The 72,089-nt window shown below is 33.0% G+C and overlaps 1 protein-coding gene across 1 annotated transcript; it reads right to left on the bottom strand.

The window, feature by feature from the left end:
* Positions 1-23,399: 23,399 nt before the first annotated feature.
* On the bottom strand, positions 23,400-65,848 carry LOC149418608 (glucose dehydrogenase [FAD, quinone]-like). Its single transcript, XM_089639130.1, has 5 exons — positions 65,767-65,848; positions 48,314-48,400; positions 27,362-27,471; positions 26,032-26,335; positions 23,400-24,367 (listed from the first exon to the last, which is right to left on the bottom strand). The coding sequence occupies exons 1-5, from the start codon at positions 65,846-65,848 to the stop codon at positions 23,400-23,402; spliced, it is 1,551 nt and encodes a 516-aa protein (XP_089495256.1).
* Positions 65,849-72,089: the final 6,241 nt, after the last annotated feature.

Below are 72,089 nucleotides of genomic sequence, written 5' to 3'. Positions count from 1 at the left end.
TAGATGTGACCGTATTCTTTTCTGATTTTCTGTTTCAAATTTTCGTTTCAGGATATTGTCTTCAATAATTAAACACTACTATTCTAGACCAATTCCTTCAACAGTAATAAGAGTTGTTTTTTCTAAAGCAAGTGGAACTATGGCATCCTCAATTGAGGTAGTTTATGAGGCTAATGGTAGTGTATGGGGAAAGATGATCATAAGAATGAAGAATGGGGAGTGTGTATGCTAACATTGGGAAATTAAAAATCATACATAGTGTAATATTACGTTCTGTTGTAATTCATACTTTATTTTTCAAAACTGAACCTTACCCAAGTATTGTAACAGGGCCAGGTTAAAATAATGGATTTGCACTTTTAATAATAGCCGAATGCAAAGCGGCGTAGGCAGGTGCAATCTACAGTCATTAATGGAAATGCACTGCATCATTCATTATTGATACTGCGTAGTCTGGTTGCAGTTATTAATTTAATAATTTCAAAACATTAACGTGTTTAAATAATTCGTCCCGTTTCCGCAATACGTTTTTCATGTTCATTAAACATAAATATAATATTTTAAATCACACTACTGACTGACTGCATCACATGACATAAATTATTAAAAAAAAGTGTGAGCGGATCATTTTAGTGGGCGTGTGTACTGCCTTAATTGGGTTCCCGGGTTCATGGGATGAAGTTTGTTTAGGATTTGGCGGCAGATGCGTCGTCACACCAACTACTTGGCGGGCCAGATAGGGAAAATCTAATTGAGGGAGACCCTTTGACCTTTCCAGCCGGACTCTCTAGAGCCATCGTCTTGCATCGGAGTGAGAGGGATGGATTCAAACGACCGTCACCCCTGGTCACACTCACACCAGATTTCTACCCTCCTCTAATACCCTTTTTCCTTTCCAGAACTTCCTTTCCTTTCTTTCCCTAAAAAACACTCTATACGACATCTCCATAGATGACATAATGTCACAATGCGCTTCGGAAAACTTGAAAGTCTGCACCTGTTGATATATTATGGGAGCCACATTAAGCAAGAAAAATGTATATAAATTATAATTAATTAGTAATTTGGAAACTTTTATTAAAATACAAGTAACGAATAAATAAATTAACTTATTTCCTCAGTTAAGCTCGAATCACCTTATTAATTAAGCATATTACGTTAAGTTTTGGGAAACCCGAGATCGAAGTTCACAGAAGCGTAAAAAATATATGAACATTGTTTTTAGACTCCTAAACCACCAAATTAAAATCTTTCAACTATCGACAAGTTTAACTGATAGACATCTGATATTTCAATTCATTCAGCCACTTCTATACCACTGTGCGATTAAGATCTTATTTGAAAAACTAGTTGTCTCGGCGTTGCCCTAGATTTTTGGAGAGTTTTTGGAATTCAGATATAGAAATTAAATTTTCAATTAATTTTGAACAATAAGTGCGCACAGCTGGATTACGGGTGGTTTCCGAAATCTTTTGTAGAAAATTATCTTAGAAGGTGAAGGGTAAAATTTCATCGATCTCGGAAGAAAACTATACATTTGTATAAAAAAAACAAAGGCCCGCCACAGACTATATATTAGGGTGTATCGATTTTTAACTTTTTTTTTGTTTTCAAATTCCAAGTTGAAATAAAGTTGCTACTAGGTACCACAACTTACCACAATTTTTTTTGGATTTTTAAAAAAATGTTTAGGTCTCCCGCACAAGGCCTAAAGTTTTAATTTTTTTCAAAAAATATCAATTTTTTTTTTAATTTAAAAAAATAAATTCATAACTTTTTTGTTTATTCCAAGTTAAAAAACAGTAATATTAGGGCATAAAAATAAGTACGAAACGGTTTTTTTTAATAAAATATGGTATTTTGGTCTCCCGCACAAGCCCTAAAGTTTGTTAATTTTGATGAAATTTTGTAATTTTGTGTACATATATGAACCATGTTTTTTTTAAGTTTAAGCCACCGGAATTAATTGTACTTTTCTTACAGAAGGCATAAAATGAGACAATATATATATACATAATTCTTATATACATACAGTAAAAATATATACCACATATATACTATATATATATAATATGTTTTATACCTGAAAAAAGATAGTTGGACGGTGTAAATTGTATGAGAAAGGTGTTGAAAGAAACTAATGTTATTTGCTATTACTGTTGTTTATTACAAAAGTATAAAAAGTTATAACATGTCATAAAATGTAGTATAAAAACTAAGTACAAAATGTTGCTGATTACTTTCCATACGACATGAGTGGCAGTTTTCTTGTTCTACTGCAAATTTACTGACTTGTTTAAGTATTCGTCCTTTCATCTTGGCTTCTAAACCTTAAATCAAAGTTATGTACAGTATTTACATAGGCCTAGTGAAAATTTTATAAATGTTATTACAGTTCCCAAATGAAATTATGAATTTATTTTTTTAAATTAAAAAAAAAATTGATATTTTTTGAAAAAAATTAAAATTTTAGGCCTTGTGCGGGAGACCTAAACATTTTTTTAAAAATCCAAAAAAAATTGTGGTAAGTTGTGGTACCTAGTAGCAACTTTATTTCAACTTGGAATTTGAAAACAAAAAAAAAGTTAAAAATCGATACACCCTACTATATATATGTTTGCATAAAATTCATCCACGGCCATCTTGATACCTCATTATGTCTTAGCAATATTGAAATAAATGTCCCCAATTCCCATTGTTTAAGACACCATAGCATTTTTCACCTGAATATTTTCAAAAATAATATCGCCTATTTTAGCCCTCTGACCCAAATGTGTCGACTGTATAATAAGATTGAGAGTGCTGAAGTAGATATTTTTGTCGATAATTCATATGGATTCAATGTTGCACTGATTATATTATGTATTACTTGCGTCTCTTACTTTTCTGTAATATTTGTGTTTCATATATATTTTTATTTGTTTTATATTTTTATCTTTATTTAGGTATATGAAAATTAATGTGTCCTATGGCTGAGTAGATTTTGGTAATTGTTGTACCTGTTGTATATTAACTGAGTTTTTTATAACTGGATTGTTCTCACGTAAGTTAGATCGTCTGTAAAAACCCAGTATAAATAAATAAAGAAATATATATAATATATCCTGTAATAAATAAAATATTATACAATATTTTGTGTTTTCTATTAAGAACACCTGCAAAGTCAGGAGAAATGTATCTTGAAAAAAAGTCAGCAGATGAGAACCATTGGAAAATCTTCTGGGAACAGAATAGTTAACTTCGAGAGCTACCGTTGGGAAGAACATTGACCATAACATAAGATATTAATAAATTAAGCAGCGGATGCTTATAAATGGTTACACGGTTATAAAATATATACGAATCACAACTAACAAACAATAAGAAAGTAATTACATATCTGACCATTCCATCTCTTGATAGTCGTCTAAATATCATATTATTGTCATCACTATTATTAAAAAAAAAAACTGACACGAAACCCAATTACACGAAAAGAGATATCACATCAAAAATACATTACTCCAGAGATGTGTGTACTTAAGTCGGTAATGAGCAAACAGTTTCCAGGAATTGTATAAATTATTATTACACTTCAACATACAAAACCTCCCACCGAGAGACCCATCGCGTTCCTGGTAAACAACAGACATTTAACATTTTACCCTTTCTCAAGACTTCAATACATTACGCATAACCCCATTAATACAACATTAAAATTCTATTAAAATACACAAAGCTATACAAATGATGATGAAAATCGTTTATTTCCGTCATTTAGAGGCTTAAAACAGTTTAGAGGATTTTAAAAATTATTCATTACACTAAGAAATATAGAAATTTCACTTTCTAACTACATGAGCCACATAATATTAACACATATAACAATAATAATTTTACATGTATTAGATTTGTCAAAGAATTTATACATAAAAATGGAAAAATCAGTCATTTTAAATACACGTAGGATTACGAAAGATTTTTTAAATATTTATATTGAGGGATCAGTAGGATTTATAGGTCCAGTTCTACCGAGCCGAACCCTCTGATATGAAAATATCTGAAGTCGGTGAATTATTTTCCCATTTAATCTCTGGTGATTTGACGTGTTGTTCTTGTATTTATTATGCTTATATAATGTACTTGCATGATGTGGATTAACTAGATGATCATTTGTGGAAAAGTTTGTGGAAGAGTTTAGTTTTCCTATGGGGAAGATTTAACCTGGACATAAAGTCGGAAAAATTTATCAAAAGTACACAACATCTCATTTTAACAATCACTATACATTTTGTTAGCTCATATTTAAATCGAACAGTTATTTCTTAAATTTACTTATTCGATTCTCCGTTTTCAGGCTATCGGAAAGAAGATCATAAATGTTTAAACGCTAGTGGCTTATGCTTCTCTTACCACTTTGAGTCTTTACCGTATTAGTGTACAATATGTTGTCTTGTTTGGTGTTCGTGTACTTGTGCAGTTTTATAAATGTTGTGTTGGTGTGTATAAGTCCGTTCTGTATTTTGTAAATCAAAAGGCATATTTTATATTCATCCAATTTTCTAATTTTCAATAAGTTCATTCTTGGTAAGGTTATTTCGTGGGGGTATCTGGCTAATACATAGTTATTTTATATACGTAATGTGTGTGTTTCCCCATATTTATATCAGAAAATTTAGGTGGAACTGGATTAAGCTTAAGTACATATAAACCCCTCTTCTAGGATAACTCAAATTATACAAAATACTATGTCGCTTACAAAAACATACTTTAAAAAAATGTATGTACTAAAAAAACTTGACTAATAGATAATTCACACAAATAATCATGCATAATCTGAAGGGGGCACCCCAGTAAGGTAACATTCTTTTCAACAGTTGTAAAAAAATATTAAAAAAGAAAACACACATAAAAGGTATGTTATGTTTGTGATATGTTATGTTCATGTTATGTGTATGTTATGTTATGATATGTTTATGTTGTGTTCATGGTATGTTTGTGTTATGTTAATCTTTATGTTTTATAATCACATTTGTTTACTCCCATGTGCTGTGTTTGTTTATAAGATTGCTAATTTCATAGTTCTGTTTAAAAAAAAAACGCTACTAATTTTAAAAAAATCTTTGTTTAAATCACGAAAAGCGCCCACTTATATTGTATACAGGTTCCTATTTTTATAATTTTGTGATAACTTACTGTTACCAGCTCTGTACCGTTTATGTTAAGTACATATGTTATGTTATGTTTATGTTATGTTATGTTTGGTTTATTTATGTTATATTATGTTATGTTTATGATGATATTGTTAATAAGAAAAATGTTAATTGTATATGGCCAAGATCACCCCTAATGGGTGAAAGCCAAAATAAAGAATAATAATATAAGGCTTTCGTTAAGTAGCAATTCCGGAGATTTTAAAATAATATTTCTCATAAATTTATGTAAAAAAAAATTTTTTTATAGGAATAATATTATTTGAAAACATTATCATGCTGCAAATAAGTGCAATTAATTACATAATAAAATAAAGTCACACTTGATAAGAGAGATCTAACGTTGTAAAAAAATAGAGACTATTTTCAATATCATAAAACGTCAAATTTTGAATGTTTAAAATAACTTTTTCCCGTAAGAATATCAATTTCAGTACATGTTTGTATAATGACACATAATTGTGGGAGAGCGTTTCATATTTGAGATACTTCTTTAATTGTAGAGTAATTAAAAGACAACGTATTCTTATAAATGAAATGCAACCTTTGAAGAATTCCAACAGAGCCAACGCCGTGGAATGCTTTTATTAATAAGACGTTGCACGCTGCCTGTATTACCAGCTTAAACAAAGTTTTGCTACTTTTTGCCTTGTAAAATGATACATTCTTTGACTGTTCTTAAAAAGAAACCGACTATCAAAAGCTACCGACATAGAGATAAGTTAATTCCCACAATAATGAAAGTCATAATTATCTTCAGATGTTCTTAGTTATAATATAACTAAGTTGAAAACGTTATTTAGAAATTTGAGAGTCATAAATCGTAAAATTAATTAAACTTTTAGTGAGTACATCATTGGAATTTGTTTTTATTCATATCTTGATACAATCTTAACAGGGTGCCTACGAGAGAATCAGAATCTTAAAGTTGTTTAGAATGACTTTAGCCGTCTTTAGTGACAAAATATCTCAATAAATATGTAATTACCGTTCTTCCCCACCACCCACATTCCCTCACCACTCACTGTTAGACAATTGAGGATGCCATAGTCCCGTTACCTTCAGAAAGTTAAGACTCTTCAATTTCAAAAGTTCCCAGATATGAAGAGTATAACATTTCCCAACCTTCCTCTCTCCCATCTCCTTCCTTTCCCAAAACCCTTTAACCTAACCTCGAAAGAAGGTTGCGTAGCCCCATTAACCTTGAACAGTTGTCAGTATTAGCTTCGTCCAGACACTCTACACATGGCAGATGAGCCGTTCCATAGTAACGAATAAGTTAATAAATACTTGAACGTTGATTAAGAGGCCCAAATTTATTATTTCCCATAGCTACAATTATTAATTTTATACACTTAATTTTGCCCCTTTTAATAGCTCAAGTATTTATTTGCTAATTAGGAACAGCTCACGTGCGTTGTGTGGAGCCCGTGAAGCTATTCACTTACTTAAATGTATCTGTTGGTGAAGGTATATTATGACAACCATTAAATGCCAATTTCAATAATATGTTATTTTTAAGTTATTCCTGTGCGAAATTCTTAGCGTTCAATCAACTCAAATTTTCTTTCAAATTAATAACCATTTTCAAATTGGAACTGATTTTTCAGACAAGCGATAAAATAGTTATCAGTTACCTACCAATGATCAGAAATATAATTTAATTTTTATAAATAATAATCCAATATTTGGAATCACATGTTCATTGTTTTTTTTGTGAAGTTTACTAATGATGTTCATTTGAAGGTAAATCTCATATTTTTGAACAAAAAATATATGATTGTAATACACAGAAAATTAATTCTCAAATCCAACAATTATAATTTCCCTTGATTTTTCAAGGGTCTGCACTAGTATACATACACGGAGAAAAATGAGAATCACTGATTTATTAAAATCCTGATAAAAAGGTGAAAGCAGGCCATTTCCTAATAAACTAGGTATACTTTAATATTATATAAGAATACGTGTTCATGCAAATGCATTTATCTTGATATTATATAGTGACAAAATGGGAAAATATTTGAATTTTTATGAACACGTGTTCTGACATCGCCATTTACTAAGAAATCTATCAATTATTTCGGTAAAAGCGTTCAGTCACGTTTTAAACATATATAAATAAAAAACGAAATATATTACCACGTTAACTTAAGAAAATTATATAAAACCTGATTTCACTTTGGCGGAAATTTTCCAGAAGTATTTTGCAGGGGTCATTACACGTACCGGCGTTAATTCGCTTAAATGTTCCGCTAGCGAAGAGGAGAGGCGAACAGAGCGAGAGTGGTAGTTAAGCTCCATTCTAGGGGCAATTCACTTAACGCTCCATCCTCCGCCGCTACTTATACTGTGTACATTACTCTGGGTAAATCTGTGACAATCCGCTGCAAGAGATTTCCAAGAAAGGGGAGGTTTACTGAAATGATAGCGGGAGGAAAATAATTCTACTAAATATAATATATCGCACACCCAGATGAAGAGTAGTACAACTCAAAATACCTCTTTTTCAGGAACAGCAAAAAACATTTTACTCGATTTTTATGTGACCGATTAAAAATATTTTTATATAATGTTGTATGTTATTTTACTAGGATATTTATTTGCTCAATTACTTATCATCAAATACACGTATCACTTGTTTATTAATTAATTTCGTGTTATTTTAGTATTCGTGACTAAATCATTGTTTAATAATTTTATCGACTCAAATTAATCAACTATTATGAATTAGTAAAATTAAAATTACTTACTTTTGTAAACAAAACCGGAGTATGTGGAGTTGATATGTAGAACGCCCGAGAAACAAGACAGGTTCAATCACGAATACCAAATCAACTAAAATAATTCACGCTTTATGACTGCAGTTTATCACGAATACAAAACTAAGTCGAAATAATCCAGTCTTTGTGCGTATTGATAGCACCTTCCCCTACTGCTGGTATGTCGTAATTGGTGATGTGTTACTGTTGTTGGTGGTGGGTGTACGTGGAGCAACTCAGAAAGACTAACTTACATCGCCATCACATTATTATTGATGGAGATTTTAAAACAGGTGTCTTTGTAGTTTGTGTAGTTTTCGACGCAGAATCCGAAAATCGCAATAACTCAATTTTGAATTATTTCGAGTTGTGCTACCTACTATCTAGGTGTGCGATATATCTATATCCATTTAAATATAAACCTTTAATATTTATTTATTTATTCATGTTCTCCATAAAATGGTTATGCACCAAAATATAAGGTAGAAGATCACTAATTTGAGGTAAATGTAAGCATAAAAAATCATGTGGGGGCAGTTTTACTATTTTGTGACATAATACCTAGTGAAATATAAACCTTTTCATATTTATTTATTTATTCATGTTCTCCATAAAATGGTTATGCACCAATATATAACGTAGAAGATCACTAATTTGAGGTAAATGTAAGCATAAAAAATCATGTGGGGGCAGTTTTACTATTTTGTGACATAATACCTAGTGACATATAAACCTTTTCATATTTATTTATTTATTCATGTTCTCCATAAAATGGTTATGCACCAGTATATAACGGAGAAAATCACTAATTTGAGGTAAATGTAAGTATAAAAAATCATGTGGGGGTAGTTTTACTATTTTGTGACATAATACCTGGTGACATATAAACCTTTTCATGTGAATTTATTTATTCATGTTCTCCATAAAATGGTTATGCACCAATATATAACGTAGAAGATCACTAATTTGATGTAAATGTAAGTATAAAAAATCATGTGGGGGCAGTTTTACTATTTTGTGACATACGTCAAAAGATAGTTGTTGAACAAGTAAGTGACATTGAAAATGTCCATGGTCAATGCAGAATCGTTAAGCAGTTGAGTCGTACTCGTGAGTGAGTTGTGTGTACTCCCACGAGTACACTCATTAGGCACGTGTAAGTTAACCTCTTTCAATATAAGTTTAAAAAACACAGATTCAGAAAGTTATCAACTAGAGAATTTGCCTCGGAGAATTAATATAGCAGCAGGAAAAATAGGTAAGTAAACATTATTCAAATATTTTTAACAAAAATTAAAAGGTAAAAAAGATTAAAAGTTTAAGTAAATAAACTGAGACGAATAATATCACACATCACACATCACACATCTGCTCTGATGATGGACACTGTAACGTTGTCCGAAACGTTGGCTAAAGAAGGAGTTAGCGCAACACGGCATAACACCCCAAAACCAAATAAAAAAAAAGAAAGAGACGAAATTTTTTTAGAAAGGCTTAAGGGGAAAGAAATCAGTAACAACTTTAACTTTTTTTCATAATTTATTTAAAATTTTATACTCGTCAATGTAATTATATCATCGAAGAAGAAGATACTAATGAAACATGAAACAGAACAAGACACAGAAAAATAAAAATGTGACGGTCACAACTTGGAATTGAAGCCAGGATCTCTTGTCTAACCGGGACAGACGTCTTAAACCACTCGACCATTGTGACCTATTTATTAAGCGTCATGTTTGTCGAAATCATATCTCAAATTCAGAATGAACAATATCATATTGGAACTAATTTTTCCCATATTGTTGCCATATACCTTTTTGAATGGAAACAAAGTTTCTAATGAAATTGGTTTGTAACCTAGATAGTGTCTCGGGTTAACATTTTTACTTAAGTGGGATAATTAATACGATGCTTAATAAATAGGTCTCAATGTTCGTGTAGTTTAAGACGCCTCTACCTGTAAGACAGGATATCCTGGGTTCAATTCCTAGTTGTGACCGTTATCATTTTATTTTTCTGTGACATGTTCTGTTTCATGTTTCGTTTGGTATTATCTTCTTCTTCAAGGAAAAAATAATTATACATCATTATTTATCAATGATGAGTTATAATAATAAATTGGATGTCTTAAGCGACTAAATTACATAAAATGTAAATACTGCTTTTGAATGAAACTGTAACTTTGTGATTTTATATTTTAATAAAAGTATTTATTTATTTGCGTTATTGTCTTTATTTAGCGAATATAAGAATAACGGAATATTGTTACATTTATATGGATGTATTTAAATTGAATACATTTTTCTATGTATTACATAAAAAAAACTTTTTCCATAAAAATTTATTGTTTTTTGTGCTTTATTCGTGTAAATTGATAGTAACTTATGGTAAAAAAGTGTGTTTTATATTTTATTAAGATTTTCAGTTTTTTTGAAAATGTAATGTGCGTAACTCATACGAGTCTCAATTACTCAAAGGCAGTGGGGCTTTGGAACCCCCTTTTGGGATGTGTTGTGGTACTGGTAAGGAGAAAGAGATGTGGAAGAGGATGAGGAGGTACCCCGCTATTCTGATCATGTCACCAAGCACGACTGAAGCCATTTTCGATTCTCAAAGGCGATACTGATAGTTTTTACAGCTGCAATCTTTGACTGAATCTTCAATTGTAAAACACATAAATATACAAGAATTTTGCAGCTAGTGAGGAGGACTATAAATTCATCCATTGATTTAATGCACGTATAGTGAATGTTTTTATTTACGTATTGGCATAAAATTTGGGTTTATTATTTGACAATAATTGATTTATTTTATCACTCGCCAGCTGTATCTGCAATAAAGCTTAAAGCTGGAGGTTTTAATAGTGCTCTATACCATAAACGACTGCCTTAAGTTAACCCTCTATGCTTTACGAGGGTGTAAAATATTAACTGTTTTCCTTGGTTGAAAAACCTTTCATGTGTACATAATAATAGTTAGTTACGGTATTAAAAGTCAAAATAAGAAGGAATAAATGTGTTTTCAAATATATGGCTCTAATCGGTGATAATAATATTTCATAATACATTGTTTACATTTCCATGAAATATATGGCTCTAATCGGTGATGATAATATTCAATTAATATATTGTTTACATATCAAAAATGAGTATTGCTAATTTATTAAGAATCTCTTTAAATTATTGGTAATCCGGTTAAAAATGGGATGGCAAGCTGTCAACGAATGAAGAAACAGGTTTCCTGTTAAACTTCCTAGTAAAATTCTAATATATTATCACGATGTCATGTCGGAACACATCTTCATAAAAATCGTAATATTTTCGCATTTAGTCTATTAAGAATAATCTATAAATGTGGGAAAATTTACGAGAAAAACGAGTTTTTAACAGGATTACCAATAATTTGAAGATATTTAAAATAAATTCGTAATACTTGACACTTTTTTCCGTGAATACAGAAAAATGAGTATTGCTGATTTATTAAAATCCTGTTAAAAACGTGATGGCACGCAATTCCCTAACAAACTATCAGTACATTCAGAATATATCTGAATACGTGTTCACGCAGCTGCGCTTAAATATAAAGACAGAAGAAGAAATGCGAAAATATCAGAATTTTTATGATGATAATAACAGATGTTCCGACATGCCCATAACGGTTCCATGATAACTCAACACAGTGACAATTCAGCACACTTTTAAAAAGTCATTAGAAAAGATGAAAAAAAATTCTTTTAACCTAACCTAACATAACCTAACCTACTTAACCCAGTTAGTAAAGATTTTGTTTCATCACTTTCCATGACTTTATATAACTTTTTAAAGATGTGATGATTTATCCGGTCACCACCCACAACATATTGGTGATTTACCGACGGTTTTTTAAGGAAACCTGTGAATTCTTTCGTTAAAGGTCTGCAGTCGCGTTTTTAACAGGAATACGGATAATTGACCAGAATTTTAATAAATTAGCAATGCTTTGTATAAGAAAGTGCCGCTATATACATACTGTCACAGTTGTACCACTCTGACACGTGCCGCTATATACACACTACCAAAGTTGAAAAAAGCATAAAACTTCAATATCTCTCAAAATAAAAAAAAATAATTTTCAATCGTGAGCCTTAGGAAATTCAATTATCAAGTATTGATCGCTGATAGTCGCATTATGGAAAAATCTTAAAATATCCTGCTCAATCTCAGCTTGAACGATTCGAAGCTTACTTAAAAGAAGAGCGATAATTCCATTTTTACTTGCCCCAACTCGTGAAAGTTTCTCGGGAAATATCCTCGTTTAATACAGAATCGAATTAACGATTTCTCTTCTCTCCTAGCATATCTCAAGTCCCTTGTCTTTAGCGATATCCCGCTGAGCGTCAAATGAAACAGCTCGAGTTTTACGATCAGACATTAAAATGGAAATCATTGCACCAAGCTAGGATTCAGATCGTCAAGGAAATAAAGGATGAAAAGCACAAAATTGTAATGAAAAATAAACTGAATTAGTGATGTGAAACATTAGTTGTAAATATATGTAACGTGTTTCGTTTGTTACTCGTTCGTGGCATGATACATACGTGACGTCAAATATTTCACATATTTTTTAATCTACTGTATATACTGGTAGCTATATTCAATTTTACATATTTGAACATCTGTAACGTATGTCCATTTCGCCCAAACAAAAATAGCAATTAACTAATAGTCGATTACAATTCGTAAGCTTTAAGTGCTTATTGATTTAAATATTTTTCTCTTCGTCTTTCCACACACCTTCCTATTTGGTATTTTTATTATTATTAAGATTGTGAGCAATAATTTTCATCCCAAACGAAATCACCAAGACATTTAAATTTTAAGCACATACTTATTAGGTACATTAATTATGTATAATTTAATGTTTAGTACCCTGTAACATACAGTAAAAGTGTACTGTAAGTATCCAAATAAATTTTAATTTGAGGCGGGTTTGGTACCGCCGCCCTGGGAAACATTTAATGGATAACCAACATCTCTGCCATGGGTTATCTTGAGCCCATCGCCTTGTACTGCAGGGGGACGGATATATCATTCGTCCGTCACTCCTGGACATATGGAACCCTCGATTCCTACCTTACAGAGACGAAACAATATGCAGGAATAAGATACTTCATGTTGGGTAAATATGACATGTTTCCTTGTATGTCTGCTAAGTGGTATGTTCATTCCTTAATTACCAGGTGACATGTGTGTGTAATGTATGTGTGAGTATTTGTTTATGTGTGTCTGTATGTATGCGCATTGAACAGTTTAAATTATTGACATGATGCCACGTTTGAATTTGGGCAGTGAATCAGAAAAAATGTCAATGTCAGAGTTTAGAAAAATATTATTTAGAGTATGAAAAGCTCGGTTATATGGCGAATTAGATGCAACATTTGTTCTATAATTTAACGTGTGGAATAGCACTGTGTGTCGTGTACGTCTCAAAGTTATATTAAAATGAATAATATGGAACAGAAGTTCGGTACAGTCGATGTTATTGTTTAAAATTCTATGAATAAATATTGAGTCAGCTACTACTCGTCTTTGCTGCAAAGTTTTAAATGTACATTCAAAGTTATTGTTGAATTTGGTGGTAATATATTTTATACATTTGTTTTGGATACGTTCTATACTATCTATGTAATGTATCTATGTAAATTATACTGGGATTGTTGTTGGGGTCAAGTAAGTGGGGAAGGAAGGAGATGGGGGAGATGAAGGTTCGTATTTAGCTATCCCGATCTGGTGTTTAAACAAGCCACTTCAAGCAAGGTTCTGGTGGGTTTTCGCGAGGAGATTCTGATCATGGCTACTACTCTGAAACGTGCCGCAAGTATTAAATTAGAAGTAGTAAACAGAGATTCTAAATTCCATTTAATGTTTTAAATGTTTTATTTGTACATTTAAATTTAGATTACATCAAATATTTATGTTTTTAACAATATTATTATTTGATTTCCCCGTAGACTTTCACTACAATCTCATATGTTGAATTTATATGGGATACTAACTTTTAACGACAGTAAGTATTTGCTTTAACATGTGAATTTCAAATCCTACGCAAATAATGTCGAAGTTAGTCAATTTATTGTACAACGACGTCTGTTGTTCAAATAAACGGTTCGGGCCCGGGCGGCCATTAGCTCAGGGGTTGGAATTTATGACAGAATCGTGACAATCCTTCCGCAAACAGTCATTTCGGTTCCGACTGCAAGTTCAGTTTACTAAGTTAAGCCTACAATCGTAAACTTCTAATTGAAAGAAGTTAACAATAGGTTATTTCATACGCCACTAAGATTATTTATTTAATAGGAGGCAATTATTTTGATGGTCCATTTAATTGGTATTTTTCATAAATATTGCTCTTCCATCGGGCCGTGATTTTACGCCAATTTTAGTGATGCTTACTATATTTATACGCCCGTGTTATGAAAATAGTAGAAAACTAATTTCTAGGAGCATTAGTTGTTTTGACGCGTTTCCGATAGATGGCGCTAGTTGCTATAATCTTATTTTTCTTCGCTGAGAGGAATGCTTGTGAATTTGGGGGAGCGTGAGGGCATCATGAACGTTCGGACTTACATAATCAGATCTAGTCACTAATAAAACATTGTCGATTTTAAACGGTGGTTTATACATAACATTACACATAAACTACATGAAATAAAGAGGTAAGCACATTTTTTATTTGCCGGCGCTGGAATTTGAAGAAGTGACCTCCAGGTTCAAAGTCGATGAGCGTCCCATTTTGCCACGGAGGTTTTTGAATATGGCGTTTGGCTATCGGAATGAATATTAATATAAAATTGCAAGCTGCGTGAAACACGAAGCTTTGTATAATATATTCTACATGTTCATAGATGGCGTTAGTAAATTTATGTTATTAAAATACGCCTTTTGCAAGGTATATATATATATATATATATATGCCCGTACATCAGAATAAAATAGAATATGAATAAATAGTTTTGTTTGTTCAAAAACTCAATATTTTCGAGAAAGGCATACAAATACAATATTGTATCGATGATTCAATACACTTATAAATAATTTCTTTATTCAATCATATTGCGTATGTACGTTCGCAAACAAATATTTTGTCCTTATATTGTAAAGCAATACCTTGCATGAAGTGTGTTTTAATCAAATTAATTAATTGACACCATCTATCAACACGTAGAATATAACGAGCGTGGCGTTTAACCTTAAACCTCGAGTTTACTGATAACATGGCAATTTTCTCTTGGGCGCATAATCTCGGGTGGAAAGTAGAGCTCGCTAAAAGGGAACTCTGCCCGACAGCTTCGTTAATTTGCATGCAGATGGCGGCAGTGTGCAGAAGCGGGCGGAGCTTGAATGAAGTAAAGTTCTTGCTGCTGGTTCTTTGTAGTCTGGCCGGAGTGTTGGAGAAGACCCGTGAGTGATAAGATAAAACTAGTATATGTTGTTTGAACCACTTTATTTAAGAATAAGATTCTCTGTTATCTGATATGACGCCAACGTCATGGCAGTATGACAAAATGATTACTTAACTTTTTTTTTTTCAGTAATTGGCTTAATTCATATTTTCAACACGTGTTCAGTAAAATGATAAAATATTCATAGTAACGAGGTCATTATAAATATCATGGAAGATTATGATGGCAAATTTTCTTAAATTGTATGAATTTTGTTTAGCCCACTAAATTATTTCTTTGTTACTTTCTTGGTTACTAATTCGTACTATTTTAGCTAGGCAATTATTATTTTTTTTATTATTTATTACACGCCCTAGTGGGCTTTTCTTAAAAAAATACAAGCATTTTGTATCAGAGTAAACACTTAAAAATTAATACAATACAGAAGAATGTAAACATAATGGCAAAAATGAATCCTCACGCATATAATTGAGTTTAAAAGATTCAAAAAAACAAAATAGTAGAAGCGGAGAAGTTATATGGGTACATAGGTCTATTTGTGTCTAGAAGAATAAAAGTGATAGAATATACAACATTTATACTGATTAGTTTTCAAATGAAATATATCACCCAGATCAGAATATTTGTTTCCGACATTCTGAAATTTTATCCAGAATAATACAGAATTGACTAAATTTCATTTATTCGTTTAAAAAATATTATCGTATAGATTTTATAGAATATGGTTCCTACTTTTGAAAAGTGATAAAAAGTCAATAAAAGTGGTGAAAAAAACTAGCCTCAAAACCCAATCTAACATATTTTTTCATTACTTTTAAAATGTGATGTAATCATGTAATTTAGTCAAATCTGTATTATCCTAGATTAAATTTCAGAATAAATATTTTATATTCTTTCTAGTAAAGTTTTTCATCGTTTTTATGACTTTTCACCCATATGAGCTAGTGAGTGTCGAGAAGAGGAATGTTAACAATTTCTAAGGTCTCCTTCTAGAACACGAACTACATCTATTCCATGTAAATTAAAACAGCTACCTACCGAACCCAATCTGTAAAATATCATAAAATCAAAGACTTTATCTCGTGCTGAAAATTTTCTGCACCACACTGCACCTTGGGTTTCCCTATTGCTGACTAATTTTCCTATAAAAGCCTTTAGTGACGAGTGCCGAAACGAGCACAACCTTTGACTAAAGCATCTCCGTTCACCCTGATTATAATGTTAAAAGCCTCCCCTCCCTAACTTCCCCTCACCCTATCTCCTATATCCTTGTTTAGGGTGGCGCCTCTAAACCAGGAGATAGCTGGCAGCTGGTTAATTCCACCTTCCCTGCACTCTACGGTCTATCGGGCGATCAATCTGGCAATCCTGAAGGATTTCTAAAACGTGAGATATCTTGTTTCCGTAGCTAGTGCGGGTTGAATAACAAAAACGTTGGTATGGTGTTCACAGTATTCACAATTAAGAAATACTTCTTGCAATAGTGGACAATTTTAAAGTAAATTAATATTATAGTACGTTCAATTCATACGAATAACTTGACAATATTTGAAAATCTCCTACTACCACTACAGTAAGCGGATAATTTTGTAGTGATGGAGGACTTAGCCAGCCGGGGAATTGAACACACTACGCCTGGGTGGGATCCAAACTCCAAACGCGATGTCAACTCAGCCACTAACCGGACCGAAGTATTTCATTTTTAACAAATAATTATAAGCAATAATTAGTCGCCTGAAATATCAAAACAAATTGAAAATATTTCACCAATAAATGAAAATATTATATGTCTCGACGCCATCTAGTAAGACATTTAGCACTAACAAAGCCTTTCCTACAAAAAAATAAAGTTGATTGTTTACAGGTGGAAAGATATAATAAGCAGTAGGTAATTGTTGATTGAGGTAATAGTACATATTGAATCATTTGGCGGGTTGGAAATAAGCCGACATATCTCAGTGGTTTCAGAGCACCTGACCGGACATCAGAAGGCACGGGTTCAATTCCCGTTGGCGGTATTTATTTTTACTCGGGAGATATTTTCGATTTGTATTGATATGTCAGGCCACTAATTATTTGAATAATTGTTTTGTAAACATTATTTTATTTTAACTGGACTTATAAACATTAGTTTATCATTAAAAATATATATATATATTTCATTTTCATTTAAATAAATATTATGATATCCAAAGTTAAATCTGTCCCATGCCACAAAACCACCTTTTAATATTCTAGGATTTGCTTTGCCTTGGCTTAAAATTAATCTATTTTGTAAAAAAAATCAATTAATATGTGGCAACGATGAAGCTTGGTTATAAAGATATTTAGAAATAATTTTATACGTAAAGCGATGTTGCCCTGATATATTTTTTACTGAAGAATGCATACGTAAGGAGTAACTAACTTTGATTATCGCTGTTCTCCCATACGATTAGCCCTAAGAAAATATTGTTAGGAAAGCATGAAAATTTTTCAGATATTACTGTTTTTTATGCAAAATCGTTAGCCCTTTTCATAATTTGAAGAACGATAAAACGAAGCTATATCAATAGATAACGTGAAGGCAATTTGTAAAAATGGTTTCAGTATTTACGAACGGGATGTGAGGGGGAGGCTTTAAGGCTGTTAACTTTTCGATAACGTAAAGTACGTGGTTTTTCCAATGGCGTGATTGCCGCATTTGCATACAGATAGCCGGAAGGCTTCTACTGTGGACACAGTTAAGATAAAGGAGGCAAATAAAGAAGAGATAAGAAGAAACAAAGACGAAGAGGGAATGGGAAAAGAACACTGTTCCATACAGGGTGTCAAGGATGCATTGACTTATTTTAACCAGTGACTCCTAACATTTAAAAATTTTAATTAAATTATGGAATCCGGTATCATGTTTTATGTTCTTTTTTCTTTACTCGAAACATTAAAAAAAAACAGTAGAATCGAGATGAGAAGTTGGTCGGTTACTAGGCTGAGCGATATGTGGAAGATTTTTTTTGCTTGTTTAAAAAAATGGCTCCATTATAGTTCAACACAGTGACAATTCAACACACATAATTATAACCTAACCTTACCTAGACCTAAACCTAACCTAACCTACATAACCCAGTTAATAAAGTTTTTGTTTCACTTTCCATGACTTTTTATAACTTTTTAAAGATGTGATGAATTATCATTTTGATGAGTTATCCGGTCACCAAAAAAATAAGTATGAAAAATAAAGTCAAGATAAGTCAAGTGCCTCCCTTAACACCCTGTATAAAAACTACTAACGATATGGTGCAGTACGTACAGTTTAATAGTTACAGAAAAAATACATCGATATTCTTATAACAATAAAATACAATAACACCACTTTTATCAAGATCATAGAATTCTATGATCTGAGAGGTCAACAATGCGGCTTAAATTTATACACTGATTTTGCGGTAGTACACCTGTTTTTTAAATGAGCTTTCATTTTCGAGTAAATCGAGTCCGAAATTGAATTTGTTAATTCATATTTGAATAAAATCGGTTACTAGGAGAGTAATATCAGTTGCATAATGTCTTTTTAAAATGAGTCGAAGCCCTGCCCGGCTCCAAAAGTTTTTTTTAACCCTTTAGTTGCCGGAAAAATAAACAAAAGAAAGGAAAAAAACTTAAATAACCATATAATATTTTTTCTGTTTCTCTATGTAATGTGGATTCACCAGTTTTCCGATTGTACTTTTTTTTTTTTTTATAGTGAATACCTCACAAGAGTCCCAACTGCTCCCGTCTGGAGCCAGTGAGACTATGGCATCCCTAATTGGGGGATGATGTGAGGCTGAAGGTAAGTGGGGAAGTGAAAGAGGAAGGTGGGGAAGTACCTGGCTATTACCACTAAACACGGCTAAAGCCATTTGGAGCAACGTTTCAGTTCTGAATGGTGGTCTTACACCAGGGCGATACTGGTAGTATCTTCCACTCTGGAACGTGCCGCAAATATACTATATATTATTTTAATTAACTACGAGCTACCGGACACCGTATATACGTATATATGTATAAGTCTCATTTGAGCACGTTTCCGAATGCCACATAGAGTAGCACATATTTTTCAAAATAAAACAAGTCGGTTAGTCCCCGTAGTCCCAAAACGGTTTAATTTTTCAAAATGATATCGAGAGATACTTTATTATTAATGTGAACATCGCACAAAATTCCTAACTGCTCGCAGCCAGACTGTGGTATCCCCAGTTGGTATATTTAGGCAGGCTAAAGAGAGGTGGGAGGAGAAAGAAACGAAGAACAGGAAGATTGGGATGTACCTGGTTGTTAATATCTCGTCTCCAAATATGACTAGTGATGCGTTTCTAGTGAGATTATCCACCACTCTGAAACGAGCAGCAAATATAATAATATGTATATCTATAGGAAGTAATTAAATGCGAAATTGAAAACATTCTTGAACTATCTAAAGAGATGAAACCCAATAAAATAAATAAATAAATTAAAGCACACTAATAAATAATACAATCGACCCATGTGAATTATTATCGATCTTAAATTATAACAGCCGACATCTTTACTATAAGTGTACAACATTTTTACTATAAGTGTTCTACGTGTGGTTATTAGACGATACATGAATGTGGCGAAACAGGGTTGTGTGGCGGTCTATCCTCTCTAAAATGATGACAACATAAAACTAAATTATTTCGAACGCTTGATAAACTCAGTTATTTTTAATTCCACGCAAAACAAAGAAACATACGTTTTACATTCGGAGGGGTTAGAATATTACAGGCTCTTTCCGCTCGAGCCTATGTTCTGGATATTAAACAAGTACAACCCTTCATTCGGGACGGTAATATTCATGACCCGGGGGCGCAGTTATTACAACCCCGTCGAACAAACTACCGCCATCTACCGGCGGGAGTAGGAAGGGCAACCTGTTGATGAAACAGCCTAACTTTATGATCATTATATTGATCACGAGTATTCCTTATTCACGGAACAGATCTGATAATCTCTCGAGTATTGTGATCCATATCGATGTCATAATATCATATATTTATTTAAATCCTGAATATCTAACTCCTTGCAACCACCTGAAACCAGCAGAACCCATTTGTGGTATTGTAGGAGAGGTGATGGGGCAGACGAAGGTTGGATAAAACCTACTTATTCAGATCTGGTCACCCAAGATGGGAAAAGTAATTTCAAGCAACGTTGCGGTTACTCAGTTACTTTTTATTTTTAATCGTATATCTCTTCCGATTAAAATGTTAGGTTATCTTCACTAGAAGGGAGGATAAATTGAGTATACTTCTGGCACACAGATACGCCCACAATAACTGTACTTATTTCAGTTTATCTCTTCAGTGTTGGTATCCATATGCAGGAAATGCTGTACTTTTGCTCCGAATAAATAACGACCTCTATGGCAGGTAAGATCTAAAATAATGGACGGTGGAGATGAATGGATAATGAATTCTTTCAGGCAGATGCTAGAAACCGTGGATAGTGGAGATGAACGGTGGTGGTCGCAACAATAGGTTGGTACTCAACGCCGTGCGGGCGGAGGCTGGACGCTGCTTTAGGCTGGATACGTGAGTTGGCCTGCTCGGATGGTAACTCTTAATGTACCTATTAAATGTGCTCTAGAGCTAAAATATACTCGTGGTTTATTACATGATGTACTAATGTTTTTCATTTTGCCGGGTTTGTATTATATTCATTGTTTGTTAAGTATCATTCCATTTTATAAAAATGGCAGATCTAAAACAATGTTTCATTTTTATTTAATTTAGTTTCTACCTTTGCTTTTCCCAGTTCGAAGGTTCTAAAAAAATAACAACCATTGTAGACGCGCTCTGTTATTTTCATGTTTGGACTTGAAAACTATTGTCATTCTAATATAACGTAGTATAATTTTGTACCTAGCCATAGCTATAATTTAAAATTAAAGCCATAGTAAGTTGGTGAATAAATTTCTTCCAGTGGTTACTTCCATTTGCGAAGCACTCATCCAATCAATATTTAATGATTTCATTGCAAAAGCTTACATTAAAACAGTGATTAGTTTCACGCAAATTTAAGTAAAACGTATAAATTAATGAATTCTCAAAGTGTGGTTCCATGAAAATCCGGAGTTGTTCCATTAAAACAAAGTTTTCAACCATCATATGGAAATAATGAATGGAAACTCACCCCCCAAATTGACAAGGGGGGAATCGTCGTCAAACATTTACCGACCATTATTATTAAAATGGAGCTACCCCACGGTGCGACAAGTAAGGGATGCAGATAATGAAACGGGGTAAGGGTAGAAGATAGGTTTATGTTTGCTTCAAATATACAACACATTTTCAGAAGGAGATGTATGCTGAAAAAATAGGTTATGCGAAAAAAGGTTTTTTGTACCAATATCGCTCTGATTTTCTATGTATTTTGTCTAAGATTAAAATAATTCTGTGACTTATTTACCGATCCTTATTTTATAAATATAAGTAGATTGTTTGATAAACTTCTATCTAACAGTTTATCGGGAATTCACTGTAGTTACGTGACATAAAAAAAATGAGGGAGTATTAACTCTTCAGTACTTTCATCTGTTTCATTTGTTTAGTTTGCAATGTTTTCTGTGCATTTCAAATGAGCTGGATTGAGTTATCATATAACCAAAAAATACACGCGTAAAAACGCAATAATATCAGAATGTTTTCAAGCGTAGGGTTCCGCTATCAGCCGCCAGGTGGCAGCGCTAATTTAACTCGATTAATCCACTGAGATAGAGCACGAATGTCGCCTCCAGCGAATCACTATCAGCCTCGCTAAATATTAATATTATTACTTAGTTGGGAATAGGGCCGAAGATAATCCAGCATGTTATGTGGTAGGAAATCTTATTCCAACTTGTATTAACGATAATAACTTCGAAACATGTGGTAGGGTAGACAATGTTGTTTAGTTTAACTATGTTATTATGTGGTAGACATGGAATTTCTAATTATCTTGAATTGGAAACTCACTAACTAAGCCTTTAAGTACATGGTGTAATATGTATTTCTCTGAAGTTCACTTAACTAGGTTAAAAAGTTGTAATTATGTACATTAAAAAAATACCAATTTTAATAATACCTTCAATATCAACAACGTGATAACATAAACATATAAACATGTGTGTATTTATACAGTGGTAAAACTTTGCGTTGGTTTTTCAGTGCGTTCCCAACAAATTAATAATGAAATGGTCCAGATTTTTCCGCAAATTGAAAAAGTGAGTTGCAATTTAGTTCTGGTTCAAATCTCTTTGCTTAACCATTCAGGCTAATTTGTTCGCTTTTGGGAACAACTCATATGGTCTCGTAGAAATCGTTATATCTCCCTTATTGTCATGGTGAGAAATATGATCTAAACGGTGTTAAAAAGAAAAAAAAACACCATGCTTTATATTCAAATCTAGTAATTTACTACAGAAAATTTTAATATGCACTTTTCTGAAACCAAACGTTCAAAACGTAATTTGAAAAAAAAAATGAAACTTCGTGAATTTCTTATTAATTATTTTTGTTTGAAACAACAAACAAGTGAGGTGCGATTAATGTTTGTGATAATTTTTTCTAATAGAAAGCATGTGTTTTTATATATTTTTAGTAATCAGTAATTTTAGTTAGAAAAAACAAAAGCTAAGCCATTTTTTAAACTTTTTATTTGAATTAAAAAATTTTATACATAAAAAACTATATATTTATTTCTAATAATAAAATTACATAAATATGTGGAATAATTTTCTCGGTTTACCCGCGTAACGTAGTCTTAAAAGGACTTTTTAATTCCTGACGTTTCGGACAGATCTCACTGTCCATCTTCTGAGTCCTAATGTCTTGAGTTTTGTCTCAAACTGAACGCTTTCGCGTGTCTGTTCGGTCCAGAAGTCAAGATACAAGTCAAATAAAACAATATCTATCTCAAATAAATCACACTTATTTGTATATATTGAAGGCTTTTATAGCTGAAAGCACTATTTTAAGAAGGAGTTCAATTCCAATAACTTTTGATCAGATCCGCTGCCTTTTCCGCAATCATCATCACTGGAGCATGCGAGACAGCACTGACTAGAGTTGGCATTATGGAAGAATCCACCACCCTCAACCTGGATACCCCATGAACCTGGAGTTTGTCATTCACTACACTTGTTGGATCCTGCTCAAGTCCCATCTTGCATGTACCTCCTGAAGGACCAATACTCTTGGTGTAGTGCCTAACGACACACCGCCAGTACTCTGTGCTATTTGTTGAACCATCGCATGCCTTCAACACATATGGTACCAACTTCGCACCTATACTCTTCATGTATTTACTGTCCAATAGTGTTAATATTGTTTCCACACTGTCAACTAATGGTTTAACATCCTCTTCATCCTTCAAATACTCCGGAAATATCAACGGTTTTTCAGCTAAAGGATTCTTGTCATTTAGTTTTATGTATCCCCTACTTTTCGGTCTCAAAAGCACAGGTTTAACACTGATCACATTGTAAAAAGGATAATATCTCTCCAGCGTTTGCTGAAAAGGGTGTATTTTTGAATTGTTCAAATTAACCAGACTGCTATCGAAGAGGATTTGTATGTTAGGTACTGGTTGTGAACGGTGACTCTTTATGAAAGCGCTGCAGGACATTGGACCAACTGAGCCAATTGGTCCATTCCTAGTGGAATTCCAAAGATTGTAAAAATTCTTGATTCGTTCTCGTAGTTTGGCCGTTGAGCAGTTACCGAAGATGCTAAAGGATAGACCATCAAAAGATATGTGGTCCTGGAAATTTTGACCAACAGGTCTTGCAGAAATAATTGGTATGTTCAAACTTTTAAGTTCCATCTTTGGTCCAATACCAGCGTTCATCAGAAGTTTTGGCGAATTGAGAGATCCTGCAGATACGATCAATTCTTTTTTGATCAAAGCTATTCTAAGATGCTCCAATCCATTGATAAACTGAATACCAACAGCTGTTTTAGATTTTTTACTTATCAAAAGTTTCAAAAGTTCTACACGTTGGACGATTTGTAAATTTTTTCGGTTTAATATTGGTTTAATGAATGCCGAATACGCGCTCATCCTAGTGTTATTTTTCTGGGTAAATTGAGCGATCATTACACCCTCTTGTTCCATGTAATTGCAGTCCAGAGTCTTTAGGCCAATATCGTTGAACGATTCAATTAATTTGAAAATATTTCGATCTCTGTATTGAAATCGCTGGACGCTTTGTGGTCCTCCGGTAGAATGTATTTTCTTGTTGCTGGAAATATCTTCATCAGCTGCGGAAAACAAACAAACTTTCTCATTACTTTGTATTGATTAAAGCATCTTCATAACTTTCTTTATTAACGACCGGACCGGTTTCACATTATCTTCTAACTGAACCGTTGTAAGATCCCCGTCGTAGACCGGTCTAATAAGCAATAAAAAACTGAAGAAAGTTGTAATGGAGTAAAAAAGTCTATCAAAGCAGAATGTCAAAATGAATTTGGTTTCAAAATCAATCAAAAAAATTCTAAGTACCTATGTGGAGTTTGGTTAGGGTCTGTATATTTATTTTGTATTAAATAACTTCTGACAATAAACAAATAGTTTAGTTTGGAGTCTAGAATTCTGCGTACACCCGATAAAACTTTGAATTAAAAAAAAGCCCAATTTTTAAAGGTTAACTTAAATTTATTCATAATCTGCTCATTAATGGATGGCGGAAATTTGATTATTTTGGGAAAAAAAACCTTTTGTAAGTTATGCTTCAAAATATTAATGTGATAATTTTTTTAATGATAAACTAATCTTTATAAGACAAGGTTTTTTTATGCATAGCACAAAGGATAAAATATTATTGTAAGCAATAATTATTCGCCTGAAATACCCGTACAAATCGAAAAGATCTTCCGAGTAAAAATAAATGCCGCCGACGGGAATTGAATCCACACAATCAGAAGGGTACGGGTTAAGGCCCCGTAGTAAGCGTTAAAACATGGTTTGAAAGGGAGATATCTAAATGCGAATGTTAGAAGGAGCGCGATTTATTTAAAAACGATAATAAAAGCAAAAATTGTGACGAAATAGAGCAAAAATATCTCGACAAATACTTTAGTTGCATTTATAGATATACTGTGATTTTTCACGCTTATAACATATTAAATAACAGAACAAAACGTTTTTTTAATAATTTTCGGAGCTTACTGTGCGATTTTTTTCTATCGACGATATTGCATATAATTAACATTTCAGCATAACAAATTTTGGAACATAAAATCTTAAAGAGTTAAAGAGAAACTTGTTGTAGATCGGTAGTAATTGGTATTGCGGGGGCTTGAGGTGATTGTGTGCTTGAGCCTTTCATTGAAAAATTGAGCTTTTATACTGACACAACTATTTATCCATATTCATACTGCGTGTGTACGGGCGCAAATACACATTAAAAGCATTTGGAAGGAGTTTTTTCCTTAAATAATTAATTTACCGGAATCAATGAATTATTTTAACCGTTTTTAGTTGAAAAACTCCACTCTTTTAACACATACTACAAGGTTTTGTTGCGAAATAGTCCGTCTTGTTGACCACAGTTTTATAAAAATTTCAATGCTTTAATATTTAAACAATATATTTTTAAAATAAGAAATATTACCATTATTCTCAGACTTTTTAAAATACGGTAGGACATCATCATAGCCCCACCCATGGTTCCCTGCTTGGAGCCAGCTATCATAGTCCTGTCGGTTTCCCCTGGCGTACATCATGTTGTTGAGAACGCTGGCGCCGCCCAGAACCCTGGACTTGGTGAGGAGGCACATGCCCCCAGGGCGGGAGAGGCAGCAGGAGTTGGAAGGGATGGAGAAGTGGCGCTGCCTGATGGGAGCGCATCGCGCGGGAGGGGTGGCAGGGACACAGTCATCCAGGACCTCTGTTGGTCCTGCTTCTACTAGGAGCACCTATATTTTCAAAATGTGCATTTATTTCTTTACACGTTTTTTTCTTTATTTTTTTAGCCATTTAACGGACCTCTACACAGCGACCAAATTCGTGTTTCTAATATTACGAATAAATCGAATATGATGCTCTGCCATGCTGCATCTAATCAAACTATGGTATTTTTAAAATTTACTTAAGGCGAAGCTTAATGCCAAATCACTATTTAGATTAATCTTTATAACGAATTGGTGTACATTATGAATACCAAAAATATGCTTTAGATAAATTGAAAGTTTTCCTATCGCTTCGCTTGAATAGAATACAAATACAAAATTAAATTACTCAATAAAAATATAAATGCAAACTACTTTTTTTTCAATAGAAATGTATGAACGCATAAAGGAAACAACTTAAAAAAAATACTGTATTATAGCTAAGATTATCTGTGACAGTTTAACTTGATTAACTTTTTTGCTTACTTATAAAATAATTTACAAAATAAATAAAAACCAGTTTTTTGCTTGAAATCAAATGTTTCTAGATTCCGTTTGCCAAGCGATTTTAATGCCTATTACTTACGATATAAGGTATACCAAGAATATACACATTTTTAGCTTGTAGCTTCCTCTTAACCTACGCTAAATATCCATCTAATCGGCGACCCTCCGAGCTCATCGGGACATATTCAGTACAAGATAGGTATTTAGCGAATATGATATCTGGGCGTTAATGCTAAAAGTCTTTGATTAAGTAATTTGATTAAGGTACCAGAAAGTACTTTAAAACGTCCTCCTAATGCTATAAGAACCACGACTGGTGCTATAGATTGATGTAATTATGGCCCATTGAATTTGGAGTCAGAATATTAATTCAAAGTTTTTACGGTTTATTAAGATCGCTTGCCAAAAACAAAATAATCTTACGTATCGAACAAAGTGTATATTTTGCAATTATTGAAACATATATAGAACAGAGACTCGGTGTCGCGAATATTTAAAAAAAACAAATAAATTTCTAAATGATCTGTATATTATACATCTACTTACTTTCCATGAAGAATTTTCTGACAGTCGATTAGCTAAAACGCACCCTGCCACCCCTCCACCGACAATAATAAAGTCGTATTCTATAGGACTATTGCAGCAAACCTTAACGCCTAACAAAATCACAAAAAACGCAAACTTCACAACGATACTCTTCCACATTATAAGATACACAAATAGCACTCGAAAAAAAGGGATAATACAAGAATGATGAATAAAAAATATCTGCTGGGTCTAAATGAGACGTTGGTTATAAATACCTTAATGAGAAGGAAATGGTTTAACATGAAATGCTAATGCAAGCGAAAAACATATCGGATTAAGGATTATACATTTTAAACGTGCTTATTTTTCAATAGTAATCAAAATAATCCAGCTCAATCAAAACCGAAATTAGTGCTGAAAATTATTGATTATTTAGCAAATCCGTGACATGTTTCTTTTATGAGTCAAATTACAGTTGATCGAGTTGCTGCTATTTGAACAAGCGATGTAAACAGGAGGATTACCTGGCAGTAATATTTTAATAACATATTTGAATGTTTTATCAAGTAAAGAAGTAGTTTTTTCTAGAAAACAAAAATGATTCATAAGCTGAACTTTCATAAATGGCGGTAATTCAGTTAATTCGGGGAACAATATATGCCAGTTATTTAATAATAAGATAAATTATTTGCTAGCACAATAAGGATATGAATAAATAATTTGGTCCGTACAAACTCAATTCATTGAAGAAAGACATATAAATATAATATTGAACCAGTGAATCAACCCAATGTTGTATTTGTATGCCTTTCTTAAGAATTGTGTTTGTATACGGACAAAACTCTTACGTATGCATGGGCGCAAATAAATAATTTGTCTTTATATTTTAAAACATTACTTGCAAAAAGCCTGTTTTCATAAAATAATTAAATTAACGCCATCTATGCAAGCGTAGATTATAGAACTAGTAGTTGTATGGTGTAAACTGACCAAAACGTTGGATTGAAGGAGGAAGAAGCCCAACACCACCAAAGCAACCAAATTTCAAGCATTAATTTTTTTGCGTACATTCTTCTACTGAAATATGCATTATAATATGCCGGTTAATTCTTAGTATATGGTAACGTAATTTTTAAGTTTATTAATTCAACGACTGTTTGGGATTGCGGATTTAAAAGAAAAAAAAACTGATTAACAGAATCTCCTTTCGCTTCCCACTGTCTTTAGCCTTATAACATACCCCAATTGCGGATGCCATAGTCTCACTGGCTCCAGACTGCGGTATTCATATATAAAATCAAAATAATATTCACGAAAATGCACGGCAGGAGAAGAAGTCAGTACAATTTACGGAGCGCCGTAATAAGGCGGCTGTCATCCGTCAAAGTGACAGATCCCATTCAAAGAAATGATATTCCGCGGCAGTTCTTCCAAATGATCTGACCCCCTCTCCTGAGTAACATATAATACGTATATGCTACGTCGAAATTATGCGCGCATAATATAGAATAATGTGTCTAAGACTTAAATCTGTTTTAGTTTTCAATTGATTAAATGAGAGTATATAACGAATTATCATGTGTTATCCCCATTATTATAATAATATCACGCTATTTTTCACGACTTTGCGCTAGTGCATTATTATTATGATTTTAATAATATTTCAATTGGGTTTGGACCGAATTAAAGAATTATTTTTTATAGATATGCACATATTATTAATCTGATAGTATTATTGTCCTAGCGTCTGGACGATGTAGGCCCTCTGATTGGTCAAATTAAAATTGTCTGTTTCGGGTAAATTCAGCTAACTTGAAAATTAAGACACGATTTCATACTAAAATAGGATCGTCTCATAATAATACGAGATTTCTTCAAAAGCATCGTTTCTGCTCATATAATTTTTGGATAATATCGAAGAAAATATGTTTTAGAAAGTTCATAATCCATTGGATTAATTACATTACAGTGAAAATTATCCACAGTTACGTGATTATGTTTGATGTTTATAAAAAAATCACGCGTTCTTTCAATATGGCCGATACGCACGACTATAGATGGCCGACAGAGCGCACCTCTGGCGGTATAAAAACAAACCAAATGCCTGGCGCGAATATTAAAATATGCGGCTCACAATACTTGACTACTTGACCATTAACAAGCGTTTAATAATAAGATTTCTTCTGGAAGCTTATCACTTTGTAATGGCATTTTTCATTATTATTTATATATTTTTTTGCTTATTCTTATTATCTGATTTTATATTGACAAGTTTTCTAATTTCTAAAATTTCAAAATTATTCATTTGCGATGCTTTATATCCTGAGTGAAGTATTTAAAGACCTGCATTTTTATCGAAAGTGTGATCATTATTCAAAAGATGATTTGCAAACTCAGATTCACTATTTCCATTTAGAGCGCTGAGATGTTGTTTAGTTCTGACTTCAAAGTTTCTATTGGTTCTATCTTTGTAAAAGAAATTACAATCATCCCAATTGAGTTTTTAAATTCCTGATTTTTTTTGTTTGATTTTTGGTATCTTTTTTATTAAGAATATGTTTTTTCATTGTTATTAGTGTAAAACGCCAGTTGAATAGTACCAGGATTGTTTTTGTATATAATTTTAGAAGTATCGTTATCCACAAACAGAATTCTACGCCATTGTTTATTTCTATCTTTAGAAATACCATTTGAAGAGAATATTTTTAATTTTTTTTATTTAGTATTTCAACTATCAATTTATTAGAATAACCGATATTAAATGCTATTTGTCTTATGAATAAATTGTTTTATGGTTATTTGTTTTTTTCAGGTCTTAAAATACTTTTAGAAATTAGGAAACATGTTAATATAAAAGCAGATATAATTAACAAGAATTTTTTTATAAACTCTGTTTTAAATATTTTCCCACTTAACTGGTCTTTCCCGTCTAACGATATTGTAATTCCTAATTCTTCCCTACCCCTCCCCCCTCCTTCCAGTTCTTCTTTCCGATTGCAATCTATATTTAATTTTTGACTTCGGTTTATACACAATAAAATGTAAACATTATATTTATTTATTTATTGGACAATTTTCATAACGCCGCTTTTGTGAAATATCACCTCTGGGGCGCAATGTTGTAATAATCTACCTTTATATATAGATTTTATGTAATCTCCTGATGAAGGTTTTTTTTTGTTGTTTGTTTTTGGGGTGTTATGCCGTGTGATCCTGAGATGTGCCCTGATCTGCCCTGATGATGGACACTGCAACGCTGTCCGAAACGTCGGCTAAAGAAGGAGTTAGCGCAACACGGCATAACACCCCAAAAACAAACAACAAAAATGCTTTTGGCCGTGAGAATCTAAAAACTTTCCTGATGAAGGTGTATATATAATCTAACTTTAAACTTTATTAGATACAGTAACAGTTGTAGGTAAAGAATTACCACCAGTTGGAGTAAAATTAACGCCTTTTAATTAAACCGATTGCTAATCTCATCGCACAATTACCCTCATTTTATTCATAAACACAGGTACAATTAATCACTATGTAATAATCTATTATTTCAGCCAACTTTGTTATAACTATCTTTAATTGTTGTGATAAACTATACGATATTGATTCAACTTATAGACACTGACGGTTGTAACACATATTTAAGCACTGCAAGTCTCCTATGAGCAAATTATATTAGGTACGATAACAGTTAATATCAGTTGTAGACATGTAGTCAATAATAGTGTTTCATTTGAAAAAATCCACCACAAATACATAAAATTTAATTTATTCAAATAACTGTCATTCTTATTATGCGTAAATTTAGCATGTTATTATTCATTAACTCCTTCCTGTTCCGTGTTTTAACAATATATACTCACCCTCTCTCTGTGAATGACCTAATATCTATCTATTAAATGTAACTGTTGTTAATATCACTTAAAATGGGCGAAGCCCAACCAAGTGCCGCCCGCAGGGCCTAGCAGAAAAAAACCCGCGGGGCGGGTTTTTAACTGCTAATTTAACAATTATTACGTCACCGGCCCCATCCAATGAACATTTTTGAAATTAAAAAGATTGTCCAAAATTTTTAATGTTACGCATTGCCATCTATTGGTTAAGTTATGAAACATATCGTTGGTTCGAAACTGGTACAATTTCTTCACCTGATCGAGAAATCCGATCAATATTTCCTTACAATTTTCCTCCATAGATGGCAGTGTAGAGTGTGATACGGTGAAGAAAAGTTGATTTCCGCATTAGTTTCAAATGGTTGATATAATATGTTTTTGGCAAACTCAGAGGTACGATATTTTTACTGATTTTCTTACTTAATTATTTAAAGCTCTCAAATACATTTCCACCATCACTTATGTAGCTTTGAAAATTGCACAATATACCAAAATTCAGGCAAATTGCAGACTTATTAAGTTTTTACGAAGACGATTGTTGAAACTCGAGCGAAACAGAATTGTAAATTAGTAGGTACATACGTAGGGTTATGTTAAATTTTCAATTTATGATACCAAGTCCAAATTTTGTTTAGGTGTGAGGTAAAAATGAAACCAAAAAAATGTGGTACGTAGGTGGCCACGTCTGCAGTGATCAGTGATATATCGAAATCTGATTATTTTGAACAATGTCTTCATTTATCAGGTAAAATACGCACCCTAAAACAAGATATCAGGCCACGAAGCCATTAAACGTAATTAAATGCATTGAGCACGTCTGCCATTCGTCATTCAACACGAACATTCCAGAGCATGAAATAAATATTAAAAAAAACTCCACAAAGAAAAAAAGAAAATTAACAAAAAGCGTTCGTCCAAAGTAATGTTGTGGAGATTAAATCAAATTGGGGCATTTTTACCCTATCCACTACTTTTTGGACATTTGGAGTAATTGGAAAATTTTAAAATATTAGGATTAGTAAAGAAGTTACCCAGATATCAAGTATCGTGAGAATAACTCCTTTTTACCTAGGGTAGTTTTAAAATTATCATTACTTTGTTTTGAATGATAAAAAAACACTTTCGCAAGGCGCGGAAATGAACAATCTGGAAGTGTGCCGCCTGTTGCATGCTTATCATGGGACTCTAATTTCTAACAGAGTGGATGACCTCTGTGGACGAATGGTTAAATCCTTGACTACGGATTAAAATAAAGTTTAGCTTTTTTATTTTATACTTATTTAGTATATATATGTATTATAAATTCATACTTTGTATATAAGTGAAGCATACGTGCGGTATGTTCCAGGAGGCAAAAATAGTATCGCCTTGGTTTAAAATGACTTGAAATAGAATAAACAGTGTTTGGTTAAACGCGACGCTCATTATAATCTTGCGAAAAGCGTATATTAATAAAATCATTAAATTAACGCCATTTATGAACACGTAGATTATAACAAGCGTCGCGTTTAACTTTGGTGACCACATCTGAATAGCTAGCTTCTCTCCAATTTTCCTTTAGCTAAACGCTTCCTCATTTCCTTCTGCCTCACAATCACTAATTTTTTAAATATTTATTTATTTATTTATTGGATGATTTGTATAGCGCCGCTTTTATTAAATATTACCTCAGGGGCGCTTTACAGTAATGCAGATATTACAAAAAAATATAAATATTACAAATTAAAATTGAAATTAAGTTAAATATAATGAAGTACAGAAACAGGTGACACGAAGATGGAGAATCTGCTGCAAGAATCCTAGGTGGTGAGGAAACTGGATCAGCTGCTGCAGCGAGAGAGTGCACCGCGTCCACCAACAGTGCCAGCACGAGGTTTGTCATCCGTCCAGGTATGTGTCTGCTGCTAATAGAGCGCTGACACAATGTCCTTATGGATTCCAGACCTTGGCAGCACCGCTGTGACATTCGACGAAGATAGAGGATGAAGAATCTGCAGCAAGAATCCTAGGTGGTGAGGAAACTGGACCAGTATAAAATAAAGTCGCCATCCGCATCTGTCTTTTTGTGCGCTTAGTTCGTCTAAACTAAGCACCGGATTTTTATATGATTTTTACTATCATTTAGAGAATTTCTTCCGGAAGGTTATATATAAAAAAATATATATATAAATATAATAGATGCATATTCATTATAGAAATTAGAGAAAAGTCGATGTTTTGTAATCAAGTTGTAAACAAAATATTTGTGGACGCTTACATTGCTAACCCTGGCTAAACCTTGTGAGATACATCAATATAACATTTTACAGAATTGTATATCTCATAAGAATAACCCCCAGCAACGCCTGGTACACTAGAAATGTCTTTATTATAAATACTAATAGTCTTTGGACTTAGATAATGATTATTTTTACTAACATAAATTTTAAATTCTCGAGAAATTACGACAATCTTTTTTCTATTTTCAAACGCATTTGCTAGACGCATACGTGTAAAAAGTCACATTCTATGAAAATGTAAACTTAGAAATTATCGTTATTTTTTACTTGTATGCCTTGTTAATTATGTAAACTTTTAATTTAAAGCTGTTATGGCACTACTTCCCAACTCAAACACGAGAATAAATTTCCAGTGTTATTAAAAACAAATAGCTCGTTTATAGACACATACATAAATATTTTTTAAATCAATTATTATTTGTAAATAATTTTATTTATTAAATTTAGTAAATAATAAAAAAAGGAAGTAAGTAAAGATGAAAATGTTTTAACTGCAAAGTTAACCATGTTACGCTATATTCCCCTTTTAAAGGAAGCACACGAGTGATGTGTGACTGTAAACAAAGCTACGCCGTAGATAGCGACGTAGCTTAGTGTCTACACGAACAACAATTATTATTATTATTATTTACGTTCAGTTAATAGGTAGGTATCCGCTTATCAGTTTTGCGCCATGGCAACAATAAATCTAGTCACCGCTTCCGGTGCGCCGCATTCGAAATTCGAAACTGACCGGAAGCCGAAATCCCCGTTCGGTTTTGACCGGACTACCTCTGGGGTAGATCGGTTTAGATAATGCATTACATTTCATATAGATGGCGCTAAATTGTTGGTCGAGGGTGAAGATTCCGGACTATCAATCCGACGGTCGCGGGTTTGAATCCCGACTTAGATTCATAGATGTTCGATTGAATCATATTTGGAGCAAAACTTTTGAAGGAAAAAGTGTGATGAGCGTCCAAAGTTTCACTAATAGTTTTCATGTTTTTTTCGTGTCTAATTCCAATATCACAGCAATGCTTTAAAAACGCGCGTCATTTCAATCGTGAATTAATTTGAAACGTTAAGTATTTTGGTCATGCTGTCTCAAATATATTTCATTAACACTTAACAAAATAAATAAGATTTCTCTCCATAGATGCAGCTGTTTCATAACGCCTTGACATAGCGATTTCCCGCTTAAAGCGCCCTCTGTCTCGCTTCCTGTCAATCTCCTGCCTCCTTCCGGCGTGAGAGTTATGGGGACTCCCCCCCTTCCCCGAATTTTCCATAGCTGTTGCGATTCCAACCCTCATATTATCTGTAACTCTGTAACTCCGTACATTGTTGCGATTCGAGCCCCCATATTGGATGCTGGGTGTCATATTTCACCGTTTTGTCGTAAACTTTGCCACTTGGCTGATGTATTATGAATGTTGTTTGTTGGAACTTCGGAATGTTTACAAAAACGTGTTTATGAGGTTTGGGATTATCGTGTTATATACTCCATGTTATATCTTTATATTTTCCAATAAGAGGTGTTATTTTGATATTCAATCGTAAAAGATCAGTGGTTTCGTTGCTTGTGTGGAACGTAACGCCATCTTGTTAAAAATAAACATTTTCCAGATCAATACCATCCCATTTCGGCCATAAAAAAATCATTAATCATCTCTCAATAGCGAAATCCATTCACCGTAACTGTTGCTCCAGCCTCTTTTTAAAAGTAAGGTCCAATGACTCCGCCCGACCATAAACCGCACCAAAAAGTCACACGTTGAGAATAGAGAGTCTTTTCAACAATAATTCTTGGTTTTTTAGAGTCTCAATGCGACAATTTTGGTTGTTGACGAAGCCACCGAGGTGGAAATTTTTTTTTTTTTTTTTTTTTAATTTGCCGGTAACCCGGGCGTTTATTGACATCAATATTTGTTTACAAATTATGTGCGCTACCCGACTCACTAGACAATATCTGTTCTGAGCCGGGTAAATCTGTTCTGAGCCGGGTATATCTGTTCTGGGCCTCATCACTCGAGATGATTTGCATTTGATTCACTCAAGTGCATTTTAATAATTTCAATGCGTTGTTGAAGCATGTTCGTTCCATTTTTATTAATGACTTAGTTTCTACTTATCAAATTTCAAAAAATTACAGCTTCAAAAGTAACGTCTACCGAAATAGCGGGCTATTCAAAATAACACCTCTTATTGGAAAACCCTGTATATGGTTACACGTTTTCATGCAGCTGCACTTATCCTGTTATAATAATATAGTGATTTTTATGAACACGTGTTCAAAAATCGCGATAAATCATTACTTTTTTACTAAAAGTTTATCATGAAGCCTATCAATTCATTCGTTTAAGGGTTTAAGGCATGCAGTCAAGAGAAATATGAAAATTTTTAAATAATAAAAATCATAGAATAGAATGAGAAAACATAGAATTTAGAAAACTTTTTAATAAATATTATTTGTGTTGCCGTTAAATTTGTCTTAGGAAGCCTTACATTGTTGCAGCTTCTCGTAGGATAGCCATGGACTGTACTATTAATACTAACACTTTTTAACATTTAATCTGGGAACATTTTATTTTTTACTTGCAAATAATTACTAGGGTATTATAGACCAAACGTCGCCACACACTTAGAATATTAAGTTGTTTAATATTATATTTCTCTGTAATAAAGAAATACATACTAATGCTGCGTTATCAGTAACATCATTATTTTGCGTACTAAACGTTTTTCAATAGGTAACATAATACTGGAAAATAGACATATTGCATCAGGAGTCAAACTCCTTATCATCCTTGTCAGACTACATCAAATGCCGATGAAAGTTTCAGGAAAAGAGTCAAACGATAGACTTATTAATAATGAAGAACGAATCGGCTGCATTCCAAGTATTTACACACACACTTGGAACATAGCAAAGCACTTCAGAGGAAAAAGCTCTTTGTACAAGTGTTCGTTGAAGCTTTTTAGAGAGAAGTGGTTCCAGCGCATTTCTAAAGAGAAAACTTAATAAGCTTACCGGAATGAAGTTACGAGTACGAGAGGAAAAAATATTAGTTCAATTACCAGTTAACGGTTGATTTTATAAACTGTTGGCATTATTGTTAATTGAGAATTTATCTACTTCAATAAATCATCAGTTTTTAAAAATGAAAATAACAAACTTTTTTTTTTTTTTTGTTATTTGTTTTTGGGGTATTATGCCGTGTTGCGCTAACTCCTTCTTTAGCCAACGTTTCGGACAGCATTGCAGTGTCCATCATCAGGGCAGATGTGTTAGATGTGTTATAACAAACTTTGTTTACCGGACTATTTCCAATAAAAAATATATTTTTTTTAAAATAAGAAAGACAAAATTTCCGGGTTACGAATAATCTGACTAATTTGAAAATCTCCTACCAACTAAGTGTTGCTTGTGTCATGATGGAGGACTTAATCAACCGAGGAATTGAACGCACGACGCCTGGGTGGGACCCAAACAACTCGATCTTGGCACACACTTCTTGCCTTTTGCACTTCTGATTCATTTGATCGTGCCATGTCTTTCTCGGGCGTCCCCGACTTCTGCTACCATTCGCATTTCGTTATATACACCCCTTTCTTCGCTCATTCACTCTAAATTCCCAAACCATCTAAGTGTCCCTTTCTTAATCTTACTCATTGGTTTTCACGAAACTATTCCGTCGAGTAGTAGCACAAAGCGGTAAATTACCCCATAATAAGAAATTAATGATGTTGAAAATATTGTAATTATCCCTGCTTCGTAAACGGCACAAAGACTTATGTCGGAAAAGCAAAGCCCGTTTCTTGAGTAATATTGAAAACAATATTTCCTCAAACCCTAAAAACTTCTGGAGCCACGTCAAATCTTCTAACGCATCCCAAGGTGTCCCAAAATGTATGTATTTTGGAGAGCTGAAAGCCAATAATGGAACGGAAATTGCAAATTTATTTTCAAAATATTTCAGTTCAGTTTTCAGTAAACCCTCCGATCCACTTACCCTTGATCCAACTGACGTCGGGAACCATACATCCAATATAAGCAATATTGAGGTGACACGAGAAATCGTCTTAAAATACCTTAAGGAAATTGATATTCGGAAAGGTGCCGGTCCTGACGAAATACCTTCAATCTTTATCAAACAATGTGCACACAATCTAGCCTTACCCCTTTCTTTAATTTTCAATCGTTCCCTAACCGATTGCACTGTCCCTGTTATATGGAAATCTGCTTATGTGTCTCCTATTTTCAAAAATGGCAAAAAAACAGACGTTAAAAACTACAGGCCAATCTCCAAACTTTGTATATTTAACAAAATTTTTGAAAAAATAGTCTATGACCAACTATATTCTGCTCTTAAGCCCAGCCTGAATACGACCCAACACGGTTTCATTAGTGGTAAATCTACAACCACAAATCTTTTAACCTTCACAGAGTACCTGCAGGATAATTTGGATAACAGAATACAAGTGGACACTGTCTATACCGACTATAGTAAGGCGTTTGACAAGGTCGATCATTCAACCTTGTTGAACAAGCTTTTAAAGATTGGTATTCACGGCAATCTTTATCGTTGGCTCTCTTCTTATATCTCCAACCGTAGTCAAATAGTAGTGGTTGCTGGATTTAAATCCGACTCTGTTGCTGTAACATCGGGAGTTCCTCAAGGCAGCCTGTTAGGACCGTTACTATTTAATATCTATATCAATGATATTGGTCACTGCTTTTTACACTCGCAGACCATCCTATATGCAGATGACATGAAAATCTTCTCACCTATAAAATCAATCGAAGACTGTCACAAGCTGCAAAAGGATTTACAACGTTTAAACGCGTATGTTAATGCCCATTGTCTGGAATTAAATATATCCAAATGCTTCATCGTACGCTTTACTAGAAACAAAAACATATTTATACACGAATACTCAATTAATCATCAGTCTTTATCTACCAAATCAGAAATTAAGGACCTTGGGGTTATACTTGATAGTAAACTGAATTTCAATAAACATATTGACCACGTAGTCACTAACGCATCTTCTATGCTGGGTTTCATAATCCGTTCCTGTAAACAATTCAAAGACATTGCTACTTTCAAAACACTGTATTTCTCATACGCTCGTAGTATCCTTGAATACGCATCACAAGTGTGGAACCCAGGCTATGCAATACATAAAAATAGAATTGAAAGTGTTCAAAATAGATTTTTAAGGTACCTTAATTTCCGCTCTTTTCGATCTCATATCAGTAATGAAGACTCTGCAAAGTTCTTCAATATACAGACGTTAACTTTCCGAAGAAATGTAGCAGATTTGGTAATGTTATTCAAAATTACACACAATTTAATCGATAGTCCTGATCTTCTTCAACGCCTATTATTCCATGTTCCCAATCGCAACATCGGACAGTCGCTTACTTTTAATCTCCCTCATTGTAAGACAAATTCCAAACAAAACTCATTTATCTACAGATCCACACACTTTTTTAACTTAAATTATAACCATATTGACATATTTAACTCGACTTTACGCGACATAAAACAAAAACTCAATAATCAACAAAACTCAAACTAGTTCAATTCCTATATATTCCCGTCCTTTGCCTCTTAATCCTTATCCTATATTTCCCCCTCCTCCCCCCACCCTCCTTTATTTTAATATTTTTAATATTTCCTAACTAAACAAGAAATTAATTTAAGAGAACATCTCTATGCCATTGTACACCATTGTAACACCATTAACTATTCATCAGTGGAAAGTTCATAATGGGCATAATTAATAATATTATTATTGTATCATTATATAATTACAGATTTGCTGTCAACTTTTCCAAATAAATAAATAAATAAATAAATAAATAAATAAATAAATTGCTTTTTCGATAACCATTACGGTCCGTGATAACTGGAAATTAATGGATTTAGAAAGGAAGTTAATAAATAATATAACATACCTAGATATATGATATCTACTAACGCTTTATCCTGAACACTATGTGCATGAACTCCTTTATATGCTTCAGTCCCATTGAAAGAAAATATAACAGGTTGTACTCGAGATTTATTTACTCGAGGCTGATTATTAGATTTATACAGAGGGTCCGGGAGGTAAAGTCCCCACACTTCGGGAGATGATTCTACATGATAGTACAAGTAAAAAAACCCTTTTTCCAAATTCCAACGTTTTAAGGTGGTTTTTAGGTAAAAAAAGTTGAATTGTTTGTATGGGAAACATTGCCTGGGGCAAGGTCAATAAAAATATATTGCCTCACTGCTCAAAAAACCTTAATTAATACCAAAACCCTCAGAAACAATATTAAAAAAATTTCAGCGCTGATAATTTAAGAATTGTATTAAAAATATAGCGCTAACTTTCCTTTACAAGAACATGATGTATTGACCACTTTACAAAATATTCGCAATACTAGAACAAGACATACACACCAAAAGCTACAAATACCTCAAATAAACACACCCATAAGACGAAAACCCTATAGATACCGGTGTATAAAATATTTGAACTTACAGAATACAAAAAAAATTATTATGTGGAAGTGGTTGCAATCCTCATAAGTTATAATTTTGTCACCTTACTTATAAAATTAATGTATTTTGTTAAAACTGTGTAGAAGTCGATTATATATTTTAATTTACCACATAATATACCCCAAGTGGAGCCGCCAATTCCACTAGATCTGGACATACAGGAGCAGTTGAGACTCTTGAGCGGCATTCTCATTAAAAAATCGGAAGAATATCATTCGTCATCGTGTGAGGATCGGTAAAGTGCTACATCCACTCTATTCTATTGTGTTGAACGGAACCTTGGACGCAATGTCCTCAAAATTGAAGGACACGTGGACCTTTAGAAGAGTGCTTCAAGATGTTTGGTGTAACTAGAGCAGTGATGAGCAACATTTTTAACCGGAGGGCAAATTTGTTTATTATCATCTTATTCGTGGGCCGCAGGGGATGGGGTACGTGGGCTTGACGTGGTTAACTTTGCAGACATTGGTGTGTATATATTGAGAAAATTTAACTGGAAGACAAAGCTTTATCCTGGTTCCAGAGTTACTTGAAAAATAGAAAACAATACGTTAAACAAAATAATTCACTAAGTACACCCTTGTCTTCTAAATGTGGAATTCCACAAGGCACAGTAATTGGGCCTATACTTTTCCTTATATATGTCAATGACATATTCACTCTCCCTCTTAATGGAAGTGTCATCTCATATGCGGATGACACAGTCATCATAATCGAAGGAATAACATGGGCAGAACTAAATAAAGCTGCGAATGCTGACATCAACAAATTGAAGGAATGGTTGTTATGATAATATACAACGCCCAATGTTATGATAATAGGCTGGGTTACGTGTTAGGTTTTTAAGTACATTATTGACTGTTATGTTGATTGAAGAGTGGGTCGCCGAGTTTGAATTTGTTGGTTTTAAAAAGACCAAACGCGCCAGAGACCCTTCTAGTGGTTACACTGGAAAAGAACCCGCCAAACCGACCAACCGACGGTAGAGCATAATCCTCCATACAGGGCGGGGGAAATATATCCCATCTACGAAATGTTTGAAAGGGAGTTGCAAGGTTATAAAATGAAAGTATTCTGGTTAAACTTTGGACTGACCGTAACAAGGTATATTTAGATAAATTTCACAGAGATATACAAAAAAGTGAAAACTTACCCCCGACGACCAGAACGTAGAATCTATCTACACTGTCTAAAATTATGTGACGTATATACTTATGAGGAACGAACGCTGTATGCCGCGAGTGGCGGACTAGTTGAATCAGTCAAGTAGGAAGTAGACGACGGCATCAGATGTGACTGGCATCGGCCCAGTGAGTACCAACCAAGTAGGAAGTAGACGACGGCATCAGATGTGACTGGCATCGGCCCAGTGAGTACCAGCCAAGTAGAAAGAAGTCGAAAGCATCAGGATGTGACTGGCCAACGGCCCATTGAGGACCAGCCATGTGCCGGTTTCACGGATAACCCGTAAGTTGCCCTTCCATGAGGCGAGGAAGAACTTTAAAAATGCTCCGAATCAAAATGCTCACGGCGATAACAGTCCATTGGCAGAAATAACCACCGATAACTTGGATAATCTCTGATTACCTCCACGGCCGCACATGACAAAATACATTTTCATTATCCACGCCACGCGTGGCGAATTCCACTCGCGGGAAATATTATTAAACTTCTAAACTTGAAGCACAAACCGAACATTTCGGTAATAATCACAAATCCATGAAATATATTTCGATCAGATCATCAGGCCCCCAGAAATAATAATTGACCCCCCCGACCGAACGCGCACACTCTCCTCTGTCCGGCCGGGAAGTGACGCCATCTTCAATTTTAGTCACTTCCTGTTATTGCCAGAGCGTAAACAATAGACAAGACAAATCACAGATTTGACAGGTTCTTACTTACTGCCAAGTAAGAAAAATAATCCTTTATTATTTACATTACATGGTTTGATGATAACTTACTTAGGACGGGTTGTTTCGGAGAATCTGAACAATTCATCAAATTTCAACGTTCATTTTCAAGTTCTGTGAAAGATTTTTTCAAGTTTTGTTTTTATTTCAGTTTTCTCAAGCAACTAGCCTACAATGATATAAAAACAGAACTTGAATAAGTCTTTCACAGAACCCGATAATGAACGTTGAAATTTGATGAATTGTTCAAATTCTCCGAAACAACCCGTCCTTGGTCTTAATGTAGAAAAAAAATCATATATACCTTTTTATCTTAATGATCCTGTCACAGATTCCAATATAAGCGAGATAGTGCACAGTCGTTCGTGTAAAGGAGGAGAATGTAACGATAATAATTGTAAAATCCTGAAGAAAACCCCAGATGTCAAATATCTAGGGATCACTATAGAAAGTAACATGAAATTTAAGAAAAACATCAAAAACTGTGTAAAAAAAATTAGAAAACTTACTTACATTTTTATACAATTAAGAAATATCCTAAATCTTTCAAATATTAAAATGGTTTACTTTGCTCTTGTACAGTCAGTGTTGCAGTACGGAAAAATCGCATGGAGAGGTATCTATAAGAATAATCTGTATTCGATAGTAACCACACAAAAATGATAATCAAACTTATTATTAAAAAACAAGAATTTTTCCAACCAACGAACTTTAAAAAAATTTAATGTTCTACCGATTTCAAAACTATTTCAAAGAAATGCTATTTTAAAAGTTTTTAAAGATTCTGAAAAGTCCTCAACGCGAAGTATAAGACCTACAACATCTGGGAACATGTATGTACCTAGATGCAACACGACAGCTGCACAACACTATCATGAATATATAGGCCCAAAGATATTTAATGAATTACCGGATACAATAAAAAAGTGAGAAAAATTATTTTAAATTTAAAAAAAAACTTTCGTTGTATTTTTAGAGAGAAGATTGACTTACTTTTATGGATGATTTTCAGATTTATTCTGTTGCTTATTTCTGTTGCTTATATTGTTGCTCATATTTTTGTTGATTTTTCGTTGATTTTTGTTGATATTCTGTTTTATAATTATATGTTATTTTCTTATTGTACAATATTTTGTAGAATTTTACAGTATTTTTGAAAATATTCTTTTTCCATTTTTGCAACTTTACATATTATTAGGGGAGCTAGTTTATGTGATATATATATATATATATAAGCACATAAACTAGCTCCCCAGTTTGACCCGAGAATATTTCTCTACAAATTGGGTAAACAAAAAAAAAGTGATGTCTGATATGAAATGTAATATATTTTTATCTCTTGTGAATATTTAATTTTTTTCTAAATAAATAAATAAAATGTATACTCGTGCATATAAATGTATTTATCATATAATTTAATTAATATATGAAACTGCTTACTGCGGTTTAAAGATAATGAATCCGCCTTGATTTCACCGCTTGTCCGATATTTTTAGGTTTTATAAATTTGGCACAATATAGCAAGCGACAGCTCAAAACGTTTTGGCAAACATGCCATAATATGCCAAAAATCACTCGTGTGGATAAAACAATTATAGAACGTATAAACAAAGCACCGAAAGTTTTATATTCTCCAAGGTTAAAAAAAATAATTTTCGTGATATATTTAAGAACATATAAAAATATGGGCGGCTGATCAAAAATTGACAGACAAAAGTTTGTTGCGAAATCCATTTTGTATTTTGTAATACAGATTTAGAGAGCGTAAAATATTTGATCCAACTACCCCGAAATCAGAACGATCGCAATTATGTAAGAAATATCAATCCTCTCTTCTGTTATTTATATGTTTTCAGAAACATAATGTGCAACTTATAAAATGGAACCTATGCAAAATATCAATGTGCCTTGACTCAAGTTTTCCGCTAAGTCATTTTACAAAACAGAACGTATATTTTATAGTACTTATATTTAATTTACCCAGGACATAAGAACGTGAGAAAAGTCTCGGGGCTTAAATGGGTTCGCGGGCCGCATGTTGCTCATCACTGAATGCGTTACCAAGGTACCTACGTAAGATGGGTAGCGTAAAGATCAGACCAGTTAGTATCCTAATGGAAAGGTTCTCACTCAGGTGTCACGGAGGTCAATCCTCTGTTAGCTAAACCATCCATCATTGCGCCAGCAACGTTTTCCGCTTAAGATGATGATAGTATGAGTAATTCAAATATTGTCTGCTCATTCGTAACTCGGGAATGTTTCCCACTGTTAAAAAATAATTAATTTGATTTGATAATCATTTTTTTTAATTTTAATACCGTCCAACAGTACTCGTCGCCCGGGACAATGTGACTATTTATTTATTTGTTTTATAATTTTTTAATACTGTTGAAAATAATGTGACCTTACTCGAGAACCCCGTTCTAAGGTCACATTGTACAAATGTACATGGTTATTTGTTTGATATCCCGATTCGGGTGTGTTCGCATGTTGTAAATTAAATTAAATTCACAGAAAACTTATTTATCCCAAAAGCAAACAAAATTATATTTCAAAAAGGACCACACTACATGACCATTAAAGTACATATATATCAACCTTCCACGTAGCATCAAACAAATAACCGACACACTTAAATTTAAATCATCACTAAAAACATTTCTCTTAAACAAATGTCACTACACCTTAAAAAAATACCTTACATAAATTTAATACCTCTGATTTTTTTTTATTTACATACATTTGTTAACATGTAATTGTTGCGTTATGTAATATAATGTGTATTTGTTTCGGTTAGCTGGAAGAAATAGGATGTAACCTATAAGCTATACCTTTTGTACTCTGTATTTTTGTGCAGTAAATATTTTTTTTTGAAATTTTAATTTGTAAGTCTGAAGAGACGTTTTAATTAATTTATTTTCATTTGAGTACCGCACAAGAGTCCCAGCTGCTCACTACCGTTTGAATTCAGTGAGACTATGGCATCTCCAATAGCGGTATGTTTTGAGGCTGAAGGAACAGGGGCATGGGAAGGATATGAGGAAGGGGAAGATGGGGAAGTATCTGACTGTTCAGATCTAGTCACCAAACACACTTAAAGCCATTTCAAGCAAAGTTTCGATTCTGAATGCTAGCCTTTCATCAGGACGACAATGAAAGTGTCTACTGCTCTGGAACGTGCCTCAAATATAGTATTTATTATTTGTATTGAATAAATTGTGCAATAACTCAAATTAATCAATAATATTAATTTGAGCATGCCGAGATTTAATCCCGCGACCTCCTGATTCGTAGCCAAGAATCGAAAAGATTCAACTAAGGAAGTCGAAGACTATGGAGGAGAAGTAGAAGGGGAAGAGGAATGTGGGGAACTAGCGTTACGTGTTAATTAAATAAATTTGTTTGGCTTAGTCATAATATTTCTCTACCCATATCATTCCTCTTTTGGCTTTCTTCAGCCCTACATTCTTCAAATAGGGGATGCCTTAGTCATACTGGCTCCGGGCAGCTGAAAATTTTTGCCGTATCGAGCAAAACACGTACGATAAATTGTGTGAAAAAGTTTCTGATTTTCACCCAAAACCAGTTAATAATTATGTTTCTGATTTTCATCCACAAAAGTTAATAATTAAATGCTCTTCTCATACTCTAGTTAGTAATTATGTGTTGGGTAATTTTGAACCATCTCCTTTCTTTTTTCCTTCCCTGCCTGGAATTGGCTTTATAAACTTCCAGAAAATGGAAACCCTAGTGGGCGTTTTCCACAATGCATTATTTCAAATAGATTCTAATACCAAAACTATATTGCAACCTATTTGCTTTTGTTTTGCTTTACACTGTCATTATTTTGATACTCACAGTTACATACAGATAGTTGCCACTAAAGAATAAATAATGTTTTAAGACGGCATTAAAGCGTTAAACATAACCATAGATCACAATATGAAAGCAACGGTCATTTGTCTTTGCCATTGCCGTCGACAAATCCTAAATGATACGCGAAACTCTTTTTAGTTTTTATATGGAGAAAACTAGTTTTTAATGTACAAAACGTATTTGAAAACTTTATTCCTTCAAGAAATGCACACAAAGGCATTATTGAGCAGTTTAAACGAGCAGAGACAAAACGAGCAGTTTATAAAAAGGTTTTGGTTTACCCACAAGTCTCTCTCTCTTTGACAACGGGAAAATGAAATATTCCGCTTATAACAACCAAATTTAACTAAAAATCAATAACTGGAAAACCACACAGAACTTTATTAGACCAGAAGATTCTTAGCATTCCAAGAAAATTCTGTTTTCTTACTGCACTATTTTGCTTCACAATACAGTCCAACTGTTTCTGAATACTTTAAATCCAGTATGCTCCGGGTACACTGAATACAAGGAATGTACTATTTCATTATGAAGTATCCACCAGAGTCTAAAGTTTCCCTTATCGAGTTATGCTCTTATTTTTCCGCCCCTGTCCTGAGCCTTTGCAGTTCTCGTTTTTCTTTGAAGAACGAAAGGAAAGAAAGCTGCGAAATGAAATTACTGAAGCTCGCCGTGCAGAAACGAATAAAAACACAGTTTTAAATAAACCATATCAATTTTGAATTTCAAAAATTTGCGGATACGGTTTCTATAGGTATGGAGAGACAAATTAATGACTAGGGGAACGTTTTGTAATAAACAATTAATTATTCACGCAAATATGAGAGAATCATTTTATGATTGAATACCACACAAGAGTTCCAGCTGTCCGTAGTCAGTGGGAGGATCATATCCTCAAATGTGGAATATTGTGATATTGGCAAGAGTGAGAAGGGTAAAAAGATTGAGCGGATGAAGGTTAAGAAATATGGCAGTCGTGTGCACGGTTAACGGAAAGAAACCGAGCGGAAAAGAGCAACACAACACATTTGATGTCACTCTTTTGTAAGGTTCTATGCATGTTGAATCAACCACAGCCTTCGCCTACCTCCTTAATTTATTCTCTAAGAAATCTCTCCGTACAGCTACTTTTTAAGCGGGTATAAACTACACTCAAATTTTATTTACGTAATGATACATTATAAGCTAAGCTTTCAATCTTTTCTTGTTATTAGGAATATCAAAACATTTCGATAAATCAATCACTTGAAAAAAGTTTATTGAAGAAAAAATATTCTCTCCCTCAATGAGATGACACCAGCAAAAATGTCTGGTATTCCCCCATAAGGGTGGTCAAAGATGTTGGCGTCTCGCCCTCCGGTGAAGACGTCTATATTCGACGCTAATTATTTCCCAAGAATAAGGAACCTCAGTGAAAAATATTGCGGATAAAAAAATATATTCTTTTAGATCAACGATCTCTGATTCTGAACATACAAGTTTCATTACAAAATACAGTTTTATCACATATGTACCTAGACTTAAAATTAATACATCGTCGTTTGAAAACGATTGAAACCATAAGAGACTTAAACGCCCTGTGATTGGTCGGCGCGACGGGGTATGGAAAACTCTAGTAGCTACCTCAGAAAAAAAATTAAGTAAGTTTTCCCATGAGATACTTGTAATATTATTGCTGTTTTTGAATATCTTCATAATTATCATTATTAATTGAAGAATAATACTAGTAGGTAGATATATTGCTAAACAAACTCCTCAGTTTATTACTACTTTGCTTTCTAAGGCACCACCTTTTCTTGCAGAAATAAACAAATATCTACATTCTTGCCAGTTGCAGCATATTGTATTCTTTTAGTTTTAAAAATAATACATGTCATTAGAGAAAAGTAGTATCAACCTTTCAGCTTCAAATATGCTAAGGAATCGCTGGTTAGAGTGTTGGTCTGATACGTCCTGTTAAATCCTTTGAATATAACTATAGAACATCCGCAGAAATAAACACAGATTTTTTTATGTTCAAATTGACTGCGACCAAAAAAAAACCTTTGGAGTTTCTGCAACTGCTTATATTGGATACTTTCAGCATTTTACGAGTAGACTCGTTGCGTTTATTAGTCGCTGATATTTTTTCTTTTTCAAATAAATTAGTTATCGGGGTGCATTAAGTGGAGCTTCGAGCACTAATGTGAAAACCAGTTTGACATCGAAACTCATGCAGAATTAATTATTTTATGAAGCATTTAAACATTTTTTTGAAATTTACTGCTTTATAACTATATAAATAAAAAGTCTCTAACAAAATGCTAATTAAGTAGGTAAGTTTTATATTAAACCTTTGGGTGAGGTGTGTAATATTGCGTTGTTTTTTTTCCTTCGTATATCCGGGCTCTTTCTGCCCAACCAAGTCGCGATATAGTTCCGCTGTGCGCTCTTGTGAGGTATAAACAAAATAACAAGTTAATGAACTTACTTGACAGCCATTGTAATATCTTCTCCAATGAACCGAAGATCGGTAATCCTTCATTTTCTCCAAACGTATTAGAGTTAATTGTCTTACCTGTGGAACAAAGAAAAACATTACATTAGTTAAACAATATGTTCATTTTAGAGAATACAAAAATAAATTAACCACGCTCATAAAAAAACAAAAAACAGAAAATTATTATAAAAATAAACTTGATGATTCTGAAAATGACAGTAAGAAAGTTTGGAATATAATCAATGAAATCATGGAAAATAAACAAAAAACCAAAAGTAATACTATTAAGAGTGTAATACAAAACAATAACATAATTAACTGTATTGAAGAACCTAAAAAAGGAGCAAACGCTTTTAACGATTTCTTTGCAAATATCGGAAAGAGTCTAGCAGAAAAAATTACCGTGAAAAAAATAAATAAGATGTATATTGAAAATATTCCGAATATAGAAACTAAACTTGAACTCTTCGAACCAACCAATCCGTCTGAAATTGTACAAATTATATCAAAAATGCGAGGTGATTCTGCTCCGGGATTTGACGGTCTCGCTGTAAAAACACTAAAAATCATTAAAAATTATATTTCTACACCAATCTCTCATATTATAAACAATAGCTTTAAGACAGGAGTTTTCCCGAGCACGTATAAGAAAACCATAATCTCTCCAATATTTAAGTCCGGTAGCCCGGAGGACATTTCTAATTATAGACCCATTTCACTCTTATCTAATATATCGAAAATTTTTGAAAAAATTGTTAAAAAAAGACTAACTGCATTCTTAAAAAAAAACTCGATTATAAATGAAAATCAATTCGGTTTCACAGAGGGAAAAAGTACCCAAGATGCCATTGCAAAAATTTCATCTAGTATTCAGAGTGCCCTTGACAAATCAAATAAATGTATAGGAATTTTTATTGATTTAAAGAAAGCATTTGACAGCATTTCCCATGAAAGACTTATATTAAAATTAAAAGAAAATGGCATTGACCACTTAGCTCTTAAATGGATAGAAAGCTACTTAACAGAGAGACCTCAAATTGTAAAATTAAACCAAACCTTTAGTACACCACTAATAAGTACATTTGGCATTCCTCAAGGCACGGTCCTCGGACCATTACTATTTCTAATGTATGTAAATGACATTTTCCAACAGAAAATCAAAGGTGAATTAATCTCTTATGCTGATGATACTGTCTTATTAATAAAAGGTCAAACATGGGAACTAGTTAACAAACTTGCAAATGAATGTATTAATATCTTAAAATCATGGTTTGATAATAACCTACTCACACTTAATGCCAAAAAAACAACATATGTATTATTTTCACTACAAAAAATACCTAAACACAAAGTAAATATCATAATCCATAATGAAAATTGTGACAATGTCAACTGTAAACTACTTAATCCTATTTGTACTGTAATCAACTCTTCTTCTGAAATTAAATATCTTGGTGTGATCATCGATGAAAATTTGAAATGGAAAAGCCATATTACGGAGTTAGTAAAGAGAATAAGGAAATGTATATATATATTTGTTAGGTTAAGAAATATTTTAAATGTGAAAATACTAAAAAATGTATATTATGCTCTTGTCCACTCCCTGCTTATTTACGGAATCATAGGTTGGGGAGGATCTTATAAAAACAACCTACACTCAGTAAAAGTCTCACAAAAAATTATTATAAAGGTAATACTTAAAAAAACTCTACTTTCCCAACAAAATTGCTTTTTAAATTGTTTCCAGTACCAAATATTGATGATATATTTAAGCAAACTTCAATTATAAAAATGTGTAAAGAAAAAAATAACACAGAATATCAAGAATTTTACAAACTGATGAGAAATGGAAATCAATTTATTACGCCAATCTTTAAAACAACTCAAATGCAAAACCATTATATTTACCAAGCCATAAAAAACTACAATAATCTCCCTTCCGAATTGCGCTGTATTACGAACCAACAAGAACAAATAAATAAAATCAAACTTTTTTTCCAAAAAAACTTATATTAAAAAAAATATGTATATATATGTATATATATATATAATATTTATATTTTACACATAACATTGAATCTAAGTAAGAATCGTGGCTCCCTTATCAGGCACAAGAGCTCCTCTTTTCTGATAAGGTATACATGACCAACTATGTACCTAAATATGATATATTGCAAAATATGTATGATTTAATGTAACTATGATCTATATTAAAATAATAAAAAAAAAAAAAAATTAAAAAAAAATATTAAGACGTGAAATCAGCTTTCGTAATATATGTTCGAAATACAAAATAAATTTAATAAGAGGAAGGTAGATATATTTTTGATCGGATCGGTTTCGCTCTTGCTATAGACATTGTCAGACTGGTGTGGATCTCATGATCAAAATTAGTGGTATTAATCTCTGGATACAAATAAAAAAATTATTTTTTATTTTTTGGAAAAACTTATTGAGTAAAACGTCAAATTGTAATATTTAATTATTGAAAAAAATATTAGCAATTACTAAACGAAAATCTGAAACAGAAAAAGATACGGTCACATCTAGGACTCGAACCCAGGACCCTTACCCTTGCCGGGCACCGCTCTACCAACTGAACTATTGGACCCTATCTCCTTCGGTCATATTTAACTGTATCATACTTCGAATAAGAACTACTAAGATTTTCTTCATTTTTCTCACCGCACATTTTTATTGGCAACTATCTTTGTGTATAATCGCAAGATTCAACCCTAACTAAATGTACTCTAGACAGTGTCTAAAAATATCTTATTTTTGTTTTAATGTGCGACATCTATTGACTTTTCTGCAAGTCTAGGATGAATATTTATTTTTTGGAATAACTTAATGAGTAAAACCTCAAATTGTAATATTTAATTGTAGATAGTTGCCAATAAAAATGTGCTGTGAGAAAAATGAAGACAATTTTGGTAGTTCTTATTCGAAGTATGACACAGTGAAATATGACCGAAGGAGATACGGTCCCATTAGTTCAGTTGGCAGAGCGTTGCCCCGGCGAGGCAACGGTCCTGGGTTCGAGTCCTAGATGTGACCGTATCTTTTTCTGATTATTCTGTTTCAAATTTTTGTTTAGGAATCGCTAATATTGTCTTCAATAATTAAATATAACAATATTATTACTTTGCTGAGTGGACAAATGCGTCGATTTTTCTTCTAGCTGAGTCCTCTATCATTTTATTCACTCCGCTTATAATTATGGTAGTAGGGTTTTTCTCAAGCCTTAGGAAGCTTTTCCAGACGTTTAAAATTTTTTTACAAAAGCAATTTTTACATCCTTTAAAATAACTGGTAACACATCTAATACTTATTTTTCTTTTGTTTTGAAATATTTTGTGTTTTAATGTAAAATTACTTTATATTTGTGATTACTCTTATGTTTGCTTCACTCAAATGTAAATTGTTAACCTCGATACAGGCTCAGTCCTAGTGAAGTTGATTTTTATGTGAAAAAAAGGTATTTTATGTATAGTGAGATGCAATAAATAACTAAAAACTAACACCAACAATGATCACTGTTCTATAATTAAGATGAAATTGATAAAAAAAACATCTCGCAGAATAGAACATGTAATTCAGGAGTACGTGTTAAGTCGCCCGCAGCTACAAAACAAGAGGTCTCTCGGGAGTCTGGGTCCATTAACATCATTGGAAGAGAAATGTTACCTCGTACGAGTACCTTGAGGAGAACTTACTTGTAATAATACTGTACAGTCAACTTGTTCACTGTATTCCGTACTGTCCCATTCCGTGCAAATGAACATAGTTTGCTTTGAGTTATCTGTTTAAAACTAAACTACCTTACATTTATACACATTATTTCTGTGGCATGTACTGTATTGTGTTGTAATAACATAATAAATTGTCTTAGATCTTCGGAAATAGCAAATATAGAAGAAAAATTTAGCCAGGCGAATTAGCAACAAATCGCTTAATTATCAAAATACTGTTCTACCGTTAGTGCAACTGTTAGTGCAACAGAGCAGTATTTCGATTATTAAGCGATTTATAGCTAATTCGCCTAGCTTAAAGTTTATTTAATAGATATTCGCTATTTTCGAAGCTCTCAGAAAATTTAATAAAGTAATTTTTTATCAGTTTTCATGTTATAATTTAAAAACGCTAATTTGACATAATTATGCTATCTCCAGAGCAGCGCAAAAACAAACCGAAAAATGAACGATTCTTTTTCTGAAACTCTACTTTTGCTTTTTGAAGTAACGTTTGATAATATAACCTCGATATTTGAAAATTTGTATTTATTAATTAACGACGATATGAATACAAAACTATTTCATCGTTAATTGATAATTACATCAGACTAAAAAAAGCTTTTAAATTCTTTGATAATAGTTCTGTTAGTTCTTATTTACGATGCTTTTATCTAAAAATATTTCCTTGTCCCATTCTATTAATAATCAGTTACAAATATGATGTTGTATTGAGCTAATGGGATCCATATGTTATGCACAATATGTTATGCACAAACATAGAAAGCAAGACCGATATTAAGTACCTAGGCATAACAATAGACCAGCGTTTAAAATGGTCCCCACATATAAATATTCTGAACAACAGAATAAGGAAACTAACATATATATTTAGATGTTTAAGAGATATTTTAAACGAAAAATTACTTAGAACCACATACTTCGCTTTCTGTCAATCAATTATACAATACGGCATTATAGGCTGGGGCGGTACATATAAAAATCAAACTCAAACAATTTACATATCACAAAAACTAATAATAAAAACCATATTAAAAAAACCCTATTCATATTCGTCCGAACTTTTATTCAAACCATTTAAGGTCAGAAAATTAAGTGCATTATACTTCTACCATGCAACATTACAAATTTATAAAAACTATATTCAAAATAAAATTGCACCCTTTAAAAATAACAGAAATCTTAGACAAACGTCAATACTTCCTACTCCTAAATGTAAAAAAACAATAGGACAGTTCAACCATGAATATCTCGGAGTTAAATTTTTTAACTCATTACCAGAAAAAATTAGAAACATGAATGCAAATATAAACGAATTCAAAAGCCACCTTAAAAAGTATTCCGAACAGTTGAACTGAATCGTACCAAATATAAACAAATATAACAACACCCCCATACACACAAGCCCTGCTTATTTATGGGGGTACATCGAATACCTACTTATATTATGTAATTAATAACCTACTATATTGTGTAATTATATTATGTAATTGTTATATTATGTAATTCGTGTATCTTTTTTTACTAATAAAAAAACTAAAAAAAAAATATATATATATTTATTCTTTGCGACACTATCATCCTAAACTAACAAGAGAAGTATCTTGTTTGTTTATCTTATTTTGCGTTGGTTAAATAATTGTGCCTTAATTATATTATAAACGTTCTAAGAAGCCTCTCGCTCCGTTGATTTAAACGTTCTCTAAACCCTCCTTTTAACTTAAGCATTTACGTTTTCCTTTGAAATTAACTCGGCAACCTATGCACGAATAATCAAGGAATGTCTAATTAAGTATTCAGCTTTGGACCCGGTCTTAGCTTTTAAATATACTCATCTAATAATTGACCTCGTATACAAGATAACAAACGTCCATCCAAAGCTCCGTACCTTAGATTGTGGTTGTGCACGGTAAAGGATGCAGTAATGTGTTGAAATAACTTCCTAGTTTATAGCTTTGTTTGGATATATGACACACTATACAAATGCGCGACAGCATCATAAACCTAAAGTTTTAATAGTTAATATACGGTACTCGGATTAGATAAAAAATGATTGATTTAAAGAATTGTAATAGAATTCCAACTGTTCCCAAACGTCTGGAGCCGGTGAGACTATGACATCCCAAAATTGATGTATGTTGTGAGGCTGAAGGTAATGGGGAGCGAAAGAAGAAGAAGGAAGAGGAAGGTAAGGAAGTACCTGGTTATTCAGATATGATCCTATATATACCAAGTATGGCCAAATTCATCAAACAAAAAAGTTTGCGTAATGTGTTTCAAAGCAACAATTTTCTATTCTAAATGCTTATTGTTCTGAATATGCTCACGCGTACGACAAACCGCCACTACAAACCATAGCAATAACAAATATGTATTCGTTTTACAAAAACATCGCTAATTGACTAATGAGAAAAGATCACAAGAAAATTGAAGATTTTAAACAATATAACTTCTTATTATTTGTGCATTGTTAATAACACTGTCTAGAGTTTGCACTTTATGCATTGTTAATAGCGCTGTCTTACATTTGCATTTTATGCATTGTTAAAAGCACTGTCTTGCATTTGCACTTTATGCATTGTTAATAGCACTGTCTTGTATTTGCACTTTATGGATTGTTAATAGCACTGTCTTGTATTTGCACTTTATGGTGCCTTTTGGTGACTTTGGGGTACTAGTGTGTTTATAATACAAAAAAAATATATTATTGATGTTTTTGTAGTTGAAAACGATTTATTATTTTTTTTTTTTAAATTCGGTTTTTGTATGAAAATTTTCAAGAAAACCGTACGGCGCACGGTCAAACTGAAAATTCCTGAAAATTTTCATACAAAAAAAAATCGTTTTGGACTAAACAACATCAATATTGTCGAATTTTTCAAACTTAACACTCTATCACACTGAAAAGTCACGAGCCGCCACTGCTTGTTAATAGTACATTAGCACTGTCTTGCATTTTCACTTTATGCTTTGTTAATGGCACTGTCTTGCAGTTGCACTTTATATTATTTTATTTCTTTTAATATCTAATCCTCGTCTTTATAACTAAATATATTCCTTTCTCCTGCTTTTGCACACTACTTACTTAATAAATTCTTCTCTTTCTCATATTCATCTAAATTTAACAATAAAATCCGTCAATGCAATATTTTTGTAATGAAACATTTTTGACTTCATTCCTGTCACCCCTCGAAACAGGTTACACATGGTGAGATAGGCAATGCTAAGCATACAATTAAATTATATAGAAAATTAATTATGGTAACTAATATTGTTTTCTTTGTACGAAAATATAAAAAATATATTTAATAAATAAAAAATGTAAATGTTCCCTTGTTCAAAATCTTAAATCTCCGAAGGTTCTCCACAGATTGCTTTGAAATGTTGACACAAAGTTGCATACAAATAAGCGTGTATTTTTATATCCCTATATTATATAGATGTCACCTATGACAAGTAAAAACATGCTTTTTTTTAAAAAACAGCGCCATGTGATGGAAAATCATGCTTTTTTTGTTAAACAGCTTTATTTGTTGAACAAACATATTTTTTTTGAAAAATAGCTATCTATTGGACGTAAAAGTTATTATTTCTCTCTCTCTCAGCACAAGAACCACAGCAACGCGTGGCGGTGTACAGCTAGTACTTCAATAATAATTGCCGATTTATCGGAACTCAACTGAACTGAACTGAAATGTTTTTCTCCCACCAAAACGATATTGAGGTTTCTTCAACCCTACACACAGGTGCACAAATACCGTAATTTATTTTCGAAACTGAATTGAACTTGCAACCTGTGGTTATAATTCCAATGAGCTTGCCGCTCTACAACTAACACTTCCGTCCCTAATAATAATTTAAAATTAAACTAGAAGCAATTAGTAATGGAAGTACACATTTAACAATTCTTACAAACACTTCTCTTCTAGTTATTTCATCATTATTTCAAAGCCATAGTTAAGACCCTGTCTAATAAACCCTGATGATCCTCGATTCAAAGTAGCCATTGCTGGCTGTCTCATGTCTCCTGTCTGATCTGGATCCATCTCCCTAATGCTAACTGGTCCAGCCAAGATGAGACAATATAGACTACAGACTTACAGAGGCTCTCACGGGCAAGAATGACCGACGGGGATTAGACAAGAGAGGATTAATGTCTGGATCCCCGATTCAGGTATTAGGAGTGCTTTGGAAGCTGGGAGTCGGAGTAAGAGATAATGTGAACCAAAATAATATGTACGTATACTGTTATTATTATATATTACCCCATACACACGGACAAAGCTTTTAATAAGGTACAACTTTCAATTACCCAATAATGATAAGAATGAAATGTTTAAAAAAAGTATTCTGTGTCAATTATAATATAATCATTAGATAAATAAATTTCTTTAAAAATACTAATTTGAATTCAATAAGATACACACGTTGACATAAATCTCTGAGAGTTCTTGTTTGCTTTGACATTTTGACACAACGTTGTATGGGAATACGCGTGTGTTTTCATATAAAAATCACCTGTGACAGGCATAAATAAACCACTCACGTGACATGGAAAAACATGTTTTTTTGTAAAACAGCGACATCTGTTAGACAAAAATACTTTAAAAAAACAACGCCATCTGTTGGACTTTTCTTTTTAACAGCGCCATCTATTGAATATAAAAGCAACACGCGCTATTGTCTCTTATCTGTACAGAAAGACTGAGCCACAGCAATGCGCGGTGGGGTACAACTAGTTTCAGTCTGGAAAAAGCAATGTTGCGAGAATTTTTTTAATATTAATAAAAATAAAAATATATACATATTTCTATCTTACCTACTCAAAGGAGCTATAAAAATAAGTGCTCCTGTATCTAAAGCTGCAAAAGCTTCCTTTAAAATGAGAGTAGCTTTTGATGATTGGTTTTCGGTTGAGCACGTCTGATTACGGACTGCTTGGTCCCCGTCTATATTGTCTGCTGACCGCTGTCTATAATCCCCGGATTTCACCGAACCCTCCGTTGACGGTAATAGAAACTGAAGCTTGTAATAATAACGGACATTACTTAGTGACAGCCAACTGCAACTACTAGTTACTAGTTCACTCTAGTAACTAGTAACTATTAACTAGTAGTTTAACTAGCAGCTTTTTTATTTTACATACATGTGTACATACATTTTTTTGTAAAATACACAATTACATACATAATAGTTATAATATTCTTTGAATCAGTATAACAAACTGATATAGTTAGTAATTATTATGGTATATCTGCATGTACAGGGTGCAGCAAAAAATACAGTATAGTTTTGAAGGGCCGGTACATCCCATGTGGTGGGAGTACGAACCAGGGAGGTGTCTCATTGTATCGGGAGGGTCGTGCCGTTTTCAGTCGTTACAATGGTTTGGTCTGAACAATATCAGGGCTTGACCGTTATTTCGTCGCCACCCAGCTGACCTTCCGGCTGCAATTTGAGACTTCTTCCTGTGGGTTTACCTGAAGGAAAAGTTTTTAATCTTCGCACCTTGGAAGAACTCAAGGATCAAATTCGGGAGGAAATCGCCTAAAATCCGAAATTTCATCATCCATCACCTTTTTGATATAAGCAAGTTCCATTCTCAAATCAGAGAAAAATAACTGTACATAAAATTGGTGCAAGAAGCAACTACATTAAATGGAGCATGAAGTCGTATTGTTGTAGAAACGAAGTGATGTTGTATTTATTTGGTACGCGAAAATCATACTTACCAGGTTAGCGCATAGTTGTAGAAAATTCAATGGTTAATGTAACATGGTAATTGTAATCTATATAAATAAAAATGTAAATGTTTGTTTGTTCAAAATCATAAATCTCCAAAAGTTATTTACTGATTGCTTTGAAATTTCGACACAATGATGCATTTGAATACACGTGTGTTTTTATATACCCATATTATACAGATTTCACCTGTGACAGTTAAAAAAGTGCTTTTAAAAAACAGCGCCATCTGTTGCACGTAAAAGCAACAAGCGCTATTGTTTCTATATCTGCACAGACAGACTGATCCACAGCAACGATTAGCGAGGTATAGCTAGTTATTTATATAAAATTGAAAAATTGTTAGTTCCCCAATACACTAAAATAAAATAAAAATTGCATTAAATCACTATAATTAATGTCATCAATTGGAAAATGTTATTTATAATTTATGTGCCTTAAAAATTATGCTGTATTCTATCAATTTTATGTGAATGTATATTGGATAAAGGTAACCAGTGTTATAAATGCATTATTCAAGAATGTTTCTGACTTGCGTTATGTATATCGTTTTGAGTGTATTAATATACACTAGATATTTTAAAACCTCTGACGATTGCAATCTCTGTAAATGACATTTTTTTAATTCTACGTATAATTACATAATTACATAATTACAATAATTACATAATTACATTATAATTATAATAATACTTATATATTGGGAACCAGCGTTTGTTGTTCTAAATCAGAAGTTCCCAAAGTGGTCTACATGGACCCCCAGGGGTCGATATCGGCTTGCTGGGGGTCTATATCATCAAGAAAAAGATTTGGGGGTCCACGAGATTCAAATGGGGGTACCTACATACGAGCGGACCCCCATTTACTTCAAGTCAACATTTAGTAGTTCCGTAAATGACACGATAGACCTAACACAAATACAATAGACTGAGAAATTACATATTTGGTATTTGCATATTTATTTTTCGTAATGTTGTTAATTGAGGTTAAATAAAGTCTACGTTGCTTTTCTCGTCAGAATTAATATATTCAAGCAAAATATTGCACATTGGAAGCCGCGAATTTTCCTAGTTCCCCAACTTGTTTTTGAAAAACTTCCAGTGTAATAATGACGTTCAACATTTAAATGTACTTTACACAGACTTCAAAACTAAGTTTGATGACATTTTGACTACCTAAATGGAACATTGAAGGATTGGAAAACATATGACAAGAAGAAATGACCGGAATAAGCACTGACAAAGAACTTAGGGGCAGTTCTGTAGGAAGAAATTCCCGTTGCTTATCCTGCTTCATCTTCATTTTCACGTCACAAGGGTGTCCCTGTCTGCACAATGTAAAGACAAAGCAACTATACCGCCACCCGGTTGTTGGGCAGGCAAGGGAAGAGAATCTTTTTATTAAAAAAATAAATGATTATCACATGGGACGTTAATTTTTTTAGGAAAATTCAATATTCGGCAGGCAGGGGGACTACGGAAAAAAAAAATTGGCAAGTGGTCTACGGGGCAAAATAGTTTGGGAACCTCTGATCTATATTAATGTATGTTTTTAATGTCTTTCAATAATATTTTTCACTTAAGTTCCGTATTCTCAAAAATTTCATTTCATTTAAAAAACACATAAACTAACAATTATCTACCAAAGTAAGCTATTGCCGCGTGCAAATATTTCTGATCATCAATAACAACGTTTTATACTAAACCACACTATAAAACAATATTGTTGATTGTTTCCCATGTGTTTGTCCACCGTCATTACAGCCCATAAATATTGTGTCGTATTTGATGTTGGTCACAGAACTGTGTTCAAAAATGCCGAACGGCTACAGGCGGCATACCTGACACTGCGTTTGGCATTAATTCAAACCACAAAATTTAATTTGCTCCCCCTGGCCCCTGTGGAAGTACGTGACAAAATTATAAATAAAGGGAGCCGCAGACCGCCAACCCTCGCCCGCAACTTGCGCTATGGATGTACCGCGTAGGTACACTTATTCGCGTGTGTGTGGTCCAAAATAAAATTATGTAATGATTGAAGGAAATTGAGAGATTACAAATTAGAGTTTTTTTCATATTAACGGTCGTACTTCTAGTGATGATTTGTATTTTGTGGGCGTAGGAACAATATACTGCAATTCAAACTATCAAAGGAAGGATGAAAGTATATTAAACGCTGTAGATAAACGAAATGAGATCTCAGAGGCGTCTGTGATAAAATTGAAGAGATCCTGAAAGAATGCAAGGCGGTGTGAGGTGTAACGGATAAGATTTAGAAAGGGTTTCTTAGATGTTTTGGATATTTGGGGTAGATTAATGAAGAAATGAGTGTAAGGAGAACATAATATGAAGTCTGGGACGCCCGAGGAAGACATGGTTCGATCAAATGAATCAAATACCTACTTGAGTCGGGACATTTCAAGAATCAAATTTTAATAAAGCATACCGCGTCTCTGGCATTTGGCATTTGGCATTTGACAAAGTAAACACAGTTGTTTGTAACTTTTGGGTTCGGATAACGCCTTGGGGCGTGCTATCTTTCACATAAAGATTAAACCAATTCACTTGGGGGCACTTGCGATTTTTGTACAGAGCCAGTCCTATGCGGGCGTAAATGGAGCAGTCCGCTCCGGACGCCGAATTGCCAAGGCGTTAAAGAGCTAACAATACCTAACACTAACAGTCGCTACACAAATATTTAAATCTATAATATTGATTACAGTAATCAGCTACATAAGATTTTACTGGTTGTGACAATGGGCACCAGAACTTTAATCGCGCTAGGCGCCGTTTGGAACAGGGCCGGCCCTGCTCTTTTAGGTGATATTATTGTATATCTTTCAATCTGTCTTTGAAAGAATGATTTTATTTTAGTCTGAGACATAATACCTACAATCTGATATTTAAGGTAAAATATACTTTCAAAAGCGGGAAAACAAATGCACCAAAATACCCTGTCCGCCATGTTTTCAAAGCATTCCGACAAGGATTCGTAGGTACCTACTCTCAACTCGCCTAACTCTATAAATTACCGCCGCAACTGCAGCGCTGCAGTCATCAGTTTGAATGACCCGTCACGCCGCGTTGGGCGCGAAAAAATATTTAAAAAAAGAAGGCGAAGTCATAATTCTTCGCAGTGGCTTGTCAGAGGGGCGCCAAAAAGCCATCAATATGGCTGCTTCTGTGTTACCAGTCTAAAAAACCCGGTAGGTAGGAACTTGCTTCTTTTTAATTTATTTTTTTTCTACTCTGGAGGCCGTCGTAAAGGGTTTATTCAAACATGGTCGCAAGTTGAATGGGCCGGTATTAGTATCCGTCAATTTGTGTGGGAGAAACATGGAAATGAGAAAGTGATTTATTTATGAACGACAGCGTTGTGGTAGGCACTCAGTTGCGAAATTATTTTTAACAAAAGTGAAAGATCTATTATTTTTAGCGCAATAAACAAATGCAGACAGGTGGAAACAATATTTAAATCGGGAAATACACATTTAGGCAAAATTCTTATATCTAGAAATTTCTGAATGGTACAATTTTTTTTTCAATAATGGCAACACCAAGCTACTCATATTGTTTTTAAATTTGTTCTAAATATGTCATTCAAACTTCATTATGATTTTATTCACATTCGAATTTGACAGTTGCAAATGAACATTAACCTCTGTAAACGATGAAGAAATTACGTTAATAAAGGTATTTTTATTTAATTTTTCTGTTGACGAATAAATTTTCCATAGCGGATTAAGATATGCCATTTTCGATATGCCGCCAAAAGGATATTTTCGTTTTTATTTATGAATTCGGCGGCGTTGACGACACGCCGCGGAGTTTGGTGACAGCCGTCATACCAGATATTGGCGTTTTCTCTGACGTAATGACGTTGTAGCCAGTTGGAACCGTTTCAGAAGGTCCGGTTTTTAAAATCAATAATTATGAATGAAATTATTAAAATTACACATTTCCAGTAGGTACATTGATCAGAATCAGAAAAATAAACTGAAAATCTTCCACATGTTTTTATAATGGTATTGATAGTTTGTGAAAGTACTCCATTCAATAATTGTAAAGTTGAAAAAAAATTGTTTTCTGAATTTGATTTGTTTAGTTTTGGTATAAAATCTAGTAAATTACTATTTAAATGCTTGCCTACATTTCAGAAATAAAATAGAACAAATTGCCACGTAATTATCTTCATTTTAAAGCGTTATAATAAAGAAAAGATTAGCATTAGAAACTTTCGGAAAATACACTAATTTCTGAACACCTTTTGATTACTATCGTGGTTTTTTTAAACTTATATTAATTTTTATATAAGTCATCTTGGTGTTGCCACTTAAAACCTTTACGATCACAGCGCCCCCAACTTCGCCTACTATTAAATAATGTCAGACCAAACATTTCGTTTACTTTATGGTACTAACAGGAAAGAGAAAAAACAAAATTTTTATAGTACTCTTTTTTCAGCATTTTCCAGAAAAGTTTTAAGAACTCCATGCAATTTTTAGTGAGAAGACGTCACAAAAGTTGTCCATCTCTCGACAATGCTTTTAAAAGGCGATGCAAACAGAATAACGTCTGGAATGTTTTGGTCTGTTGGTTATTTAATCTATTTTCTAAAATCGATTTATTAACTATCCGTACGTGCACAAAAGTCACATTATCAGAAGCAGCCATTGATGTATTATACTAGTCAATAGAAACAGCGTTTGTTTTTCCATCTGAAAATATTTTTAAAGTGATAATATTTTTAAGGGAATTTTTTGTTGAAAGATGTTTCTAAAAACTTAGTCTGATATTTTTAATTCATCGAATTTCCTATAGTTTTTATAAATACAATATTATACAACAATGTTATGGAGTATGCAAGCTTTATGCAAATTTCCAGGTAGGAATAAAATTAGTTTTAGCCATTTTAGGATAATTATTTTGGTAAAATTTTTGTATAGCGATATAGTTTAACATGAAAGGGAATCTTCATTCGAAATTTTAAATGACGAGTAGGTAGGTACCTAATTACTACTGGCTACTGGAAACGTAGCGTTGTTTGTAACTTCGGTAGGAAACTGCAGTGCGTAATTATTGTGATGAACCTGGCAACATTACGTATTATTGTTTTGTAGGTATTGGTAATTACTACGTATTGCTGATAACATTGAAAATGATAGCGGAAAGTTTTGGAACGGCATTTGAAAACGATTTTAAATAACAGGGAATGAGGAATAAAATTCTAAATATTATTTAAACTGCATGCACAATAATACACATATTTTTAAAAATTATTAAATATTTTGTTTTGAAAGGATTTAATGTTTCTCAAAATATTTGTGTGTTTTGGTGAAAGTTTAAAAATGCTTCCATATGCTTTAGCGCCATTGAGATGATTTAATCACAAAACGATGCTATATAAAGTTTGTTCTTTATATATATTTTTTAAAAAGAAAATCATCTTTTGATTTAAATGGTGGATTTTTTAAATAAAAATAAATATTTAACCTTGAGAGTTTTTCACAGTTTTTTTAGTAGATCTCGATTATTAATCTTGAAGTCGTGGATTCGAAACCAGGCGTGTGCAAATAAATGATTTAAAATAAATAAATTGTGTTAAAGATACCTATACCTTTACTTCGAGGGGAGAAGTATCACTTGCTCCAGTTAATATTGAAAGGTAAGATAGAGGGTCGCAGAGGGCCTGGTAGGAGACAAATATCTTGGCTGCGAAATATACGAGAGTGGACCGGCATTAGAAGTGTGGAGGAGCTATTCCGGGCAGCGCAGGACAAAGAGACATTTTGTAGAGTGATCGCCAACGTCGGGGGGACTTGATACGGCACATGAAGAAGAAGAAAGATACCTTGCACCATATTTAAGGTACGTTTCGAAGTCGAATATACTCATAGTATCGCCCGGTGAAAAACCCCCATTTAGATTGAAAACGTTGCTTGAAATGATCGTAGCCGTATTTAAATAAATAAATAAATAAATAATTGTTTATTCCAGAATGTGGGGAGGTTAGTGCAATCCCACACAATCCATAAAATAAGATGATATTTGATATTTGATATAAGATAATATAATAAGATGATATTTGGTTACCAGATATGAATAATCAGGTAGTTTCTTTCTAACGTCACTTCCCCAACTCCTTCCATTCCTCACTCTCTTCAGCCTTGAGCCATATAACATTGTGTTTTAAAGCCAGTTGCCAATTATGACTACAAGATAGAACAATTAACTAGAACAACTTGATCAGTGATAGATTCGGCTAACGTATTCTAGCGTTTCGTGAATTATTATACCTATCACGTACTTATACGTAGGTTTGCGCCTTAGCTAAATAGCCCCCTTCAACAATATTTATAAGCCGTCATTAATATCAAATGAGATACCATCTTTGACTAAAGCTCCCATCTGCTTTCGCGAATTTCAACGTAGTTCCTTCCTGTATTATCCTTGATCCTATATTAGAGTTTATGGTAGCAAGAGCTTTAACTTCTACAAGAAAAGCAGTGAAATAGACAATAGTAGATGAAATTTTCACCAGTTATTAGATTTAACTGAAATTGTAGGAAATGGAGTGGGCCGCTGGTGTTTGTTAACCTTCTCGTTACAAGGTTAGAAAACTTCATTACGATCCTATGATCGCACAGAGCTATTACAAAAAATTGAAAGTTGATAAATTATGTTTTTCAATCTGACGAAAGGCTTACGCGGTTGATGAGAAATTAATAACAAATAAGGCGATATACATATTTTTTTAATTACTGAAGAAAAAGAAAATATTAATAAATCTAAGCGAAACACGAAACATAACAAGACACATACAATAAAAATCGAACACAGAATCTTTGTCTTACGTGGACAAAGGTTTTAGCATTGAGAGTAATGAGACCTGATTATTTTCAGTTCCCGGGTAAGATACCTTTTTATTTTCTGTGTTTCATGTTTAATTTAGACTTATTAATATTATTTTATCTTCTTTAATAATTATATGTTATTTAAGTATTGAAGAAAATATTAGCGATTCTTAAACGAAAATTTGAAATAGAAAAATCAGAAAAGGTACGATCAAATCTAGGACACCTTAAAATAGATTGCATTAAGTTCGAGTTGAATTTTGCGATCATATATGAATATAGAAGCCGTGCAAAATGTGCGGTGAGAAAATGAAGACAATTTTGTTAGTTCTTATTGAAGAATATGTAAAACAGCATAATATGATGTATAACCCGAAGAAGACGGAATTGATTGCGTTCCACCGCTGAAAAAATCCAGATACAAGTAAGGCTCCCCGTATACCTTAACGAGGCAAAAATAAATACATGTTCGAACGTAAAATATTTGGGGAACATTATTGATCAAGACCTATCGGACGATGGCGATATCGAACGACAAAAGAGAAGCCTAAGCATAGTGTCTAATATGATTGCCGCAGATTCTGCAAATGCAGCAATACCGTAAATACTGTTCAACGCATTCTGTACTGGCCTGTATATGTGTGAGACATGGTGTCACTACCGAACTTGCTCGATGGAACGACTCCAAATTTAATATAATGACGCCTGTAGAATCATATTTGGATACCGAAGATACAGCAGCGCATCGACAATGTTGGAATTAGGACTAAATGGATTTGCCGGCCTGATGGGACACCGGGTCACTGGAGCCAGGACGCGGCTGATGGCCTCCGCCAATACGTTGGTGACTGCAGCCTACCAGCACCGAACGCCACTATTGAGTGAGCGCTGGGCCCAAGCTCACTCAAGACCACGCCCTGTATAGTTGTTAATTACTTTGTTGTTAATTTATTCACACACCTACTGTACAAAAAATATATTTATATATGGGACGTGTGGGATTGCACTAACCTCCCCACATCTTGGAATAAAAAATATTATTATTATTCGAAGTGTGATACAGTTAAATATGACCGAAGGAAGTAGGGTCCCATTACCTCGATTGGTAGAGCGGCACCCCGGCAATGCGATGGACCAGAGATCATTTTCTATATGCGACCTTTTCTTTTTCTGTTTCATTTTTCGCTTAAGAATCGCTAATATTGTCTTCAATAATTAAATATTACAATTTGAGGATTACTCATTACGTTATTCCAAAAATAAAACATGGTATTTTATATTGTCTTTCAAAAGTTATTAACATACAATGGATATATATTTTATTTATACATTGCATTTTTTCCACATTTCACTGAGTTTTAGCTACTACCACGCTATTTTTACTAATACGCCCGTTTCGTCGTATAATGTGAGAAGTATTTTTATTAAATACTTACTTCACAAAAGTAGTTGTTTGTTGCCAAAAGGCCAATCTTATATAGTACCGATTCCAGGAGCACATATAGGATACTAGGGATGTAATAGGCTCAAACAGTTGCCAGAATAACAATGACTTATGAAACGGCCTTAGCTGACTAAATGGATTACAAGGGCTAACGGGCTCAGGAGATCACAAGGTTAATCAGTTCATTGTGTCATGATAATGGGACACCCTAGTTCAGTGTTTCATAATTTCTCAAGGTCTTCCAAATAGCATAATATTATAGACATTACAAGTTAATAAGTAATGTTATTTATTATATTTATATTTGTATATTATTTATTCGAACTGGGGTCCAATTACCATAAGAATTATGATTTAAAGAAATTAAAAACTGAAAAAATTATTGAACAAATGTTTATGAAATCAGAGCCTTGTCTTAAGTTGGCAAGTCTTGAAATTTCAACAGCGGTCCAAATAATTTATTTAGGGAATATACGTTTAACAATGTATTTATTTTAGGGAAACAAAGAACAGTAATTTATTGTTTACGACTAAATCTCCGATTGAAACATTGATCATGTGGGGGGTTTTTAAAAGCGATTCAGTTCATCACCCCAGTTAACATATTTGTATTCATTACTGTCAAAGTATTCGAGTTCCTTGCACTTGGTAGTGTGTTGATTTAGTAGTGATTCAACCTTGAAAGTGGTAGAAATACCTGACTATGCAAATGTTAAATTCGCAACAACGTCTCTAATGATTATGTATGAATGAGGTGTCAGGAAGGTGACAGAATAATGTCTCACTTGTAAGTGTGCATTCAAATTAATTATTCAGCGTTGTGCAGTGTGCGGTTGTCAAGTCATTAGGCTGTAATCTAATCGATTCATTTTCTGCGTTGCATCCCGAAGCAACCAGCACGAAGATTCAACATAGGTATGTTTTATGATGTGTCTATCTAATAATGCAGAAAGCAAACTGACAGCTGTTAAGACATTTTAAATGTCAAAGGTTTAAACATCATAAAGAGGTTTTTAGAAATATTTAATAAAACTCCATTTTCAATAATGGCCGTTCACACCAACGACAACATTCACATTGCAAAATCAATCGGAGATTTCACTATTAACTGTCGTATATCTAAAATGCAGCGCTGCTAAAAATATTTTGAAAATTTTAGTCGACCGAAATGTGAATATTTTCATTATAAGGTTTTTTTTTATTTCAGCCAAAAAAGGTTTTTTCAAAATTTACTTTAGCATTATATAATATTATTTAAGCACCCACTTGTTCGCTCGTTATTTTAAGGATGTCCTTTGTTATGACAGACGAAGTTAACATATTGAATTTATTCAACTGATCAATTATTATAAGTGTATTTTTAGGTTAGTAAATATAACAAATAATGAAAATTTGTATTCAGAACATTGAAATCGATAGAAAAAAAGCATTTATATTTTCAAAATTCAAAAAAATATTTATTGCACAAAAAGAGTACAAAGGGTATAGCTTATAGGTCACATCCTATTTCTTCCAGAACCTAACCTAACCCAACAATTACATGTTAACAAATGTACGTAAATAAAAAAATATAAAAAAACAGAGGTATTTAATTTATGTAAGGTATTCATTTAAGGTGTAGTGACATTTGTTTAAAAGAAATGTTTTTAGTGTTGATTTAAATTTAAGTATGTCGGTTATGTGTTTGATGCTACGTGGAAGGTTGTTTTTTGAAATATAGTTTTGTTTGCTTTTGGGATTAATAAGTTTTCTGCGAACCTTGTAGCGTGTTTATGTGTTGAGTTTTTTTGTGGGAACTTTTCTGGAGATGATCGAACTAACAGAAATAACTCCATTATATATATGTCCGTCACTGTCAGAAGTTTGAAATTTTTAAAAATTGGTCTACGTGAATCCCAGTGATCTCCTACCTACCTCTTGTCTAGTACCTCTTTTGGATGATAAAAACATCTTTGGCGTTTACTGAGTTTCCCCAAAAAAACTATTCCGTATTCTATCAAAGGATGACAGAGTGGCATTTTCAGCTAATTGCGATGTATAATTTAATCTCCCATCAGTGTTTTTCAACCTTACTTAAACCATGTCTTCCTACTTTAATGCATTCCTCCTCCCACCTTCAAAGAAAAAATATATGTTAACGGGAAACAAGCGCCGGAGGCGAAATTTTACCTTGGTTCATAGTTAAATATCTTTAATCTGAAAACAACATGTTTGTAAGTATTTGCAGCATTTCATTAATTATGCACATAAAGAGACTAAAACAAGGTCACAAATACACGAATCTATAACCTCAACACGCGTCATGTTGACATATTGTTGAATATATGCATATCCTCTTAAAGGCAGGATTGCAATATTAAAAAAAATTAAATGCATTTTTTTTACATTAAAAAAGTAAAAAAAACATTAGAAAAGCATAAATGATTTACTAGCTTAGCTACTTTTAACTACCACATCACGAAAGAAATGAAAAGATGCGGAAATATTTAAATATTTTTTACAGAATAAGTTGGTGTTTGCTAAAATAAAACCCCGTAAGAAGGTATCTACAAAATTACCATATCCGACGAAAAAAAAATGGCAAACATTTCGGTGAATAATTGGTTCCGTCCAAAATGCCGCCGTACGTTTTTGAAATGCATCGGAAAATATGCAAATGTTGCCACACCACAAAGTCGGGAAACAAGGGTGGCTACCCTACCCCACAGGTGATAGCAAATGAAAGCTAACCTGGCAACACTGACACGTTTGTGAATTTTAAATGGAAAAAGCCTTGTATCATTTTGCACCGTACGTAATTAGTTTTTGAGAATATTAAAACAGAAAAACATGCGCATACCTAAACCCAGTTTCGGTCACCCGCAAAAAGCATGTTGAAACAACAAAGGAAAAGTACGATATTTGAGTTTTTGAAACTGTTAATTGTGGGGAATTAAAACATTAAAACAGCATTTTAAACCTGTTTTATAATGTACTTAAAAAACTTTATTTCATGTTTAGTATAAATTTATTGTTCTTTGTGAAACGGTCAGTACCTTTATCAAATATAATATTTATTTTTAATGTATTTTCTGAGCAATGTGGTATCTTCACAAACTATGAACACCGTTAAAATTTTGTGGAAGATTTTAAGTTTTTTTTTTGCAATTCTGATAATTGTAATGAAAAAGTGTCATTATAATATTTTCAATGATAATTATTGATTTTAAAAACCCCATGGTTCCAACTGGCTATAACGTCATTATGACATATAAACCGCCACTGGCTGGTAAGTCGGCTATTGCCAAAGTTGCCCGACGTGACGTCAACGCCACCAAATTCACGAGTGTGTCGTTTTGGCGAAAATTCAAAAACGCCACATTTTAAGTCGTTATAGAAAATGTATTTGTCGAATTTTTTTCGAGATAAAAAAACAGTGAAAATACCCCGCATTTTCAAAACATTTCTATGTAAGATTTTCAATTACAACAAAAGATTTAGAACTTAATTTTCAAAGTCAATTCAAATTCTAAATCACTGTATATTAACAGTAAACTTCAGTGTTAACTTTTGATATCGATTAAATCATGACTAATAAGTTTGTAGTGCCCGTGACCAACCTGAAGTAAGATAATTTTCCTTTTTTTCCGGTTATATCGATAAAAAACTTTTTTATTTTCGAAATTATTTCTTGAACAGATAGTAGAATTCATTGGCCTGTTTAGGGCTTAGGAGCCGGAAACTCTTATATAAAATGGTTTTATCAGTTTTATTTCAAATCTGCACAGATTTATTTCATTTTTTAGCTAAATTACCGCATTAACAGAAGTATTGTAATGATAAATTAAACAATGTTAAAACATAAACCAAATAATTTGGGTTGTGATGCGTATGTACGTTATATCAAAAATTCAAAAATAATAAAAATTATTGTTTTCAGTACATATTAATGAATTTATGACGCCGTTTTTATAACAGTAATAGTGGCGTAATAGCCAGCAAAGTTGGCTGTACAGTAAATTTTGGAATAATTATCTTACCAAATTTTAAAATTTCCACTTGAGCGATTCGTTGTATACATATATACATTTACCATATTGTTTAATTAATATCATTCCTTGGAATATAACTAGGGAAACATATGAATTGCTTACTGCGGTTTAAAACCAATGAATCAACCTAGATTTCAAAGCAGTTTTTCCAATATTTACAATTATCTGAATGTAGAATAGTTAATGATAAAAAATTCTAAATTCAATAATTGACAGCCCTGGACTATTATACTTGATTTCTTTACGTATATCTCGCAAACCAACATCGAGGCATTATCTTCCGTTCTATTGTGATAACTTCAACACAGAATCACAATTCTACACCCCCGTTCGCCTCATTCACCAAATATAACAAGTCATTACCCAATTTATTTCAGAAAGAAGAACATCAAATTTAACTATACAAACTAGGTAGCTCTTTTTATCTTACCGATGCATTGTAATTTTCTTAGTGTTATATTTTTTCATCTTCCATGGTGGAGTATCTAGTTTCGATTCTATTTCGTTTGTGACTTTGTTTTTTTTTTTAAAGGTTGTTTTTTTATTTTGTCTTCTATTTTCTTTTATTTATTTTTTGATTTTACTTTGATTTTTTTGATCTTGCTTTGATTTTGTTGTGCTTATTTAGATGTTCTTTGTAATAAATAAAAAAAAAAATAACATGTAAAAGTCCAGCCGGGCGTGAAATTAGAAATAAATATTTGTAGGTTCTATAAATTTGGAACATTATGACGAGTGATGACTCGTGTTTGAAAACTTTCCATAATATGCCAGAAATCATTCGAGTGGATAATTCGTGGTTTTTAGGTTAAATTGTGCAAGAAGCATTTTTTTAAATAGTAAATCATTTATCCGTGGTACACTATTGGTCATTCCTGAAATTAATCCATATTACGGGATCGAGCCACGAATTAGACTGTACCGCATAACTGTAAAGCCACTTCCATTATCGTGGGAATGAAATAATTTGCATTTCATTAATCCTCCCCTAGCCCCCACCTTCACCTCCCTCCCCCCGCCCCCTCTCTCTCAAATGTAACTAACCATAACACCCCCTTTTATCCACCTTGCCCATGATTAATCAAATACTGTATTTTGTACTCGCAACCAACATTTCAGTAATATCCGTCCATTTATATGAATTACTAACGTGCACGTTCATTACAACAAATAAAAATTGAAATTTATCATACAATGCGAAATAAAAAAATATATATTTACAACATCAGCATAAATACACGCATTTTTTTAAATTTTGTTGAATGAATATATGAATGAAGTGAATGGAATTGTCGATGTGGATACTAACCCAATTCATCGGAAAAGTATACTATTTGTGAATGAAAATGTATTCTTTCAAATTTTGGTGACAATCACGCATATATATTTATCGGACGTTTACACATTTTTCTGAAGTTGGATGAAATTACAGCAGCTAATATACGAAATAAATATAGTTCTTACCCAATCGGGGTTTGGATCAGTTGTTAGCGCGGTTGAATCCAGTCCCAGGGGAGATGGTTCAATCCTCGATTCAACTAAAAAAATATTTTAGTTATAATTTATTTATTTTCGAGCGATTTTTTTACTTGAAAAAATCATCCAATCTGTGGCGTATCTGTTATGTGGCGCTGCGGTAATTCCCATCAAATGACATCACATATTTAGGCCAATTGATAATTGGCCAGGTCATTTGATCAAGTCTGTGCCATCGAGCAAAGACAGTTTGCAAATGGTGGCGATTGTTGTTGATGCTCGTTGTTACTGCTGATTAATGTGTAATTTGACAGTAAGCATATACAGTAAACAGAAGAATTAGGCTATTTCAAACAGTGGAAGTTTACTTAGCTACAGCACTGACTTCGTAATTTGGCGGCCGCGCACCCGGGCGTGTACTCCAGTCGGCCGTGGATATTTATCAATTATCCATACATCGTTTAATGAA

Source organism: Hesperophylax consimilis, chromosome 13 (assembly GCF_061612785.1).
Source record: "Hesperophylax consimilis isolate HC1 chromosome 13, BYU_Hcon_1.0, whole genome shotgun sequence".
NCBI lineage: Eukaryota > Metazoa > Arthropoda > Insecta > Trichoptera > Limnephilidae > Hesperophylax > Hesperophylax consimilis.
This window is presented reverse-complemented; position numbering and strand designations above follow the sequence as displayed.

What these genes read in the sequence shown, in the direction of transcription:
- LOC149418608 (XM_089639130.1), bottom strand. Translation starts at nt 65,848, where the DNA reads ATGAAACAGAAAAAGAAAAGGTCGCATATAGAAAATGATCTCTGGTCC. An exon ending in GATATTACAATGGCTGTCAA is followed by an intron (nt 27,472 to 48,313) that starts GTAAGTTCATTA and finishes TGATTTTGTTAG; the next exon opens with GCGTTAAGGTTTGCTGCAAT. An exon ending in TAAAAAGTCTGAGAATAATG is followed by an intron (nt 24,368 to 26,031) that starts GTAATATTTCTT and finishes AATCTAAAACAG; the next exon opens with CTGTTGGTATTCAGTTTATC.